A 72089-nucleotide genomic window follows, 5' to 3' on the forward strand; every position below is an offset into this window, starting at 1 on the left:
AATTAAATACCATTTGGAGGCATTTAATGTTCAAGTTAAAATGGCAGATTTTTTACAAAAGAGATAACACCCCCCCATTACGTCATGCTTCAGAAAGGTGAAAAATGGTCCGTTTTGAAATGTTTTATTTTTGAACGTCAGTTCACATTTGTAGGTAGATCATCAGTTTTAGAGCTAAAATTAGCAGGTTTAAAGTGATTTTCATGCTTCCAGGGGCCCGGGAAGTGAATTAAATACCATTTGGAGGCATTTAATGTTCAAGCAAAAACAGGTGATTTTTGACAAAAGAGATAACACTTCCCATTACGTCATGCTTCAGAAAGGTGGAAAATGGTCCGTTTTCAAATGTTTTATTTTTGAACGTCAGTTCACTTTTGTAGGTAGATCATCAGTTTTAGAGCTAAAATTAGCATGTTTAAAGTGGTTTTCATGCTTCCAGGGGCCCTAAACACAAGATTTGTGGAATTGTTAAAAGTGCATGAAAATGGCCAATTTACTCACTCTGAGGTCTCAAAAAGTGTTTCTTCACCCTGGGAAGTGAAATAAATACCATTTGGAGGCATTTAATGTTCAAGCTAAAATGGCAGATTTTTGGCAAAAGACATAACACCCCCCCATTACGTCATGCTTCAGAAAGGTGAAAAATGGTCCGTTTTCAAATGTTTTATTTTTGAACGTCAGTTCACTTTTGCAGGTAGATCATCAGTTTTAGAGCTAAAATTAGCATGTTTGAAGGGGTTTTCATGCTTCCAGGGGCCCGGGAAGTGAATTAAATACCATTTGGAGGCATTTAATGTTCAAGCAAAAACAGGTGATTTTTGACAAAAGAGATAACACCCCCCCATTACGTCATGCTTCAGAAAGGTGGAAAATGGTCTGTTTTCAAATGTTTTAATTTTGAACGTCAGTTCACTTTTGTAGGTAGATCACCAGTTTTAGAGCTAAAATTAGCATGTTTCAAGTGGTTTTCATGCTTCCAGGGGCTCGGGAAGTGAATTAAATACCATTTGGAGGCATTTAAGGTTCAAGCAAAAACAGGTGATTTTTGACAAAAGAGATAACACCCCCCCATTACGTCATGCTTCAGAAGGGTGAAAAATGGTCAGTTTTCAAATGTTTTATTTTTGAACTTCAGTTCACATTTGTAGGTATATCATCAGTTTTAGAGCTAAAATTAGCATGTTTAAAGTGATTTTCATGCTTCCAGGGGCCCGGGAAGTGAATTAAATACCATTGGAGGCATTTATTGTTCAAGCAAAAACAGGTGATTTTTGACAAAAGAGATAACACCCCCCATTACGTCATGCTTCAGAAAGGTGGAAAATGGTCCGTTTTCAAATGTTTTATTTTTGAACGTCAGTTCACTTTTGTAGGTAGATAATCAGTTTTAGAGCTCAAATTAGCATGTTTAAAGTGATTTTCATGCTTCCAGGGGCCCGGGAAGTGAATTAAATACCATTTCGAGGCATTTAATGTTCAAGCAAAAACAGGTGATTTTTGACAAAAGAGATAACACCCCCCATTACGTCATGCTTCAGAAAGGTGAAAAATGGTCCGTTTTCAAATGTTTTATTTTGAACGTCAGTTCACATTTGTAGGTAGATCATCAGTTTTAGAGCTAACATTAGCATGTTTAAAGTGATTTTCATGCTTCCAGGGGCCCGGGAAGTGAATTAAATACCATTTGGAGGCATTTAATGTTCAAGCAAAAACAGGTGATTTTTGACAAAAGAGATAACACCCCCCCATTACGTCATGCTTCAGAAAGGTGAAAAATTGTCCATTTTCAAATGTTTTATTTTTGAACGTCAGTTCACTTTTGTAGGTAGATCATCAGTTTTAGAGCTAAAATTAGCATGTTTAAAGTGGTTTTCATGCTTCCAGGGGCCCTAAACACAAGATTTGTGGAATTGTTAAAAGTGCATGAAAATGACCAATTTACTCACTCTGAGGTCTCAAAAAGTGTTTCTTCACCCTGGGAAGTGAATTAAATACCATTTGGAGGCATTTAATGTTCAAGCAAAAATGGCAGATTTTTGACAAAAGAGATAACACCCCCCATTACGTCATGATTCAGAAATGTGAAAAATGGTCCGTTTTCAAATGTTTTATTTTTGAACGTCAGTTCACATTTGTAGGTAGATCATCAGTTTTAGAGTTAAAATTAGCATGTTTAAAGTGATTTTCATGCTTCCAGGGGCCCGGAAAGTGAATTAAATACCATTTGGAGGCATTTAATGTTCAAGCAAAAACAGGTGATTTTTGACAAAAGAGATAACACGCCCCATTACGTCATGCTTCAGAAAGGTGAAAAATGGTCGGTTTCCAAATGTTTTATTTTTGAACGTCAGTTCACATTTGATGGTAGATCATCAGTTTTAGAGCTAACATTAGCATGTGTAAAGTGATTTTCATGCTTCCAGGGGCCCGGGAAGTGAATTAAATACCATTTGGAGGCATTTAATGTTCAAGCAAAAACAGGGGATTTTTGACAAAAGAGATAACACCCTCCCATTACGTCATGCTTCAGAAAGGTGGAAAATAGTCCGTTTTCAAATGTTTTATTTTTGAACGTCAGTTCACTTTTGTAGGTAGATCATCAGTTTTAGAGCTAAAATTAGCATGTTTAAAGTGGTTTTCATGCTTCCAGGGGCCCTAAACACAAGATTTGTGGAATTGTTAAAAGTGCATGAAAATGGCCAATTTACTCACTCTGAGGTCTCAAAAAGTGTTTCTTCACCCTGGGAAGTGAATTAAATACCATTTGGAGGCATTTAATGTTCAAGCAAAAATGGCAGATTTTTGACAAAAGAGATAACACCCCCCCCATTACGTCATGCTTCAGAAAAGTGAAAAATGGTCCGTTTTCAAATGTTTTATTTTTAAACGTCAGTTCACTTTTGCAGGTAGATCATCAGTTTTAGAGCTAAAATTAGCATGTTTAAAGGGGTTTTCATGCTCCCAGGGGCCCGGGAAGTGAATTAAATACCATTTGGAGGCATTTAATGTTCAAGCAAAAACAGGTGATTTTTGACAAAAGAGATAACACCCCCCCATTACGTCATGCTTCAGAAAGGTGGAAAATGGTCCGTTTTCAAATGTTTTAATTTTGAACGTCAGTTCACTTTTGTAGGTAGATCATCAGTTTTAGAGCTAAAATTTGCATGTTTAAAGTGGTTTTCCTGCTTCCAGGGGCCCTAAACACAAAATTTGTGGAATGGTTAAAAGTGCATGAAAATGGCCAATTTACTCACTCTGAGGTCTCAAAAGGTGTTTCTTCACCCTGGGAAGTGAATTAAATACCATTTGGAGGCATTTAATGTTCAAGCAAAAACAGGGGATTTTTGACAAAAGAGATAACACCCCCCCATTACGCCATGCTTCAGAAAGGTGGAAAATGGTCCGTTTTCAAATGTTTTATCTTTGAACGTCAGTTCACATTTGTAGGTAGATCATCAGTTTTAGAGCTAAAATTAGCATGTTTAAAGGGGTTTTCATGCTTCCAGGGGCCCGGGAAGTGAATTAAATACCATTTGGAGGCATTTAATGTTCAAGCAAAAACAGGTGATTTTTGACAAAAGAGATAACACCCCCCCCATTACGTCATGCTTCAGAAAGGTAGAAAATGGTCCGTTTTCAAATGTTTTATTTTTGAACTTCAGTTCACATTTGTAGGTATATCATCAGTTTTAGAGCTAAAATTAGCATGTTTAAAGTGATTTTCATGCTTCCAGGGGCCCGGGAAGTGAATTAAATACCATTTGGAGGCATTTATTGTTCAAGCAAAAACAGGTGATTTTTGACAAAAGAGATAACACCCCCCATTACGTCATGCTTCAGAAAGGTGGAAAATGGTCCGTTTTCAAATGTTTTATTTTTGAACGTCAGTTCACTTTTGTAGGTAGATTATCAGTTTTAGAGCTAAAATTAGCATGTTTAAAGTGATTTTCATGCTTCCAGGGGCCCGGGAAGTGAATTAAATACCATTTGGAGGCATTTAATGTTCAAGCAAAAACAGGTGATTTTTGACAAAAGAGATAACACCCCCCCATTAAGTCATGCTTCAGAAAGGTGAAAAATGGTCCGTTTTCAAATGTTTTATTTTTGAACGTCAGTTCACATTTGTAGGTAGATCATCAGTTTTAGAGCTAAAATTTGCATGTTTAAAGTGGTTTTCATGCTTCCAGGGGCCCTAAACACAAGATTTGTGGAATTGTTAAAAGTGCATGAAAATGGCCAATTTACTCACTCTGAGGTCTCAAAAAGTGTTTCTTCACCCTGGGAAGTGAAATAAATACCATTTGGAGGCATTTAATGTTCAAGCTAAAATGGCAGATTTTTGACAAAAGAGATAACACCCCCCCATTACGTCATGCTTCAGAAAGGTGGAAAATGGTCCGTTTTCAAATGTTTTATTTTTGAACGTCAGTTCACTTTTGCAGGTAGATCATCAGTTTTAGAGCTAAAATTAGCATGTTTAAAGGGGTTTTCATGCTTCCAGGGGCCCGGGAAGTGAATTAAATACCATTTGGAGGCATTTAATGTTCAAGCAAAAACAGGTGATTTTTGACAAAAGAGATAACACCCCCCCCCATTACGTCATGCTTCAGAAAGGTGGAAAATGGTCCGTTTTCAAATGTTTTAATTTTGAACGTCAGTTCACTTTTGTAGGTAGATCACCAGTTTTAGAGCTAAAATTAGCATGTTTAAAGTGGTTTTCATGCTTCCAGGGGCCCTAAACACAAAATTTGTGGAATGGTTAAAAGTGCATGAAAATGGCCAATTTACTCACTCTGAGGTCTCAAAAAGTGTTTCTTCACCCTGGGAAGTGAATTAAATACCATTTGGAGGCATTTAATGTTCAAGCAAAAACAGGGGATTTTTGACAAAAGAGATAACACCCCCCCATTACGCCATGCTTCAGAAAGGTGGAAAATGGTCCGTTTTCAAATGTTTTATCTTTGAACGTCAGTTCACATTTGTAGGTAGATCATCAGTTTTAGAGCTAACATTAGCATGTTTAAAGTGATTTTCATGCTTCCAGGGGCCCGGGAAGTGGATTAAATACCATTTGGAGGCATTTAATGTTCAAGCAAAAACAGGTGATTTTTGACAAAAGAGATAACACCCCCCCATTACGTCATGCTTCAGAAAGGTGAAAAATGGTCCGTTTTCAAATGTTTTATTTTTGAATGTCAGTTCACTTTTGCAGGTAGATCATCAGTTTTAGAGCTAAAATTAGCATGTTTAAAGGGATTTTCTTGCTTCCAGGGGCCCGGGAAGTGAATTAAATCTCATTTGGAGGCATTTAATGTTCAAGCAAAAACAGGTGATTTTTGACAAAAGAGATAACACCCCCCATTACGTCATGCTTCAGAAAGGTGAAAAATGGTCCAATTTCAAATGTTTTATTTTTGAACGTCAGTTCACATTTATAGGTAGATCATCAGTTTTAGAGCTAAAATTAGCATGTATAAAGTGAATTTCATGCTTCCAGGGGCCCGGGAAATGAATTAAATACCATTTGGAGGCATTTAATTTCAAGCAAAAACAGCTGATTTTTGACAAAAGAGATAACACCCCCCCATTATGTCATGCTTCAGAAAGGTGAAAAATGGTCCGTTTTCAAATGTTTTATTTTTGAACGTCAGTTCACTTTTGCAGGTAGATCATCAGTTTTAGAGCTAAAATTAGCATGTTTAAAGGGGTTTTCATGCTTCCAGGGGCCCGGGAAGTGAATTAAATACCATTTGGAGGCATTTATTGTTCAAGCAAAAACAGGTGATTTTTGACAAAAGAGATAACACCCCCCCATTACGTCATGCTTCAGAAAGGTGGAAAATCGTCCGTTTTCGAATGTTTTAATTTTGAACGTCAGTTCACTTTTGTAGATAGATCATCAGTTTTAGAGCTAAAACTAGCATGTTTAAAGTGGTTTTCATGCTTCCAGGGGCCCTAAACACAAGATTTGTGGAATGGTTAAAAGTGCATGAAAATGGCCAATTTACTCACTCTGAGGTCTCAAAAAGTGTTTCTTCACCCTGGGAAGTGAATTAAATACCATTTGGAGGCATTTAATGTTCAAGTTAAAATGGCAGATTTTTGACAAAAGAGATAACACCCCCCCATTACGTCATGCTTCAGAAAGGTGAAAAATGGTCCGTTTTGAAATGTTTTATTTTTGAACGTCAGTTCACATTTGTAGGTAGATCATCAGTTTTAGAGCTAAAATTAGCAGGTTTAAAGTGATTTTCATGCTTCCAGGGGCCCGGGAAGTGAATTAAATACCATTTGGAGGCATTTAATGTTCAAGCAAAAACAGGTGATTTTTTACAAAAGAGATAACACTTCCCATTACGTCATGCTTCAGAAAGGTGAAAAATGGTCCGTTTTCAAATGTTTTATTTTTGAACGTCAGTTCACATTTGTAGGTAGATCATCAGTTTTAGAGCTAAAATTAGCATGTTTAAAGTGATTTTCATGCTTCCAGGGACCCGGGATGTGAATTAAATACCATTTGGAGGCATTTAATGTTCAAGCAAAAACAGGTGATTTTTGACAAAAGAGATAACACCCCCCATTACGTCATGCTTCAGAAAGGTGAAAAATGGTCAGTTTTCAAATGTTTTATTTTTGAACGTCAGTTCACATTTGTAGGTAGATCATCAGTTATAGAGCTAAAATTATCATGTTTAAAGTGATTTTCATGCTTCCAGGGGCCCGGGAAGTGAATTAAATACCATTTGGAGGCATTTAATGTTCAAGCAAAAACAGGTGATTTTTGACAAAAGAGATAACACCCCCCATTACGTCATGCTTCAGAAAGGTGAAAAATGGTCCGTTTTCAAATGTTTTATTTTTGAACGTCAGTTCACATTTGTAGGTAGATCATCAGTTTTAGAGCTAAAATTTGCATGTTTAAAGTGGTTTTCATGCTTCCAGGGGCCCTAAACACAAGATTTGTGGAATTGTTAAAAGTGCATGAAAATGGCCAATTTACTCACTCTGAGGTCTCAAAAAGTGTTTCTTCACCCTGGGAAGTGAAATAAATACCATTTGGAGGCATTTAATGTTCAAGCTAAAATGGCAGATTTTTGACAAAAGAGATAACACCCCCCCATTACGTCATGCTTCAGAAAGGTGGAAAATGGTCCGTTTTCAAATGTTTTATTTTTGAACGTCAGTTCACTTTTGCAGGTAGATCATCAGTTTTAGAGCTAAAATTAGCATGTTTAAAGGGGTTTTCATGCTTCCAGGGGCCCGGGAAGTGAATTAAATACCATTTGGAGGCATTTAATGTTCAAGCAAAAACAGGTGATTTTTGACAAAAGAGATAACACCCCCCCCCCCATTACGTCATGCTTCAGAAAGGTGGAAAATGGTCCGTTTTCAAATGTTTTAATTTTGAACGTCAGTTCACTTTTGTAGGTAGATCACCAGTTTTAGAGCTAAAATTAGCATGTTTAAAGTGGTTTTCATGCTTCCAGGGGCCCTAAACACAAAATTTGTGGAATGGTTAAAAGTGCATGAAAATGGCCAATTTACTCACTCTGAGGTCTCAAAAAGTGTTTCTTCACCCTGGGAAGTGAATTAAATACCATTTAGAGGCATTTAATGTTCAAGCAAAAACAGGGGATTTTTGACAAAAGAGATAACACCCCCCCATTACGCCATGCTTCAGAAAGGTGGAAAATGGTCCGTTTTCAAATGTTTTATCTTTGAACGTCAGTTCACATTTGTAGGTAGATCATCAGTTTTAGAGCTAACATTAGCATGTTTAAAGTGATTTTCATGCTTCCAGGGGCCCGGGAAGTGGATTAAATACCATTTGGAGGCATTTAATGTTCAAGCAAAAACAGGTGATTTTTGACAAAAGAGATAACACCCCCCCATTACGTCATGCTTCAGAAAGGTGAAAAATGGTCCGTTTTCAAATGTTTTATTTTTGAATGTCAGTTCACTTTTGCAGGTAGATCATCAGTTTTAGAGCTAAAATTAGCATGTTTAAAGGGATTTTCTTGCTTCCAGGGGCCCGGGAAGTGAATTAAATCTCATTTGGAGGCATTTAATGTTCAAGCAAAAACAGGTGATTTTTGACAAAAGAGATAACACCCCCCATTACGTCATGCTTCAGAAAGGTGAAAAATGGTCCAATTTCAAATGTTTTATTTTTGAACGTCAGTTCACATTTGTAGGTAGATCATCAGTTTTAGAGCTAACATTAGCATGTTTAAAGTGATTTTCATGCTTCCAGGGGCCCGGGAAGTGGATTAAATACCATTTGGAGGCATTTAATGTTCAAGCAAAAACAGGTGATTTTTGACAAAAGAGATAACACCCCCCCATTACGTCATGCTTCAGAAAGGTGAAAAATGGTCCGTTTTCAAATGTTTTATTTTTGAACGTCAGTTCACTTTTGCAGGTAGATAATCAGTTTTAGAGCTAAAATTAGCATGTTTAAAGGGGTTTTCATGCTTCCAGGGGCCCGGGAAGTGAATTAAATACCATTTGGAGGCATTTATTGTTCAAGCAAAAACAGGTGATTTTTGACAAAAGAGATAACACCCCCCCATTACGTCATGCTTCAGAAAGGTGGAAAATCGTCCGTTTTCGAATGTTTTAATTTTGAACGTCAGTTCACTTTTGTAGATAGATCATCAGTTTTAGAGCTAAAACTAGCATGTTTAAAGTGGTTTTCATGCTTCCAGGGGCCCTAAACACAAGATTTGTGGAATGGTTAAAAGTGCATGAAAATGGCCAATTTACTCACTCTGAGGTCTCAAAAAGTGTTTCTTCACCCTGGGAAGTGAATTAAATACCATTTGGAGGCATTTAATGTTCAAGTTAAAATGGCAGATTTTTGACAAAAGAGATAACACCCCCCCATTACGTCATGCTTCAGAAAGGTGAAAAATGGTCCGTTTTGAAATGTTTTATTTTTGAACGTCAGTTCACATTTGTAGGTAGATCATCAGTTTTAGAGCTAAAATTAGCAGGTTTAAAGTGATTTTCATGCTTCCAGGGGCCCGGGAAGTGAATTAAATACCATTTGGAGGCATTTAATGTTCAAGCAAAAACAGGTGATTTTTGACAAAAGAGATAACACTTCCCATTACGTCATGCTTCAGAAAGGTGAAAAATGGTCCGTTTTCAAATGTTTTATTTTTGAACGTCAGTTCACATTTGTAGGTAGATCATCAGTTTTAGAGCTAAAATTAGCATGTTTAAAGTGATTTTCATGCTTCCAGGGACCCGGGATGTGAATTAAATACCATTTGGAGGCATTTAATGTTCAAGCAAAAACAGGTGATTTTTGACAAAAGAGATAACACCCCCCATTACGTCATGCTTCAGAAAGGTGAAAAATGGTCAGTTTTCAAATGTTTTATTTTTGAACGTCAGTTCACATTTGTAGGTAGATCATCAGTTATAGAGCTAAAATTATCATGTTTAAAGTGATTTTCATGCTTCCAGGGGCCCGGGAAGTGAATTAAATACCATTTGGAGGCATTTAATGTTCAAGCAAAAACAGGTGATTTTTGACAAAAGAGATAACACGCCCCCATTACGTCATGCTTCAGAAAGGTGAAAAATGGTCCGTTTTCAAATGTTTTATTTTTGAACGTCAGTTCACTTTTGTAGGTAGATCATCAGTTTTAGAGCTAAAATTAGCATGTTTAAAGTGATTTTCATGCTTCCAGGGGCCCGGGAAGTGAATTAAATACCATTTGGAGGCATTTAATGTTCATGCAAAAACAGGTGATTTTTGACAAAAGAGATAACACCCCCCCATTACGTCATGCTTCAGAAAGGTGAAAAATGGTCAGTTTTCAAGTGTTTTATTTTTGAACTTCAGTTCACATTTGTAGGTATATCATCAGTTTTAGAGCTAAAATTAGCATGTTTAAAGTGATTTTCATGCTTCCAGGGGCCCGGGAAGTGAATTAAATACCATTTGGAGGCATTTAATGTTCAAGCAAAAACAGGTGATTTTTGACAAAAGAGATAACACCCCCCCATTACGTCATGCTTCAGAAAGGTGGAAAATGGTCCGTTTTCAAATGTTTTATTTTTGAACGTCAGTTCACTTTTGTAGGTAGATTATCAGTTTTAGAGCTAAAATTAGCATGTTTAAAGTGATTTTCATGCTTCCAGGGGCCCGGGAAGTGAATTAAATACCATTTGGAGGCATTTAATGTTCAAGCAAAAACAGGTGATTTTTGACAAAAGAGATAACACCCCCCCATTAAGTCATGCTTCAGAAAGGTGAAAAATGGTCAGTTTTCAAATGTTTTATTTTTGAACGTCAGTTCACATTTGTAGGTAGATCATCAGTTTTAGAGCTAAAATTAGCATGTTTAAAGTGGTTTTCATGCTTCCAGGGGCCCTAAACACAAGATTTGTGGAATTGTTAAAAGTGCATGAAAATGGCCAATTTACTCACTCTGAGGTCTCAAAAAGTGTTTCTTCACCCTGGGAAGTGAAATAAATACCATTTGGAGGCATTTAATGTTCAAGCTAAAATGGCAGATTTTTGACAAAAGAGATAACACCCCCCCATTACGTCATGCTTCAGAAAGGTGGAAAATGGTCCATTTTCAAATGTTTTATTTTTGAACGTCAGTTCACTTTTGCTGGTAGATCATCAGTTTTAGAGCTAAAATTAGCATGTTTAAAGGGGTTTTCATGCTTCCAGGGGCCCGGGAAGTGAATTAAATACCATTTGGAGGCATTTAATGTTCAAGCAAAAACAGGTGTTTTTTGACAAAAGAGATAACACCCCCCCATTACGTCATGCTTCAGAAAGGTGGAAAATGGTCCGTTTTCAAATGTTTTAATTTTGAACGTCAGTTCACTTTTGTAGGTAGATCACCAGTTTTAGAGCTAAAATTAGCATGTTTAAAGTGGTTTTCATGCTTCCAGGGGCCTGGGAAGTGAATTAAATACCATTTGGAGGCATTTAATGTTCAAGCAAAAACAGGTGATTTTTGACAAAAGAGATAACACCCCCCATTACGTCATGCTTCAGAAGGGTCGAAAAATGGTCAGTTTTCAAATGTTTTATTTTTGAACTTCAGTTCACATTTGTAGGTAGATCATCAGTTATAGAGCTAAAATTATCATGTTTAAAGTGATTTTCATGCTTCCAGGGGCCCGGGAAGTGAATTAAATACCATTTGGAGGCATTTAATGTTCAAGCAAAAACAGGTGATTTTTGACAAAAGAGATAACACCCCCCCATTACGTCATGCTTCAGAAAGGTGAAAAATGGTCAGTTTTCAAGTGTTTTATTTTTGAACTTCAGTTCACATTTGTAGGTATATCATCAGTTTTAGAGCTAAAATTAGCATGTTTAAAGTGATTTTCATGCTTCCAGGGGCCCGGGAAGTGAATTAAATACCATTTGGAGGCATTTAATGTTCAAGCAAAAACAGGTGATTTTTGACAAAAGAGATAACACCCCCCCCCATTACGTCATGCTTCAGAAAGGTGGAAAATGGTCCGTTTTCAAATGTTTTATTTTTGAACGTCAGTTCACTTTTGTAGGTAGATTATCAGTTTTAGAGCTAAAATTAGCATGTTTAAAGTGATTTTCATGCTTCCAGGGGCCCGGGAAGTGAATTAAATACCATTTGGAGGCATTTAATGTTCAAGCAAAAACAGGTGATTTTTGACAAAAGAGATAACACCCCCCCATTAAGTCATGCTTCAGAAAGGTGAAAAATGGTCCGTTTTCAAATGTTTTATTTTTGAACGTCAGTTCACATTTGTAGGTAGATCATCAGTTTTAGAGCTAAAATTAGCATGTTTAAAGTGGTTTTCATGCTTCCAGGGGCCCTAAACACAAGATTTGTGGAATTGTTAAAAGTGCATGAAAATGGCCAATTTACTCACTCTGAGGTCTCAAAAAGTGTTTCTTCACCCTGGGAAGTGAAATAAATACCATTTGGAGGCATTTAATGTTCAAGCTAAAATGGCAGATTTTTGACAAAAGAGATAACACCCCCCCATTACGTCATGCTTCAGAAAGGTGGAAAATGGTCCGTTTTCAAATGTTTTATTTTTGAACGTCAGTTCACTTTTGCAGGTAGATCATCAGTTTTAGAGCTAAAATTAGCATGTTTAAAGGGGTTTTCATGCTTCCAGGGGCCCGGGAAGTGAATTAAATACCATTTGGAGGCATTTAATGTTCAAGCAAAAACAGGTGATTTTTGACAAAAGAGATAACACCCCCCCCCATTACGTCATGCTTCAGAAAGGTGGAAAATGGTCCGTTTTCAAATGTTTTAATTTTGAACGTCAGTTCACTTTTGTAGGTAGATCACCAGTTTTAGAGCTAAAATTAGCATGTTTAAAGTGGTTTTCATGCTTCCAGGGGCCCTAAACACAAAATTTGTGGAATGGTTAAAAGTGCATGAAAATGGCCAATTTACTCACTCTGAGGTCTCAAAAAGTGTTTCTTCACCCTGGGAAGTGAATTAAATACCATTTGGAGGCATTTAATGTTCAAGCAAAAACAGGGGATTTTTGACAAAAGAGATAACACCCCCCCATTACGCCATGCTTCAGAAAGGTGGAAAATGGTCCGTTTTCAAATGTTTTATCTTTGAACGTCAGTTCACATTTGTAGGTAGATCATCAGTTTTAGAGCTAACATTAGCATGTTTAAAGTGATTTTCATGCTTCCAGGGGCCCGGGAAGTGGATTAAATACCATTTGGAGGCATTTAATGTTCAAGCAAAAACAGGTGATTTTTGACAAAAGAGATAACACCCCCCCATTACGTCATGCTTCAGAAAGGTGAAAAATGGTCCGTTTTCAAATGTTTTATTTTTGAATGTCAGTTCACTTTTGCAGGTAGATCATCAGTTTTAGAGCTAAAATTAGCATGTTTAAAGGGATTTTCTTGCTTCCAGGGGCCCGGGAAGTGAATTAAATCTCATTTGGAGGCATTTAATGTTCAAGCAAAAACAGGTGATTTTTGACAAAAGAGATAACACCCCCCATTACGTCATGCTTCAGAAAGGTGAAAAATGGTCCAATTTCAAATGTTTTATTTTTGAACGTCAGTTCACATTTATAGGTAGATCATCAGTTTTAGAGCTAAAATTAGCATGTATAAAGTGAATTTCATGCTTCCAGGGGCCCGGGAAATGAATTAAATACCATTTGGAGGCATTTAATTTCAAGCAAAAACAGCTGATTTTTGACAAAAGAGATAACACCCCCCCATTACGTCATGCTTCAGAAAGGTGAAAAATGGTCCGTTTTCAAATGTTTTATTTTTGAACGTCAGTTCACTTTTGCAGGTAGATCATCAGTTTTAGAGCTAAAATTAGCATGTTTAAAGGGGTTTTCATGCTTCCAGGGGCCCGGGAAGTGAATTAAATACCATTTGGAGGCATTTATTGTTCAAGCAAAAACAGGTGATTTTTGACAAAAGAGATAACACCCCCCCATTACGTCATGCTTCAGAAAGGTGGAAAATCGTCCGTTTTCGAATGTTTTAATTTTGAACGTCAGTTCACTTTTGTAGATAGATCATCAGTTTTAGAGCTAAAATTAGCATGTTTAAAGTGGTTTTCATGCTTCCAGGGGCCCTAAACACAAGATTTGTGGAATGGTTAAAAGTGCATGAAAATGGCCAATTTACTCACTCTGAGGTCTCAAAAAGTGTTTCTTCACCCTGGGAAGTGAATTAAATACCATTTGGAGGCATTTAATGTTCAAGTTAAAATGGCAGATTTTTGACAAAAGAGATAACACCCCCCCATTACGTCATGCTTCAGAAAGGTGAAAAATGGTAAGTTTTGAAATGTTTTATTTTTGAACGTCAGTTCACATTTGTAGGTAGATCATCAGTTTTAGAGCTAAAATTAGCAGGTTTAAAGTGATTTTCATGCTTCCAGGGGCCCGGGAAGTGGATTAAATACCATTTGGAGGCATTTAATGTTCAAGCAAAAACAGGTGATTTTTGACAAAAGAGATAACACCCCCCCATTACGTCATGCTTCAGAAAGGTGAAAAATGGTCCGTTTTCAAATGTTTTATTTTTGAATGTCAGTTCACTTTTGCAGGTAGATCATCAGTTTTAGAGCTAAAATTAGCATGTTTAAAGTGGTTTTCATGCTTCCAGGGGCCCTAAACACAAAATTTGTGGAATGGTTAAAAGTGCATGAAAATGGCCAATTTACTCACTCTGAGGTCTCAAAAAGTGTTTCTTCACCCTGGGAAGTGAATTAAATACCATTTGGAGGCATTTAATGTTCAAGCAAAAACAGGGGATTTTTGACAAAAGAGATAACACCCCCCCATTACGCCATGCTTCAGAAAGGTGGAAAATGGTCCGTTTTCAAATGTTTTATCTTTGAACGTCAGTTCACATTTGTAGGTAGATCATCAGTTTTAGAGCTAACATTAGCATGTTTAAAGTGATTTTCATGCTTCCAGGGGCCCGGGAAGTGGATTAAATACCATTTGGAGGCATTTAATGTTCAAGCAAAAACAGGTGATTTTTGACAAAAGAGATAACACCCCCCCATTACGTCATGCTTCAGAAAGGTGAAAAATGGTCCGTTTTCAAATGTTTTATTTTTGAATGTCAGTTCACTTTTGCAGGTAGATCATCAGTTTTAGAGCTAAAATTAGCATGTTTAAAGGGATTTTCTTGCTTCCAGGGGCCCGGGAAGTGAATTAAATCTCATTTGGAGGCATTTAATGTTCAAGCAAAAACAGGTGATTTTTGACAAAAGAGATAACACCCCCCATTACGTCATGCTTCAGAAAGGTGAAAAATGGTCCAATTTCAAATGTTTTATTTTTGAACGTCAGTTCACATTTATAGGTAGATCATCAGTTTTAGAGCTAAAATTAGCATGTATAAAGTGAATTTCATGCTTCCAGGGGCCCGGGAAATGAATTAAATACCATTTGGAGGCATTTAATTTCAAGCAAAAACAGCTGATTTTTGACAAAAGAGATAACACCCCCCCATTACGTCATGCTTCAGAAAGGTGAAAAATGGTCCGTTTTCAAATGTTTTATTTTTGAACGTCAGTTCACTTTTGCAGGTAGATCATCAGTTTTAGAGCTAAAATTAGCATGTTTAAAGGGGTTTTCATGCTTCCAGGGGCCCGGGAAGTGAATTAAATACCATTTGGAGGCATTTATTGTTCAAGCAAAAACAGGTGATTTTTGACAAAAGAGATAACACCCCCCCATTACGTCATGCTTCAGAAAGGTGGAAAATCGTCCGTTTTCGAATGTTTTAATTTTGAACGTCAGTTCACTTTTGTAGATAGATCATCAGTTTTAGAGCTAAAATTAGCATGTTTAAAGTGGTTTTCATGCTTCCAGGGGCCCTAAACACAAGATTTGTGGAATGGTTAAAAGTGCATGAAAATGGCCAATTTACTCACTCTGAGGTCTCAAAAAGTGTTTCTTCACCCTGGGAAGTGAATTAAATACCATTTGGAGGCATTTAATGTTCAAGTTAAAATGGCAGATTTTTGACAAAAGAGATAACACCCCCCCATTACGTCATGCTTCAGAAAGGTGAAAAATGGTAAGTTTTGAAATGTTTTATTTTTGAACGTCAGTTCACATTTGTAGGTAGATCATCAGTTTTAGAGCTAAAATTAGCAGGTTTAAAGTGATTTTCATGCTTCCAGGGGCCCGGGAAGTGAATTAAATACCATTTGGAGGCATTTAATGTTCAAGCAAAAACAGGTGATTTTTGACAAAAGAGATAACACTTCCCATTACGTCATGCTTCAGAAAGGTGAAAAATGGTCCGTTTTCAAATGTTTTATTTTTGAACGTCAGTTCACATTTGTAGGTAGATCATCAGTTTTAGAGCTAAAATTAGCATGTTTAAAGTGATTTTCATGCTTCCAGGGACCCGGGATGTGAATTAAATACCATTTGGAGGCATTTAATGTTCAAGCAAAAACAGGTGATTTTTGACAAAAGAGATAACACCCCCCATTACGTCATGCTTCAGAAAGGTGAAAAATGGTCAGTTTTCAAATGTTTTATTTTTGAACGTCAGTTCACATTTGTAGGTAGATCATCAGTTATAGAGCTAAAATTATCATGTTTAAAGTGATTTTCATGCTTCCAGGGGCCCGGGAAGTGAATTAAATACCATTTGGAGGCATTTAATGTTCAAGCAAAAACAGGTGATTTTTGACAAAAGAGATAACATGCCCCCATTACGTCATGCTTCAGAAAGGTGAAAAATGGTCCGTTTTCAAATGTTTTATTTTTGAACGTCAGTTCACTTTTGTAGGTAGATCATCAGTTTTAGAGCTAAAATTAGCATGTTTAAAGTGATTTTCATGCTTCCAGGGGCCCGGGAAGTGAATTAAATACCATTTGGAGGCATTTAATGTTCATGCAAAAACAGGTGATTTTTGACAAAAGAGATAACACCCCCCCATTACGTCATGCTTCAGAAAGGTGAAAAATGGTCAGTTTTCAAGTGTTTTATTTTTGAACTTCAGTTCACATTTGTAGGTATATCATCAGTTTTAGAGCTAAAATTAGCATGTTTAAAGTGATTTTCATGCTTCCAGGGGCCCGGGAAGTGAATTAAATACCATTTGGAGGCATTTAATGTTCAAGCAAAAACAGGTGATTTTTGACAAAAGAGATAACACCCCCCCATTACGTCATGCTTCAGAAAGGTGGAAAATGGTCCGTTTTCAAATGTTTTATTTTTGAACGTCAGTTCACTTTTGTAGGTAGATTATCAGTTTTAGAGCTAAAATTAGCATGTTTAAAGTGATTTTCATGCTTCCAGGGGCCCGGGAAGTGAATTAAATACCATTTGGAGGCATTTAATGTTCAAGCAAAAACAGGTGATTTTTGACAAAAGAGATAACACCCCCCCATTAAGTCATGCTTCAGAAAGGTGAAAAATGGTCCGTTTTCAAATGTTTTATTTTTGAACGTCAGTTCACATTTGTAGGTAGATCATCAGTTTTAGAGCTAAAATTAGCATGTTTAAAGTGGTTTTCATGCTTCCAGGGGCCCTAAACACAAGATTTGTGGAATTGTTAAAAGTGCATGAAAATGGCCAATTTACTCACTCTGAGGTCTCAAAAAGTGTTTCTTCACCCTGGGAAGTGAAATAAATACCATTTGGAGGCATTTAATGTTCAAGCTAAAATGGCAGATTTTTGACAAAAGAGATAACACCCCCCCATTACGTCATGCTTCAGAAAGGTGGAAAATGGTCCATTTTTAAATGTTTTATTTTTGAACGTCAGTTCACTTTTGCTGGTAGATCATCAGTTTTAGAGCTAAAATTAGCATGTTTAAAGGGGTTTTCATGCTTCCAGGGGCCCGGGAAGTGAATTAAATACCATTTGGAGGCATTTAATGTTCAAGCAAAAACAGGTGACTTTTGACAAAAGAGATAACACCCCCCCATTACGTCATGCTTCAGAAAGGTGGAAAATGGTCCGTTTTCAAATGTTTTAATTTTGAACGTCAGTTCACTTTTGTAGGTAGATCACCAGTTTTAGAGCTAAAATTAGCATGTTTAAAGTGGTTTTCATGCTTCCAGGGGCCTGGGAAGTGAATTAAATACCATTTGGAGGCATTTAATGTTCAAGCAAAAACAGGTGATTTTTGACAAAAGAGATAACACCCCCCCATTACGTCATGCTTCAGAAGGGTCGAAAAATGGTCAGTTTTCAAATGTTTTATTTTTGAACTTCAGTTCACATTTGTAGGTATATCATCAGTTTTAGAGCTAAAATTAGCATGTTTAAAGTGATTTTCATGCTTCCAGGGGCCCGGGAAGTGAATTAAATACCATTTGGAGGCATTTATTGTTCAAGCAAAAATAGGTGATTTTTGACAAAAGAGATAACACCCCCCATTACGTCATGCTTCAGAAAGGTGGAAAATGGTCCGTTTTCAAATGTTTTATTTTTGAACGGCAGTTCACTTTTGTAGGTATATCATCAGTTTTAGAGCTAAAATTAGCATGTTTAAAGTGATTTTCATGCTTCCATGGGCCCGGGAAGTGAATTAAATACCATTTGGAGGCATTTAATGTTCAAGCAAAAACAGGTGATTTTTGACAAAAGAGATAACACCCCCCATTACGTCATGCTTCAGAAAGGTGAAAAATGGTCAGTTTTCAAATGTTTTATTTTTGAACGTCAGTTCACATTTGTAGGTAGATCATCAGTTATAGAGCTAAAATTATCATGTTTAAAGTGATTTTCATGCTTCCAGGGGCCCGGGAAGTGAATTAAATACCATTTGGAGGCATTTAATGTTCAAGCAAAAACAGGTGATTTTTGACAAAAGAGATAACACGCCCCCATTACGTCATGCTTCAGAAAGGTGAAAAATGGTCCGTTTTCAAATGTTTTATTTTTGAACGTCAGTTCACTTTTGTAGGTAGATCATCAGTTTTAGAGCTAAAATTAGCATGTTTAAAGTGATTTTCATGCTTCCAGGGGCCCGGGAAGTGAATTAAATACCATTTGGAGGCATTTAATGTTCATGCAAAAACAGGTGATTTTTGACAAAAGAGATAACACCCCCCCATTACGTCATGCTTCAGAAAGGTGAAAAATGGTCAGTTTTCAAGTGTTTTATTTTTGAACTTCAGTTCACATTTGTAGGTATATCATCAGTTTTAGAGCTAAAATTAGCATGTTTAAAGTGATTTTCATGCTTCCAGGGGCCCGGGAAGTGAATTAAATACCATTTGGAGGCATTTAATGTTCAAGCAAAAACAGGTGATTTTTGACAAAAGAGATAACACCCCCCCATTACGTCATGCTTCAGAAAGGTGGAAAATGGTCCGTTTTCAAATGTTTTATTTTTGAACGTCAGTTCACTTTTGTAGGTAGATTATCAGTTTTAGAGCTAAAATTAGCATGTTTAAAGTGATTTTCATGCTTCCAGGGGCCCGGGAAGTGAATTAAATACCATTTGGAGGCATTTAATGTTCAAGCAAAAACAGGTGATTTTTGACAAAAGAGATAACACCCCCCCATTAAGTCATGCTTCAGAAAGGTGAAAAATGGTCCGTTTTCAAATGTTTTATTTTTGAACGTCAGTTCACATTTGTAGGTAGATCATCAGTTTTAGAGCTAAAATTAGCATGTTTAAAGTGGTTTTCATGCTTCCAGGGGCCCTAAACACAAGATTTGTGGAATTGTTAAAAGTGCATGAAAATGGCCAATTTACTCACTCTGAGGTCTCAAAAAGTGTTTCTTCACCCTGGGAAGTGAAATAAATACCATTTGGAGGCATTTAATGTTCAAGCTAAAATGGCAGATTTTTGACAAAAGAGATAACACCCCCCCATTACGTCATGCTTCAGAAAGGTGGAAAATGGTCCATTTTTAAATGTTTTATTTTTGAACGTCAGTTCACTTTTGCTGGTAGATCATCAGTTTTAGAGCTAAAATTAGCATGTTTAAAGGGGTTTTCATGCTTCCAGGGGCCCGGGAAGTGAATTAAATACCATTTGGAGGCATTTAATGTTCAAGCAAAAACAGGTGATTTTTGACAAAAGAGATAACACCCCCCCATTACGTCATGCTTCAGAAAGGTGGAAAATGGTCCGTTTTCAAATGTTTTAATTTTGAACGTCAGTTCACTTTTGTAGGTAGATCACCAGTTTTAGAGCTAAAATTAGCATGTTTAAAGTGGTTTTCATGCTTCCAGGGGCCTGGGAAGTGAATTAAATACCATTTGGAGGCATTTAATGTTCAAGCAAAAACAGGTGATTTTTGACAAAAGAGATAACACCCCCCCATTACGTCATGCTTCAGAAGGGTCGAAAAATGGTCAGTTTTCAAATGTTTTATTTTTGAACTTCAGTTCACATTTGTAGGTATATCATCAGTTTTAGAGCTAAAATTAGCATGTTTAAAGTGATTTTCATGCTTCCAGGGGCCCGGGAAGTGAATTAAATACCATTTGGAGGCATTTATTGTTCAAGCAAAAATAGGTGATTTTTGACAAAAGAGATAACACCCCCCATTATGTCATGCTTCAGAAAGGTGAAAAATGGTCCGTTTTCAAATGTTTTATTTTTGAACGGCAGTTCACATTTGTAGGTAGATCATCCGTTTTAGAGCTAAAATTAGCATGTTTAATGTGATTTTCATGCTTCCAGGGGCCCTGGAAGTGAATTAAATACCATTGGGAGGCATTTAATGTTCAAGCAAAAACAGGTGATTTTTGACAAAAGAGATAACACCCCCACATTACGTCATGCTTCAGAAAGGTGAAAAATGGTCCATTTTCAAATGTTTGATTTTTGAATGTCAGTTCACTTTTGTAGGTAGATCATCAGTTTTAGAGCTAAAATTAGCATGTTTAAAGTGATTTTCATGCTTCCAGGGGCCCGGGAAGTGAATTAAATACCATTTGGAGGCATTTAATGTTCAAGCAAAAACAGGGGATTTTTGACAAAAGAGATAACACCCCCCCCATTACGTCATGCTTCAGAAAGGTGAAAAATGGTCCGTTTTCAAATGTTTTATTTTTGAACGTCAGTTCACATTTGTAGGTATATCATCAGTTTTAGAGCTAAAATTAGCATGTTTAAAGTGATTTTCATGCTTCCAGGGGCCCGGAAAGTGAATTAAATACCATTTGGAGGCATTTAATGTTCAAGCAAAACAGGTGATTTTTGACAAAAGAGATAACACGCCCCATTACGTCATGCTTCAGAAAGGTGAAAAATGGTACGTTTCCAAATGTTTTATTTTTGAACGTCAGTTCACATTTGTAGGTAGATCATCAGTTTTAGAGCTAACATTAGCATGTTTAAAGTGATTTTCATGCTTCCAGGGGCCCGGGAAGTGGATTAAATACCATTTGGAGGCATTTAATGTTCAAGCAAAACAGGGGATTTTTGACAAAAGAGATAACACCCTCCCATTACGTCATGCTTCAGAAAGGTGGAAAATGGTCCGTTTTCAAATGTTTTATTTTTGAACGTCAGTTCACTTTTGTAGGTAGATCATCAATTTTAGAGCTAAAATTAGCATGTTTAAAGTGGTTTTCATGCTTCCAGGGGCCCTAAACACAAGATTTGTGGAATTGTTAAAAGTGCATGAAAATGGCCAATTTACTCACTCTGAGGTCTCAAAAAGTGTTTCTTCACCCTGGGAAGTGAATTAAATACCATTTGGAGGCATTTAATGTTCAAGCAAAAATGGCAGATTTTTGACAAAAGAGATAACACCCCCCCATTACGTCATGATTCAGAAATGTGAAAAATGGTCCGTTTTCAAATGTTTTATTTTTGAACGTCAGTTCACATTTGTAGGTAGATCATCAGTTTTAGAGTTAAAATTAGCATGTTTAAAGTGATTTTCATGCTTCCAGGGGCCCGGAAAGTGAATTAAATACCATTTGGAGGCATTTAATGTTCAAGCAAAAACAGGTGATTTTTGACAAAAGAGATAACACGCCCCATTACGTCATGCTTCAGAAAGGTGAAAAATGGTCGGTTTCCAAATGTTTTATTTTTGAACGTCAGTTCACATTTGTAGGTAGATCATCAGTTTTAGAGCTAACATTAGCATGTTTAAAGTGATTTTCATGCTTCCAGGGGCCCGGGAAGTGAATGAAATACCATTTGGAGGCATTTAATGTTCAAGCAAAAACAGGGGATTTTTGACAAAAGAGATAACACCCCCCCATTACGTCATGCTTCAGAAAGGTGAAAAATGGTCAGTTTTCAAATGTTTTATTTTTGAACGTCAGTTCACATTTGTAGGTAGATCATCAGTTTTAGAGCTAAAATTTGCATGTTTAAAGTGATTTTCATGCTTCCAGCGGCCCGGGAAGTAAATTAAATACCATTTGGAGGCATTTAATGTTCAAGCAAAAACAGGGGATTTTTGACAAAAGAGATAACACCCTCCCATTACGTCATGCTTCAGAAAGGTGGAAAATGGTCCGTTTTCAAATGTTTTATTTTTGAACGTCAGTTCACTTTTGTAGGTAGATCATCAGTTTTAGAGCTAAAATTAGCATGTTTAAAGTGGTTTTCATGCTTCCAGGGGCCCTAAACACAAGATTTGTGGAATTGTTAAAAGTGCATGAAAATGGCCAATTTACTCACTCTGAGGTCTCAAAAAGTGTTTCTTCACCCTGGGAAGTGAATTAAATACCATTTGGAGGCATTTAAGGTTCAAGCAAAAACAGGGGATTTTTGACAAAAGAGATAACACCCCCCCATTACGCCATGCTTCAGAAAGGTGGAAAATGGTCCGTTTTCAAATGTTTTATCTTTGAACGTCAGTTCACATTTGTAGGTAGATCATCAGTTTTAGAGCTAACATTAGCATGTTTAAAGTGATTTTCATGCTTCCAGGGGCCCGGGAAGTGGATTAAATACCATTTGGAGGCATTTAATGTTCAAGCAAAAACCGCTGATTTGTGACAAAAGAGATAACACCCCCCATTACGTCATGCTTCAGAAAGGTGGAAAATGGTCCGTTTTCAAATGTTTTATTTTTGAACGTCAGTTCACATTTGTAGGTATATCATCAGTTTTAGAGCTAAAATTAGCATGTTTAAAGTGATTTTCATGCTTCCAGGGGCCCGGAAAGTGAATTAAATACCATTTGGAGGCATTTAATGTTCAAGCAAAACAGGTGATTTTTGACAAAAGAGATAACACGCCCCATTACGTCATGCTTCAGAAAGGTGAAAAATGGTACGTTTCCAAATGTTTTATTTTTGAACGTCAGTTCACATTTGTAGGTAGATCATCAGTTTTAGAGCTAACATTAGCATGTTTAAAGTGATTTTCATGTTTCCAGGGGCCCGGGAAGTGGATTAAATACCATTTGGAGGCATTTAATGTTCAAGCAAAACAGGGGATTTTTGACAAAAGAGATAACACCCTCCCATTACGTCATGCTTCAGAAAGGTGGAAAATGGTCCGTTTTCAAATGTTTTATTTTTGAACGTCAGTTCACTTTTGTAGGTAGATCATCAATTTTAGAGCTAAAATTAGCATGTTTAAAGTGGTTTTCATGCTTCCAGGGGCCCTAAACACAAGATTTGTGGAATTGTTAAAAGTGCATGAAAATGGCCAATTTACTCACTCTGAGGTCTCAAAAAGTGTTTCTTCACCCTGGGAAGTGAATTAAATACCATTTGGAGGCATTTAATGTTCAAGCAAAAATGGCAGATTTTTGACAAAAGAGATAACACCCCCCCATTACGTCATGATTCAGAAATGTGAAAAATGATCCGTTTTCAAATGTTTTATTTTTGAACGTCAGTTCACATTTGTAGGTAGATCATCAGTTTTAGAGTTAAAATTAGCATGTTTAAAGTGATTTTCATGCTTCCAGGGGCCCGGAAAGTGAATTAAATACCATTTGGAGGCATTTAATGTTCAAGCAAAAACAGGTGATTTTTGACAAAAGAGATAACACGCCCCATTACGTCATGCTTCAGAAAGGTGAAAAATGGTCGGTTTCCAAATGTTTTATTTTTGAACGTCAGTTCACATTTGTAGGTAGATCATCAGTTTTAGAGCTAACATTAGCATGTTTAAAGTGATTTTCATGCTTCCAGGGGCCCGGGAAGTGAATTAAATACCATTTGGAGGCATTTAATGTTCAAGCAAAAACAGGGGATTTTTGACAAAAGAGATAACACCCCCCCATTACGTCATGCTTCAGAAAGGTGAAAAATGGTCAGTTTTCAAATGTTTTATTTTTGAACGTCAGTTCACATTTGTAGGTAGATCATCAGTTTTAGAGCTAAAATTAGCATGTTTAAAGTGATTTTCATGCTTCCAGCGGCCCGGGAAGTGAATTAAATACCATTTGGAGGCATTTAATGTTCAAGCAAAAACAGGGGATTTTTGACAAAAGAGATAACACCCTCCCATTACGTCATGCTTCAGAAAGGTGGAAAATGGTCCGTTTTCAAATGTTTTATTTTTGAACGTCAGTTCACTTTTGTAGGTAGATCATCAGTTTTAGAGCTAAAATTAGCATGTTTAAAGTGGTTTTCATGCTTCCAGGGGCCCTAAACACAAGATTTGTGGAATTGTTAAAAGTGCATGAAAATGGCCAATTTACTCACTCTGAGGTCTCAAAAAGTGTTTCTTCACCCTGGGAAGTGAATTAAATACCATTTGGAGGCATTTAAGGTTCAAGCAAAAACAGGGGATTTTTGACAAAAGAGATAACACCCCCCCATTACGCCATGCTTCAGAAAGGTGGAAAATGGTCAGTTTTCAAATGTTTTATCTTTGAACGTCAGTTCACATTTGTATGTAGATCATCAGTTTTAGAGCTAACATTAGCATGTTTAAAGTGATTTTCATGCTTCCAGGGGCCCGGGAAGTGGATTAAATACCATTTGGAGGCATTTAATGTTCAAGCAAAAACAGGTGATTTTTGACAAAAGAGATAACACCCCCCCATTACGTCATGCTTCAGAAAGGTGAAAAATGGTCCGTTTTCAAATGTTTTATTTTTGAATGTCAGTTCACTTTTGCAGGTAGATCATCAGTTTTAGAGCTAAAATTAGCATGTTTAAAGGGATTTTCTTGCTTCCAGGGGCCCGGGAAGTGAATTAAATCTCATTTGGAGGCATTTAATGTTCAAGCAAAAACAGGTGATTTTTGACAAAAGAGATAACACCCACCATGACGTCATGCTTCAGAAAGGTGAAAAATGGTCCAATTTCAAATGTTTTATTTTTGAACGTCAGTTCACATTTATAGGTAGATCATCAGTTTTAGAGCTAAAATTAGCATGTATAAAGTGAATTTCATGCTTCCAGGGGCCCGGGAAATGAATTAAATACCATTTGGAGGCATTTAATTTTCAAGCAAAAACAGCTGATTTTTGACAAAAGAGATAACACCCCCCCATTACGTCATGCTTCAGAAAGGTGAAAAATGGTCCGTTTTCAAATGTTTTATTTTTGAACGTCAGTTCACTTTTGCAGGTAGATCATCAGTTTTAGAGCTAAAATTAGCATGTTTAAAGGGGTTTTCATGCTTCCAGGGGCCCGGGAAGTGAATTAAATACCATTTGGAGGCATTTAATGTTCAAGCAAAAACAGGTGATTTTTGACAAAAGAGATAACACCCCCCCATTACGTCATGCTTCAGAAAGGTGGAAAATCGTCCGTTTTCGAATGTTTTAATTTTGAACGTCAGTTCACTTTTGTAGATAGATCATCAGTTTTAGAGCTAAAACTAGCATGTTTAAAGTGGTTTTCATGCTTCCAGGGGCCCTAAACACAAGATTTGTGGAATGGTTAAAAGTGCATGAAAATGGCCAATTTACTCACTCTGAGGTCTCAAAAAGTGTTTCTCCACCCTGGGAAGTGAATTAAATACCATTTGGAGGCATTTAATGTTCAAGCTAAAATGGCAGATTTTTGACAAAAGAGATAACACCCCCCCATTACGTCATGCTTCAGAAAGGTGAAAAATGGTCCGTTTTCAAATGTTTTATTTTTGAAAGTCAGTTCACATTTGTAGGTAGATCATCAGTTTTAGAGCTAAAATTAGCAGGTTTAAAGTGATTTTCATGCTTACAGGGGCCCGGGAAGTGAATTAAATACCATTTGGAGGCATTTAATGTTCAAGCAAAAACAGGTGATTTTTGACAAAAGATATAACACTTCCCATTACGTCATGCTTCAGAAAGGTGAAAAATGGTCCGTTTTCAAATGTTTTATTTTTGAACGTCAGTTCACATTTGTAGGTAGATCATCAGTTTTAGAGCTAAAATTAGCATGTTTTAAGTCATTTTCATGCGTCCAGGGGCCCGGGAAATGAATTAAATACCATTTGTAGGCATTTAATGTTCAAGCAAAAACAGGTGATTTTTGACAAAAGAGATAACACCCCCCCCATTACGTCATGCTTCAGAAAGGTGAAAAATGGTCCGTTTTCAAATGTTTTATTTTTGAACGTCAGTTCACTTTTGCAGGTAGATCATCAGTTTTAGAGCTAAAATTAGCATGTTTAAAGGGGTTTTCATGCTTCCAGGGGCCCAGGAAGTGAATTAAATACCATTTGGAGGCATTTAATGTTCAAGCAAAAACAGGTGATTTTTGACAAAAGAGATAACACCCCCCCATTACGTCATGCTTCAGAAAGGTGGAAAATGGTCCGTTTTCAAATGTTTTAATTTTGAACGTCAGTTCACTTTTGTAGGTAGATCACCAGTTTTAGAGCTAAAATTAGCATGTTTAAATTGATTTTCATGCTTCCAGGGGCCCGGGAAGTGAATTAAATACCATTTGGAGGCATTTAATGTTCAAGCAAAAACAGGTGATTTTTGACAAAAGAGATAACACCCCCCCATTACGTCATGCTTCAGAAAGGTGAAAAATTGTCCATTTTCAAATGTTTTATTTTTGAACGTCAGTTCACATTTGTAGGTAGATCATCCGTTTTAGAGCTAAAATTAGCATGTTTAATGTGATTTTCATGCTTCCAGGGGCCCTGGAAGTGAATTAAATACCATTGGGAGGCATTTAATGTTCAAGCAAAAACAGGTGATTTTTGACAAAAGAGATAACACCCCCACATTACGTCATGCTTCAGAAAGGTGAAAAATGGTCCATTTTCAAATGTTTTATTTTTGAACGTCAGTTCACTTTTGTAGGTAGATCATCAGTTTTAGAGCTAAAATTAGCATGTTTAAAGTGATTTTCATGCTTCCAGGGGCCCGGGAAGTGAATTAAATACCATTTGGAGGCATTTAATGTTCAAGCAAAAACAGGGGATTTTTGACAAAAGAGATAACACCCCCCCATTACGTCATGCTTCAGAAAGGTGAAAAATGGTCCGTTTTCAAATGTTTTATTTTTGAACGTCAGTTCACATTTGTAGGTATATCATCAGTTTTAGAGCTAAAATTAGCATGTTTAAAGTGATTTTCATGCTTCCAGGGGCCCGGAAAGTGAATTAAATACCATTTGGAGGCATTTAATGTTCAAGCAAAAACAGGTGATTTTTGACAAAAGAGATAACACGCCCCATTACGTCATGCTTCAGAAAGGTGAAAGATGGTCCGTTTCCAAATGTTTTATTTTTGAACGTCAGTTCACATTTGTAGGTAGATCATCAGTTTTAGATCTAACATTAGCATGTTTAAAGTGATTTTCATGCTTCCAGGGGCCCGGGAAGTGGATTAAATACCATTTGGAGGCATTTAATGTTCAAGCAAAACAGGGGATTTTTGACAAAAGAGATAACACCCTCCCATTACGTCATGCTTCAGAAAGGTGGAAAATGGTCCGTTTTCAAATGTTTTATTTTTGAACGTCAGTTCACTTTTGTAGGTAGATCATCAGTTTTAGAGCTAAAACTAGCATGTTTAAAGTGGTTTTCATGCTTCCAGGGGCCCTAAACACAAGATTTGTGGAATTGTTAAAAGTGCATGAAAATGGCCAATTTACTCACTCTGAGGTCTCAAAAAGTGTTTCTTCACCCTGGGAAGTGAATTAAATACCATTTGGAGGCATTTAATGATCAAGAAAAAATGGCAGATTTTTGACAAAAGAGATAACACCCCCCCATTACGTTTTGATTCAGAAATGTGAAAAATGGTCCGTTTTCAAATGTTTTATTTTTGAACGTCAGTTCACATTTATAGGTAGATCATCAGTTTTAGAGTTAAAATTAGCATGTTTAAAGTGATTTTCATGCTTCCAGGGGCCCGGAAAGTGAATTAAATACCATTTGGAGGCATTTAATGTTCAAGCAAAAACAGGTGATTTTTGACAAAAGAGATAACACGCCCCATTACGTCATGCTTCAGAAAGGTGAAAAATGGTCAGTTTCCAAATGTTTTATTTTTGAACGTCAGTTCACTTTTGTAGGTAGATCATCAGTTTTAGAGCTAAAATTAGCATGTTTAAAGTGATTTTCATGCTTCCAGGGGCCCGGGAAGTGAATTAAATACCATTTGGAGGCATTTAATGTTCAAGCAAAAACAGGTGATTTTTGACAAAAGAGATAACACCCCCCCATTACGTCATGCTTCAGAAAGGTGAAAAATGGTCCGTTTTCAAATGTTTTATTTTTGAACGTCAGTTCACATTTGTAGGTAGATCATCAGTTTTAGAGCTAAAATTAGCATGTTTAAAGTGATTTTCATGCTTCCAGCGGCCCGGGAAGTGAATTAAATACCATTTGGAGGCATTTAATGTTCAAGCAAAAACAGGGGATTTTTGACAAAAGAGATAACACCCTCCCATTACATCATGCTTCAGAAAGGTGGAAAATGGTCCGTTTTCAAATGTTTTATTTTTGAACGTCAGTTCACTTTTGTAGGTAGATCATCAGTTTTAGAGCTAAAATTAGCATGTTTAAAGTGGTTTTCATGCTTCCAGGGGCCCTAAACACAAGATTTGTGGAATTGTTAAAAGTGCATGAAAATGGCCAATTTACTCACTCTGAGGTCTCAAAAAGTGTTTCTTCACCCTGGGAAGTGAATTAAATACCATTTGGAGGCATTTAATGTTCAAGCAAAAACAGGTGATTTTTGACAAAAGAGATAACACCCCCCCATTACGTCATGCTTCAGAAAGGTGGAAAATTGTCCGTTTTCGAATGTTTTAATTTTGAACGTCAGTTCACTTTTGTAGATAGATCATCAGTTTTAGAGCTAAAATTTGCATGTTTAAAGTGATTTTCATGCTTCCAGGGGCCCGGGAAGTGAATTAAATAACATTTGGAGGCATTTAATGTTCAAGCAAAAACATGTGATTTTTGACAAAAGAGATAACACCCCCCCATTACCTCTTGCTTCAGAAAGGTGAAAAATGGTCCGTTTTCAAATGTTTTATTTTTGAACGTCAGTTCACATTTGTAGGTAGATCATCAGTTTTAGAGCTAAAATTAGCAGGTTTAAAGTGATTTTCATGCTTCCAGGGGCCCGGGAAGTGAATTAAATACCATTTGGAGGCATTTAATGTTCAAGCAAAAACAGGGGATTTTTGACAAAAGAGATAACACTTCCCATTACGTCATGCTTCAGAAAGGTGAAAAATGGTCCGTTTTCAAATGTTTTATTTTTGAACGTCAGTTCACATTTGTAGGTAGATCATCAGTTTTAGAGCTAAAATTAGCATGTTTAAAGTCATTTTCATGCTTCCAGGGGCCCGGGAAATTAATTAAATACCATTTGGAGGCATTTAATGTTCAAGCAAAAACAGGTGATTTTTGACAAAAGAGATAACACCCCCCCATTACGTCATGCTTCAGAAAGGTGAAAAATAGTCCGTTTTCAAATGTTTTATTTTTGAATGTCAGTTCACTTTTGTAGGTAGATCATCAGTTTTAGAGCTAAAATTAGCATGTTTAAAGTGATTTTCATGCTTCCAAGGTCCCGGGTAGTGAATTAAATACCATTTGGAGGCATTTAATGTTCAAGCAAAAACAGGGGATTTTTGACAAAAGAGATAACACCCCCCCAATACGCCATGCTTCAGAAAGGTGGAAAATGGTCCGTTTTCAAATGTTTTATCTTTGAACGTCAGTTCACATTTGTAGGTAGATCATCAGTTTTGGAGCTAACATTAGCATGTTTAAAGTGATTTTCAAGCTTCCAGGGGCCCGGGAAGTGGATTAAATACCATTTGGAGGCATTTAATGTTCAAGCAAAAACAGGTGATTTTTGACAAAAGAGATAACACCCCCCCCATTACGTCATGCTTCAGAAAGGTGAAAAATGGTCCGTTTTCAAATGTTTTATTTTTGAATGTCAGTTCACTTTTGCAGGTAGATCATCAGTTTTAGAGCTAAAATTAGCATGTTTAAAGGGATTTTCTTGCTTCCAGGGGTCCGTGAAGTGAATTAAATACCATTTGGAGGCATTTAATGTTCAAGCAAAAACAGGTGATTTTTGACTGAAGAGATAACACCCCCCATTACGTCATGCTTCAGAAAGGTGAAAAATGGTCCAATTTCAAATGTTTTATTTTTGAACGTCAGTTCACATTTATAGGTAGATCATCAGTTTTAGAGCTAAAATTAGCATGTATAAAGTGAATTTCATGCTTCCAGGGGCCCGGGAAATGAATTAAATACCATTTGGAGGCATTTAATTTTCGAGCAAAAACAGCTGATTTTTGACAAAAGAGATAACACCCCCCCCATTACGTCATGCTTCAGAAAGGTGAAAAATGGTCCGTTTTCAAATGTTTTATTTTTGAACGTCAGTTCACTTTTGCAGGTAGATCATCAGTTTTAGAGCTAAAATTAGCATGTTTAAAGGGGTTTTCATGCTTCCAGGGGCCCGGGAAGTGAATTAAATACCATTTGGAGGCATTTAATGTTCAAGCAAAAACAGGTGATTTTTGACAAAAGAGATAACACCCCCTCATTACGTCATGCTTCAGAAAGGTGGAAAATCGTCCGTTTTCGAATGTTTTAATTTTGAACGTCAGTTCACTTTTGTAGATAGATCATCAGTTTTAGAGCTAAAATTAGCATGTTTAAAGTGCTTTTCATGCTTCCAGGGGCCCTAAACACAAGTTTTGTGGAATGGTTAAAAGTGCATGAAAATGGCCAATTTACTCACTCTGAGGTCTCAAAAAGTGTTTCTTCACCCTGGGAAGTGAATTAAAAACCATTTGAAGGCATTTAATGTTCAAGCAAAAACAGGGGATTTTTGACAAAAGAGATAACACCCCCCATTACGCCATGCTTCAGAAAGGTGAAAAAAATTGTCCGATTTCAAATGTTTTATTTTTGAACGTCAGTTCACATTTATAGGTAGATCATCAGTTTTAGAGCTAAAATTAGCATGTATAAAGTGAATTTCATGCTTCCAGGGGCCCGGGAAATGAATTAAATACCATTTGGAGGCATTTAATTTTCAAGCAAAAACAGCTGATTTTTGACAAAAGAGATAACACCCCCCCATTACGTCATGCTTCAGAAAGGTGAAAAATGGTCCGTTTTCAAATGTTTTATTTTTGAACGTCAGTTCACTTTTGCAGGTAGATCATCAGTTTTAGAGCTAAAATTAGCATGTTTAAAGGGGTTTTCATGCTTCCAGGGGCCCTAAACACAAGATTTGTGGAATGGTTAAAAGTGCATGAAAATTGCCAATTTACTCACTCTGAGGTCTCAAAAAGTGTTTCTTCACCCTGGGAAGTGAATTAAATACCATTTGGAGGCATTTAATGTTCAAGCTAAAATGGCAGATTTTTGACAAAAGAGATAACACCCCCCCATTACGTCATGCTTCAGAAAGGTGAAAAATGGTCCGTTTTCAAATGTTTTATTTTTGAACGTCAGTTCACATTTGTAGGTAGATCATCAGTTTTAGAGTTAAAATTAGCATGTTTAAAGTGATTTTCATGCTTCCAGGGGCCCAGAAAGTGAATTAAATACCATTTGGAGGCATTTAATGTTCAAGCAAAAACAGATGATTTTTGACAAAAGAGATAACACGCCCCATTACGTCATGCTTCAGAAAGGTGAAAAATGGTCCGTTTCCAAATGTTTTATTTTTGAACTTCAGTTCACTTTTGTAGGTAGATCATCAGTTTTAGAGCTAAAATTAGCATGTTTAAAGTGATTTTCATGCTTCCAGGGGCCCGGGAAGTGAATTAAATACCATTTGGAGGCATTTAATGTTCAAGCAAAAACAGGGGATTTTTGACAAAAGAGATAACACCCTCCCATTACGTCATGCTTCAGAAAGGTGGGAAATGGTCCGTTTTCAAATGTTTTATTTTTGAACGTCAGTTCACTTTTGTAGGTAGATCATCAGTTTTAGAGGTAAAATTAGCATGTTTAAAGTGGTTTTCATGCTTCCAGGGGCCCTAAACACAAGATTTGTGGAATTGTTAAAAGTGCATGAAAATGGCCAATTTACTCACTCTGAGGTCTCAAAAAGTGTTTCTTCACCCTGGGAAGTGAATTAAATACCATTTGGAGGCATTTAATGTTCAAGCAAAAATGGCAGATTTTTGACAAAAGAGATAACACCCTCCCATTACGTCATGCTTCAGAAAGGTGAAAAATGGTCCGTTTTCAAATGTTTTATTTTTGAACGTCAGTTCACTTTTGCAGGTAGATCATCAGTTTTAGAGCTAAAATTAGCATGTTTAAAGGGGTTTTCATGCTCCCAGGGGCCCGGGAAGTGAATTAAATACCATTTGGAGGCATTTAATGTTCAAGCAAAAACAGGTGATTTTTGACATAAGAGATAACACCCCCCATTACGTCATGCTTCAGAAAGGTGGAAAATGGTCCGTTTTCAAATGTTTTAATTTTGAACGTCAGTTCACTTTTGTAGGTAGATCATCAGTTTTAGAGCTAAAATTTGCATGTTTAAAGTGGTTTTCCTGCTTCCAGGGGCCCTAAACACAAAATTTGTGGAATGGTTAAAAGTGCATGAAAATGGCCAATTTACTCACTCTGAGGTCTCAAAAAGTGTTTCTTCACCCTGGGAAGTGAATTAAATACCATTTGGAGGCATTTAATGTTCAAGCAAAAACAGGGGATTTTTGACAAAAGAGATAACACCCCCCATTACGCCATGCTTCAGAAAGGTGGAAAATGGTCCGTTTTCAAATGTTTTATCTTTGAACGTCAGTTCACATTTGTAGGTAGATCATCAGTTTTAGAGCTAACATTAGCATGTTTAAAGTGATTTTCATGCTTCCAGGGGCCCGGGAAGTGGATTAAATACCATTTGGAGGCATTTAATGTTCAAGCAAAAACAGGTGATTTTTGACAAAAGAGATAACACCCCCCCATTACGTCATGCTTCAGAAAGGTGAAAAATGGTCCGTTTTCAAATGTTTTATTTTTGAATGTCAGTTCACTTTTGCAGGTAGATCATCAGTTTTAGAGCTAAAATTAGCATGTTTAAAGGGATTTTCTTGCTTCCAGGGGCCCGGGAAGTGAATTAAATACCATTTGGAGGCATTTAATGTTCAAGCAAAAACAGGTGATTTTTGACAAAAGAGATAACACCCCCCATTACGTCATGCTTCAGAAAGGTGAAAAATGGTCCAATTTCAAATGTTTTATTTTTGAACGTCATTTCACATTTATAGGTAGATCATCAGTTTTAGAGCTAAAATTAGCATGTATAAAGTGAATTTCATGCTTCCAGGGGCCCGGGAAATGAATTAAATACCATTTGGAGGCATTTAATTTTCAAGCAAAAACAGCAGATTTTTGACAAAAGAGATAACACCCCCCCATTACGTCATGCTTCAGAAAGGTGGAAAATCGTCCGTTTTCTAATGTTTTAATTTTGAACGTCAGTTCACTTTTGTAGATAGATCATCAGTTTTAGAGCTAAAATTAGCATGTTTAAAGTGGTTTTCATGCTTCCAGGGGCCCTAAACACAAGATTTGTGGAATGGTTAAAAGTGCATGAAAATGGCCAATTTACTCACTCTGAGGTCTCAAAAAGTTTTTCTTCACCCTGGGAAGTGAATTAAATACCATTTGGAGGCATTTAATGTTCAAGCTAAAATGGCAGATTTTTGACAAAAGAGATAACACCCCCCCATTACGTCATGCTTCAGAAAGGTGAAAAATGGTCCGTTTTCAAATGTTTTATTTTTGAACGTCAGTTCACTTTTGTAGGTAGATCCTCAGTTTTAGAGCTAAAATTTGCATGTTTAAAGTGATTTTCATGCTTCCAGGGGCCCGGGAAGTGAATTAAATAACATTTGGAGGCATTTAATGTTCAAGCAAAAACAGGTGATTTTTGACAAAAGAGATAACACCCCCCCATTACGTCATGCTTCAGAAAGGTGAAAAATAGTCCGTTTTCAAATGTTTTATTGTTGAACGTCAGTTCACTTTTGCAGGTAGATCATCAGTTTTAGAGCTAAAATTAGCATGTTTAAAGGGATTTTCTTGCTTCCAGGGGCCCGGGAAGTGAATTAAATACCATTTGGAGGCATTTAATGTTCAAGCAAAAACAGGTGATTTTTGACTGAAGAGATAACACCCCCCATTACGTCATGCTTCAGAAAGGTGAAAAATGGTCCAATTTCAAATGTTTTATTTTTGAACGTCAGTTCACATTTATAGGTAGATCATCAGTTTTAGAGCTAAAATTAGCATGTATAAAGTGAATTTCATGCTTCCAGGGGCCCGGGAAATGAATTAAATACCATTTGGAGGCATTTAATTTTCAAGCAAAAACAGCAGATTTTTGACAAAAGAGATAACACCCCCCCATTACGTCATGCTTCAGAAAGGTGAAAAATGGTCCGTTTTCAAATGTTTTATTTTTGAACGTCAGTTCACTTTTGCAGGTAGATCATCAGTTTTAGAGCTAAAATTAGCATGTTTAAAGGGGTTTTCATGCTTCCAGGGGCCCGGGAAGTGAATTAAATACCATTTGGAGGCATTTAATGTTCAAGCAAAAACAGGTGATTTTTGACAAAAGAGATAACACCCCCCCATTACGTCATGCTTCAGAAAGGTGGAAAATCGTCCGTTTTCGAATGTTTTAATTTTGAACGTCAGTTCACTTTTGTAGATAGATCATCAGTTTTAGAGCTAAAATTAGCATGTTTAAAGTGGTTTTCATGCTTCCAGGGGCCCTAAACACAAGATTTGTGGAATGGTTAAAAGTGCATGAAAATGGCCAATTTACTCACTCTGAGGTCTCAAAAAGTTTTTCTTCACCCTGGGAAGTGAATTAAATACCATTTGGAGGCATTTAATGTTCAAGCTAAAATGGCAGATTTTTGACAAAAGAGATAACACCCCCCCATTACGTCATGCTTCAGAAAGGTGAAAAATGGTCCGTTTTCAAATGTTTTATTTTTGAACGTCAGTTCACTTTTGTAGGTAGATCCTCAGTTTTAGAGCTAAAATTTGCATGTTTAAAGTGATTTTCATGCTTCCAGGGGCCCGGGAAGTGAATTAAATAACATTTGGAGGCATTTAATGTTCAAGCAAAAACAGGTGATTTTTGACAAAAGAGATAACACCCCCCCATTACCTCTTGCTTCAAAAAGGTGAAAAATAGTCCGTTTTCAAATGTTTTATTTTTGAACGTCAGTTCACATTTGTAGGTAGATCATCAGTTTTAGAGCTAAAATTAGCATGTTTAAAGTCATTTTCATGCTTCCAGGGGCCCGGGAAATTAATTAAATACCATTTGGAGGCATTTAATGTTCAAGCAAAAACAGGTGATTTTTGACAAAAGAGATAACACCCCCCCATTACGTCATGCTTCAGAAAGGTGAAAAATAGTCCGTTTTCAAATGTTTTATTTTTGAACGTCAGTTCACTTTTGCAGGTAGATCATCAGTTTTAGAGCTAAAATTAGCATGTTTAAAGGGATTTTCTTGCTTCCAGGGGCCCGGGAAGTGAATTAAATACCATTTGGAGGCATTTAATGTTCAAGCAAAAACAGGTGATTTTTGACAAAAGAGATAACACCCCCCCATTACGTCATGCTTCAGAAAGGTGAAAAATAGTCCGTTTTCAAATGTTTTATTTTTGAACGTCAGTTCACTTTTGCAGGTAGATCATCAGTTTTAGAGCTAAAATTAGCATGTTTAAAGGGATTTTCTTGCTTCCAGGGGCCCGGGAAGTGAATTAAATACCATTTGGAGGCATTTAATGTTCAAGCAAAAACAGGTGATTTTTGACAAAATAGATAACACCCCCCCATTACGTCATGCTTCAGAAAGGTGGAAAATCGTCCGTTTTCGAATGTTTTAATTTTGAACGTCAGTTCACTTTTGTAGATAGATCATCAGTTTTAGAGCTAAAATTAGCATGTTTAAAGTGGTTTTCATGCTTCCAGGGGCCCTGAACACAAGATTTGTGGAATGGTTAAAAGTGCATGAAAATGGCCAATTTACTCACTCTGAGGTCTCAAAAAGTGTTTCTTCACCCTGGGAAGTGAATTAAATACCATTTGGAGGCATTTAATGTTCAAGCAAAAACAGGGGATTTTTGACAAAAGAGATAACACCCCCCATTACGCCATGCTTCAGAAAGGTGAAAAAATGGTCCGATTTCAAATGTTTTATTTTTGAACGTCAGTTCACATTTATAGGTAGATCATCAGTTTTAGAGCTAAAATTAGCATGTATAAAGTGAATTTCATGCTTCCAGGGGCCCGGGAAATGAATTAAATACCATTTGGAGGCATTTAATTTTCAAGCAAAAACAGCTGATTTTTGACAAAAGAGATAACACCCCCCCATTACGTCATGCTTCAGAAAGGTGAAAAATGGTCCGTTTTCAAATGTTTTATTTTTGAACGTCAGTTCACTTTTGCAGGTAGATCATCAGTTTTAGAGCTAAAATTAGCATGTTTAAAGGGGTTTTCATGCTTCCAGGGGCCCTAAACACAAGATTTGTGGAATGGTTAAAAGTGCATGAAAATTGCCAATTTACTCACTCTGAGGTCTCAAAAAGTGTTTCTTCACCCTGGGAAGTGAATTAAATACCATTTGGAGGCATTTAATGTTCAAGCTAAAATGGCAGTTTTTTGACAAAAGAGATAACACCCCCCCATTACGTCATGCTTCAGAAAGGTGAAAAATGGTCCGTTTTCAAATGTTTTATTTTTGAACGTCAGTTCACATTTGTAGGTAGATCATCAGTTTTAGAGTTAAAATTAGCATGTTTAAAGTGATTTTCATGCTTCCAGGGGCCCGGAAAGTGAATTAAATACCATTTGGAGGCATTTAATGTTCAAGCAAAAACAGGTGATTTTTGACAAAAGAGATAACACGCCCCATTACGTCATGCTTCAGAAAGGTGAAAAATGGTCCGTTTCCAAATGTTTTATTTTTGAACGTCAGTTCACATTTGTAGGTAGATCATCAGTTTTAGAGCTAACATTAGCATGTTTAAAGTGATTTTCATGCTTCCAGGGGCCCGGGAAGTGAATTAAATACCATTTGGAGGCATTTAATGTTCAAGCAAAAACAGGGGATTTTTGACAAAAGAGAGAACACCCCCCCATTACGTCATGCTTCAGAAAGGTGAAAAATGGTCCGTTTTCAAATGTTTTATTTTTGAACGTCAGTTCACATTTGTAGGTAGATCATCAGTTTTAGAGCTAAAATTAGCATGTTTAAAGTGATTTTCATGCTTCCAGGGGCCCGGGAAGTGAATTAAATACCATTTGGAGGCATTTAATGTTCAAGCAAAAACAGGGGATTTTTGACAAAAGAGATAACACCCTCCCATTACGTCATGCTTCAGAAAGGTGGAAAATGGTCCGTTTTCAAATGTTTTATTTTTGAACGTCAGTTCACTTTTGTAGATAGATCATCAGTTTTAGAGCTAAAATTAGCATGTTTAAAGTGGTTTTCATGCTTCCAGGGGCCCTAAACACAAGATTTGTGGAATGGTTAAAAGTGCATGAAAATGGCCAATTTACTCACTCTGAGGTCTCAAAAAGTGTTTCTTCACCCTGGGAAGTGAATTAAATACCATTTGGAGGCATTTAATGTTCAAGCTAAAATGGCAGATTTTTGACAAAAAAAAGATAACACCCCCCCATTACGTCATGCTTCAGAAAGGTGAAAAATGGTCCGTTTTCAAATGTTTTATTTTTGAACGTCAGTTCACTTTTGTAGGTAGATCATCAGTTTTAGAGCTAAAATTTGCATGTTTAAAGTGATTTTCATGCTTCCAGGGGCCCGGGAAGTGAATTAAATACCATTTGGAGGCATTTAATGTTCAAGCAAAAACAGGTGATTTTTGACAAAAGAGATAACACCCCCCCATTACGTAATGCTTCAGAAAGGTGAAAAATGGTCCGTTTTCAAATGTTTTATCTTTGAACGTCAGTTCACATTTGTAGGTAGATCATCAGTTTTAGAGCTAACATTAGCATGTTTAAATTGATTTTCATGCTTCCAGGGGCCCGGGAAGTGGATTAAATACCATTTGGAGGCATTTAATGTTCAAGCAAAAACAGGTGATTTTTGACAAAAGAGATAACACCCCCCCCCATTACGTAATGCTTCAGAAAGGTGAAAAATGGTCAGTTTTCAAATGTTTTATCTTTGAACGTCAGTTCACATTTGTAGGTAGATCATCAGTTTTAGAGCTAACATTAGCATGTTTAAAGTGATTTTCATGCTTCCAGGGGCCCGGGAAGTGGATTAAATACCATTTGGAGGCATTTAATGTTCAAGCAAAAACAGGTGATTTTTGACAAAAGAGATAACACCCCCCCATTACCTCTTGCTTTAGAAAGGTGAAAAATGGTCCGTTTTCAAATGTTTTATTTTTGAACGTCAGTTCACATTTGTAGGTAGATCATCAGTTTTAGAGTTAAAATTAGCATGTTTAAAGTGATTTTCATGCTTCCAGGGGCCCGGAAAGTGAATTAAATACCATTTGGAGGCATTTAATGTTCAAGCAAAAACAGGTGATTTTTGACAAAAGAGATAACACGCCCCATTACGTCATGCTTCAGAAAGGTGAAAAATGGTCCGTTTCCAAATGTTTTATTTTTGAACGTCAGTTCACATTTGTAGGTAGATCATCAGTTTTAGAGCTAACATTAGCATGTTTAAAGTGATTTTCATGCTTCCAGGGGCCCGGGAAGTGAATTAAATACCATTTGGAGGCATTTAATGTTCAAGCAAAAACAGGGGATTTTTGACAAAAGAGAGAACACCCCCCCATTACGTCATGCTTCAGAAAGGTGAAAAATGGTCCGTTTTCAAATGTTTTATTTTTGAACGTCAGTTCACATTTGTAGGTAGATCATCAGTTTTAGAGCTAAAATTAGCATGTTTAAAGTGATTTTCATGCTTCCAGGGGCCCGGGAAGTGAATTAAATACCATTTGGAGGCATTTAATGTTCAAGCAAAAACAGGGGATTTTTGACAAAAGAGATAACACCCTCCCATTACGTCATGCTTCAGAAAGGTGGAAAATGGTCCGTTTTCAAATGTTTTATTTTTGAACGTCAGTTCACTTTTGTAGATAGATCATCAGTTTTAGAGCTAAAATTAGCATGTTTAAAGTGGTTTTCATGCTTCCAGGGGCCCTAAACACAAGATTTGTGGAATGGTTAAAAGTGCATGAAAATGGCCAATTTACTCACTCTGAGGTCTCAAAAAGTGTTTCTTCACCCTGGGAAGTGAATTAAATACCATTTGGAGGCATTTAATGTTCAAGCTAAAATGGCAGATTTTTGACAAAAAAAAGATAACACCCCCCCATTACGTCATGCTTCAGAAAGGTGAAAAATGGTCCGTTTTCAAATGTTTTATTTTTGAACGTCAGTTCACTTTTGTAGGTAGATCATCAGTTTTAGAGCTAAAATTTGCATGTTTAAAGTGATTTTCATGCTTCCAGGGGCCCGGGAAGTGAATTAAATACCATTTGGAGGCATTTAATGTTCAAGCAAAAACAGGTGATTTTTGACAAAAGAGATAACACCCCCCCATTACGTAATGCTTCAGAAAGGTGAAAAATGGTCCGTTTTCAAATGTTTTATCTTTGAACGTCAGTTCACATTTGTAGGTAGATCATCAGTTTTAGAGCTAACATTAGCATGTTTAAATTGATTTTCATGCTTCCAGGGGCCCGGGAAGTGGATTAAATACCATTTGGAGGCATTTAATGTTCAAGCAAAAACAGGTGATTTTTGACAAAAGAGATAACACCCCCCCCCATTACGTAATGCTTCAGAAAGGTGAAAAATGGTCAGTTTTCAAATGTTTTATCTTTGAACGTCAGTTCACATTTGTAGGTAGATCATCAGTTTTAGAGCTAACATTAGCATGTTTAAAGTGATTTTCATGCTTCCAGGGGCCCGGGAAGTGGATTAAATACCATTTGGAGGCATTTAATGTTCAAGCAAAAACAGGTGATTTTTGACAAAAGAGATAACACCCCCCCATTACCTCTTGCTTTAGAAAGGTGAAAAATGGTCCGTTTTCAAATGTTTTATTTTTGAACGTCAGTTCACATTTGTAGGTAGATCATCAGTTTTAGAGCTAAAATGAGCATGTTTAAAGTGATTTTCATGCTTCCAGGGGCCCGGGAAGTGAATTAAATACCATTTGGAGGCATTTAATGTTCAAGCAAAAACAGGTGATTTTTGACAAAAGAGATAACACCCCCCCCATTACGTAATGCTTCAGAAAGGTGAAAAATGGTCCGTTTTCAAATGTTTTATCTTTGAACGTCAGTTCACATTTGTAGGTAGATCATCAGTTTTAGAGCTAACATTAGCATGTTTAAAGTGATTTTCATGCTTCCAGGGGCCCGGGAAGTGGATTAAATACCATTTGGAGGCATTTAATGTTCAAGCAAAAACAGGTGATTTTTGACAAAAGAGATAACACCCCCCCATTACGTCATGCTTCAGAAAGGTGAAAAATGGTCCGTTTTCAAATGTTTTATTTTTGAATGTCAGTTCACTTTTGCAGGTAGATCATCAGTTTTAGAGCTAAAATTAGCATGTTTAAAGGGATTTTCATGCTTCCAGGAGCCCGGAAGTGAATTAAATACCATTTGGAGGCATTTAATGTTCAAGCAAAAACAGGTGATTTTTGACAAAAGAGATAACACCCCCCATTACGTCATGCTTCAGAAAGGTGAAAAATGGTCCGATTTCAAATGTTTTATTTTTGAACGTCAGTTCACATTTATAGGTAGATCATCAGTTTTAGAGCTAAAATTAGCATGTATAAAGTGAATTTCATGCTTCCAGGGGCCCGGGAAATGAATTAAATACCAGTTGGAGGCATTTAATTTTCAAGCAAAAACAGCTGATTTTTGACAAAAGAGATAACACCCCCCTATTACGTCATGCTTCAGAAAGGTGAAAAATGGTCCGTTTTCAAATGTTTTATTTTTGAACGTCAGTTCACTTTTGCAGGTAGATCATCAGTTTTAGAGCTAAAATTAGCATGTTTAAAGGGATTTTCATGCTTCCAGGGGCCCGGGAAGTGAATTAAATACCATTTAGAGGCATTTAATGTTCAAGCAAAAACAGGTGATTTTTGACAAAAGAGATAACACCCCCCCATTACGTCATGCTTCAGAAAGGTGAAAAATCGTCCGTTTTTGAATGTTTTAATTTTGAACGTCAGTTCACTTTTGTAGATAGATCATCAGTTTTAGAGCTAAAATTAGCATGTTTAAAGTGGTTTTCATGCTTCCAGGGGCCCTAAACACAACATTTGTGGAATGGTTAAAAGTGCATGAAAAAGGCCAATTTACTCACTCTGAGGTCTCAAAAAGTGTTTCTTCACCCTGGGAAGTGAATTAAATACCATTTGGAGGCATTTAATGTTCAAGCAAAAACAGGGGATTTTTGACAAAAGAGATAACACCCCCCATTACGTCATGCTTCAGAAAGGTGAAAAAGGTCCGATTTCAAATGTTTTATTTTTGAACGTCAGTTCACATTTATAGGTAGATCATTCAGTTTTAGAGCTAAAATTGGCATGTATAAAGTGAATTTCATGCTTCCAGTGGCCCGGGAAATGAATTAAATACCATTTGGAGGCATTTATTTTCAAGCAAAAACAGCTGATTTTTGACAAAAGAGATAACACCCCCCCATTACGTCATGCTTCAGAAAGGTGAAAAATGGTCCATTTTCAAATGTTTTATTTTTGAACGTCAGTTCACTTTTGCAGGTAGATCATCAGTTTTAGAGCTAAAATTAGCATGTTTAAAGTGATTTTCATGCTTCCAGGGGCCCGGGAAGTGAATTAAATACCATTTGGAGGCATTTAATGTTCAAGCAAAAACAGGGGATTTTTGACAAAAGAGAAAACACCCCCCCATTACGTCATGCTTCAGAAAGGTGAAAATGGTCCGTTTTCAAATGTTTTATTTTTGAACGTCAGTTCACATTTGCAGGTAGATCATCAGTTTTAGAGCTCAAATTAGCATTTTTAAAGTGATTTTCATGCTTCCAGCGGCCCGGGAAGTGAATTAAATACCATTTAGAGGCATTTAATGTTCAAGCAAAAACAGGTGATTTTTGACAAAAGAGATAACACCCCCCCATTACGTCATGCTTCAGAAAGGTGGAAAATCGTCCGTTTTTGAATGTTTTAATTTTGAACGTCAGTTCACTTTTGTAGATAGATCATCAGTTTTAGAGCTAAAATTAGCATGTTTAAAGTGGTTTTCATGCTTCTAGGGGCCCTAAACACAAGATTTGTGGAATGGTTAAAAGTGCATGAAAAAGGCCAATTTACTCACTCTGAGGTCTCAAAAAGTGTTTCTTCACCCTGGGAAGTGAATTAAATACCATTTGGAGGCATTTAATGTTCAAGCAAAAACAGGGGATTTTTGACAAAAGAGATAACACCCCCCATTACGTCATGCTTCAGAAAGGTGAAAAATGGTCTGATTTCAAATGTTTTATTTTTGAACGTCAGTTCACATTTATAGGTAGATCATTCAGTTTTAGAGCTAAAATTAGCATGTATAAAGTGAATTTCATGCTTCCAGTGGCCCGGGAAATGAATTAAATACCATTTGGAGGCATTTAATTTTCAAGCAAAAACAGCTGATTTTTGACAAAAGAGATAACACCCCCCCATTACGTCATGCTTCAGAAAGGTGAAAAATGGTCCATTTTCAAATGTTTTATTTTTGAACGTCAGTTCACTTTTGCAGGTAGATCATCAGTTTTAGAACTAAAATTAGCATGTTTAAAGTGATTTTCATGCTTCCAGGGGCCCGGGAAGTGAATTAAATACCATTTGGAGGCATTTAATGTTCAAGCAAAAACAGGGGATTTTTGACAAAAGAGATAACACCCCCCCATTACGTCATGCTTCAGAAAGGTGAAAAATGGTCCGTTTTCAAATGTTTTATTTTTGAACGTCAGTTCACATTTGTAGGTAGATCATCAGTTTTAGAGCTAAAATTAGCATGTTTAAAGTGATTTTCATGCTTCCAGCGGCCCGGGAAGTGAATTAAATACCATTTGGAGGCATTTAATGTTCAAGCAAAAACAGGGGATTTTTGACAAAAGAGATAACACCCTCCCATTACGTCATGCTTCAGAAAGGTGGAAAATGGTCCGTTTTCAAATGTTTTATTTTTGAACGTCAGTTCACTTTTGTAGGTAGATCATCAGTTTTAGAGCTAAAATTAGCATGTTTAAAGTGGTTTTCATGCTTCCAGGGGCCCTAAACACAAGATTTGTGGAATTGTTAAAAGTGCATGAAAATGGCCAATTTACTCACTCTGAGGTCTCAAAAAGTGTTTCTTCACCCTGGGAAGTGAATTAAATACCATTTGGAGGCATTTAATGTTCAAGCAAAAATGGCAGATTTTTGACAAAAGAGATAACACCCCCCCCATTACGTCATGCTTCAGAAAGGTGGAAAATGGTCCGTTTTCAAATGTTTTATCTTTGAACGTCAGTTCACATTTGTAGGTAGATCATCAGTTTTAGAGCTAACATTAGCATGTTTAAAGTGATTTTCATGCTTCCAGGGGCCCGGGAAGTGGATTAAATACCATTTGGAGGCATTTAATGTTCAAGCAAAAACAGGTGATTTTTGACAAAAGAGATAACACCCCCCCATTACGTCATGCTTCAGAAAGGTGAAAAATGGTCCGTTTTCAAATGTTTTATTTTTGAACGTCAGTTCACATTTGTAGGTAGATCATCAGTTTTAGAGTTAAAATTAGCATGTTTAAAGTGATTTTCATGCTTCCAGGGGCCCGGAAAGTGAATTAAATACCATTTGGAGGCATTTAATGTTCAAGCAAAAACAGGTGATTTTTGACAAAAGAGATAACACGCCCCATTACGTCATGCTTCAGAAAGGTGAAAAATGGTCCGTTTCCAAATGTTTTATTTTTGAACGTCAGTTCACATTTGTAGGTAGATCATCAGTTTTAGAGCTAACATTAGCATGTTTAAAGTGATTTTCATGCTTCCAGGGGCCGGGAAGTGAATTAAATACCATTTGGAGGCATTTAATGTTCAAGCAAAAACAGGGGATTTTTGACAAAAGAGAGAACACCCCCCCATTACGTCATGCTTCAGAAAGGTGAAAAATGGTCCGTTTTCAAATGTTTTATTTTTGAACGTCAGTTCACATTTGTAGGTAGATCATCAGTTTTAGAGCTAAAATTAGCATGTTTAAAGTGATTTTCATGCTTCCAGGGGCCCGGGAAGTGAATTAAATACCATTTGGAGGCATTTAATGTTCAAGCAAAAACAGGGGATTTTTGACAAAAGAGATAACACCCTCCCATTACGTCATGCTTCAGAAAGGTGGAAAATGGTCCGTTTTCAAATGTTTTATTTTTGAACGTCAGTTCACTTTTGTAGATAGATCATCAGTTTTAGAGCTAAAATTAGCATGTTTAAAGTGGTTTTCATGCTTCCAGGGGCCCTAAACACAAGATTTGTGGAATGGTTAAAAGTGCATGAAAATGGCCAATTTACTCACTCTGAGGTCTCAAAAAGTGTTTCTTCACCCTGGGAAGTGAATTAAATACCATTTGGAGGCATTTAATGTTCAAGCTAAAATGGCAGATTTTTGACCAAAAAAAGATAACACCCCCCCATTACGACATGCTTCAGAAAGGTGAAAAATGGTCCGTTTTCAAATGTTTTATTTTTGAACGTCAGTTCACTTTTGTAGGTAGATCATCAGTTTTAGAGCTAACATTAGCATGTTTAAAGTGATTTTCATGCTTCCAGGGGCCCGGGAAGTGGATTAAATACCATTTGGAGGCATTTAATGTTCAAGCAAAAACAGGTGATTTTTGACAAAAGAGATAACACCCCCCCCATTACGTAATGCTTCAGAAAGGTGAAAAATGGTCCGTTTTCAAATGTTTTATCTTTGAACGTCAGTTCACATTTGTAGGTAGATCATCAGTTTTAGAGCTAACATTAGCATGTTTAAAGTGATTTTCATGCTTCCAGGGGCCCGGGAAGTGGATTAAATACCATTTGGAGGCATTTAATGTTCAAGCAAAAACAGGTGATTTTTGACAAAAGAGATAACACCCCCCCATTACGTCATGCTTCAGAAAGGTGAAAAATGGTCCGTTTTCAAATGTTTTATTTTTGAACGTCAGTTCACTTTTGTAGGTAGATCATCAGTTTTAGAGCTAAAATTTGCATGTTTAAAGTGATTTTCATGCTTCCAGGGGCCCGGGAAGTGAATTAAATACCATTTGGAGGCATTTAATGTTCAAGCAAAAACAGGTGATTTTTGACAAAAGAGATAACACCCCCCCCATTACGTAATGCTTCAGAAAGGTGAAAAATGGTCAGTTTTCAAATGTTTTATCTTTGAACGTCAGTTCACATTTGTAGGTAGATCATCAGTTTTAGAGCTAACATTAGCATGTTTAAAGTGATTTTCATGCTTCCAGGGGCCCGGGAAGTGGATTAAATACCATTTGGAGGCATTTAATGTTCAAGCAAAAACAGGTGATTTTTGACAAAAGAGATAACACCCCCCCATTACCTCTTGCTTTAGAAAGGTGAAAAATGGTCCGTTTTCAAATGTTTTATTTTTGAACGTCAGTTCACATTTGTAGGTAGATCATCAGTTTTAGAGCTAAAATGAGCATGTTTAAAGTGATTTTCATGCTTCCAGGGGCCCGGGAAGTGAATTAAATACCATTTGGAGGCATTTAATGTTCAAGCAAAAACAGGTGATTTTTGACAAAATAGATAACACCCCCCCCATTACGTAATGCTTCAGAAAGGTGAAAAATGGTCCGTTTTCAAATGTTTTATCTTTGAACGTCAGTTCACATTTGTAGGTAGATCATCAGTTTTAGAGCTAACATTAGCATGTTTAAAGTGATTTTCATGCTTCCAGGGGCCCGGGAAGTGGATTAAATACCATTTGGAGGCATTTAATGTTCAAGCAAAAACAGGTGATTTTTGACAAAAGAGATAACACCCCCCCATTACGTCATGCTTCAGAAAGGTGAAAAATGGTCCGTTTTCAAATGTTTTATTTTTGAATGTCAGTTCACTTTTGCAGGTAGATCATCAGTTTTAGAGCTAAAATTAGCATGTTTAAAGGGATTTTCATGCTTCCAGGAGCCCGGAAGTGAATTAAATACCATTTGGAGGCATTTAATGTTCAAGCAAAAACAGGTGATTTTTGACAAAAGAGATAACACCCCCCATTACGTCATGCTTCAGAAAGGTGAAAAATGGTCCGATTTCAAATGTTTTATTTTTGAACGTCAGTTCACATTTATAGGTAGATCATCAGTTTTAGAGCTAAAATTAGCATGTATAAAGTGAATTTCATGCTTCCAGGGGCCCGGGAAATGAATTAAATACCATTTGGAGGCATTTAATTTTCAAGCAAAAACAGCTGATTTTTGACAAAAGAGATAACACCCCCCCATTACGTCATGCTTCAGAAAGGTGAAAAATGGTCCGTTTTCAAATGTTTTATTTTTGAACGTCAGTTCACTTTTGCAGGTAGATCATCAGTTTTAGAGCTAAAATTAGCATGTTTAAAGGGATTTTCATGCTTCCAGGGGCCCGGGAAGTGAATTAAATACCATTTAGAGGCATTTAATGTTCAAGCAAAAACAGGTGATTTTTGACAAAAGAGATAACACCCCCCCATTACGTCATGCTTCAGAAAGGTGAAAAATCGTCCGTTTTTGAATGTTTTAATTTTGAACGTCAGTTCACTTTTGTAGATAGATCATCAGTTTTAGAGCTAAAATTAGCATGTTTAAAGTGGTTTTCATGCTTCCAGGGGCCCTAAACACAACATTTGTGGAATGGTTAAAAGTGTATGAAAAAGGCCAATTTACTCACTCTGAGGTCTCAAAAAGTGTTTCTTCACCCTGGGAAGTGAATTAAATACCATTTGGAGGCATTTAATGTTCAAGCAAAAACAGGGGATTTTTTACAAAAGAGATAACACCCCCCATTACGTCATGCTTCAGAAAGGTGAAAAAGGTCCGATTTCAAATGTTTTATTTTTGAACGTCAGTTCACATTTATAGGTAGATCATTCAGTTTTAGAGCTAAAATTGGCATGTATAAAATGAATTTCATGCTTCCAGTGGCCCGGGAAATGAATTAAATACCATTTGGAGGCATTTAATTTTCAAGCAAAAACAGCTGATTTTTGACAAAAGAGATAACACCCCCCCATTACGTCATGCTTCAGAAAGGTGAAAAATGGTCCATTTTCAAATGTTTTATTTTTGAACGTCAGTTCACTTTTGCAGGTAGATCATCAGTTTTAGAGCTAAAATTAGCATGTTTAAAGTGATTTTCATGCTTCCAGGGGCCCGGGAAGTGAATTAAATACCATTTGGAGGCATTTAATGTTCAAGCAAAAACAGGGGATTTTTGACAAAAGAGAAAACACCCCCCCATTACGTCATGCTTCAGAAAGGTGAAAATGGTCCGTTTTCAAATGTTTTATTTTTGAACGTCAGTTCACATTTGCAGGTAGATCATCAGTTTTAGAGCTCAAATTAGCATTTTTAAAGTGATTTTCATGCTTCCAGCGGCCCGGGAAGTGAATTAAATACCATTTAGAGGCATTTAATGTTCAAGCAAAAACAGGTGATTTTTGACAAAAGAGATAACACCCCCCCATTACGTCATGCTTCAGAAAGGTGGAAAATCGTCCGTTTTTGAATGTTTTAATTTTGAACGTCAGTTCACTTTTGTAGATAGATCATCAGTTTTAGAGCTAAAATTAGCATGTTTAAAGTGGTTTTCATGCTTCTAGGGGCCCTAAACACAAGATTTGTGGAATGGTAAAAGTGCATGAAAAAGGCCAATTTACTCACTCTGAGGTCTCAAAAAGTGTTTCTTCACCCTGGGAAGTGAATTAAATACCATTTGGAGGCATTTAATGTTCAAGCAAAAACAGGGGATTTTTGACAAAAGAGATAACACCCCCCATTACGTCATGCTTCAGAAAGGTGAAAAATGGTCTGATTTCAAATGTTTTATTTTTGAACGTCAGTTCACATTTATAGGTAGATCATTCAGTTTTAGAGCTAAAATTAGCATGTATAAAGTGAATTTCATGCTTCCAGTGGCCCGGGAAATGAATTAAATACCATTTGGAGGCATTTAATTTTCAAGCAAAAACAGCTGATTTTTGACAAAAGAGATAACACCCCCCCATTACGTCATGCTTCAGAAAGGTGAAAAATGGTCCATTTTCAAATGTTTTATTTTTGAACGTCAGTTCACTTTTGCAGGTAGATCATCAGTTTTAGAACTAAAATTAGCATGTTTAAAGTGATTTTCATGCTTCCAGGGGCCCGGGAAGTGAATTAAATACCATTTGGAGGCATTTAATGTTCAAGCAAAAACAGGGGATTTTTGACAAAAGAGATAACACCCCCCCATTACGTCATGCTTCAGAAAGGTGAAAAATGGTCCGTTTTCAAATGTTTTATTTTTGAACGTCAGTTCACATTTGTAGGTAGATCATCAGTTTTAGAGCTAAAATTAGCATGTTTAAAGTGATTTTCATGCTTCCAGCGGCCCGGGAAGTGAATTAAATACCATTTGGAGGCATTTAATGTTCAAGCAAAAACAGGGGATTTTTGACAAAAGAGATAACACCCTCCCATTACGTCATGCTTCAGAAAGGTGGAAAATGGTCAGTTTTCAAATGTTTTATTTTTGAACGTCAGTTCACTTTTGTAGGTAGATCATCAGTTTTAGAGCTAAAATTAGCATGTTTAAAGTGGTTTTCATGCTTCCAGGGGCCCTAAACACAAGATTTGTGGAATTGTTAAAAGTGCATGAAAATGGCCAATTTACTCACTCTGAGGTCTCAAAAAGTGTTTCTTCACCCTGGGAAGTGAAATAAATACCATTTGGAGGCATTTAATGTTCAAGCTAAAATGGCAGATTTTTGACAAAAGAGATAACACCCCCCATTAGGTCATGCTTCAGAAAGGTGAAAAATGGTCCGTTTTCAAATGTTTTATTTTTGAACGTCAGTTCACTTTTGCAGGTAGATCATCAGTTTTAGAGCTAAAATTAGCATGTTTAAAGGGGTTTTCATGCTTCCAGGGGCCCGGGAAGTGAATTAAATACCATTTGGAGGCATTTAATGTTCAAGCAAAAACAGGTGATTTTTGACAAAAGAGATAACACCCCCCCATTACGTCATGCTTCAGAAAGGTGGAAAATGGTCCGTTTTCAAATGTTTTAATTTTGAACGTCAGTTCACTTTTGTAGGTAGATCACCAGTTTTAGAGCTAAAATGAGCATGTTTAAAGTGGTTTTCATGCTTCCAGGGGCCCGGGAAGTGAATTAAATACCATTTGGAGGCATTTATTGTTCAAGCAAAAACAGGTGATTTTTGACAAAAGAGATAACACCCCCCATTACGTCATGCTTCAGAAAGGTGGAAAATGGTCCGTTTTCAAATGTTTTATTTTTGAACGTCAGTTCACTTTTGTAGGTAGATAATCAGTTTTAGAGCTAAAATTAGCATGTTTAAAGTGATTTTCATGCTTCCAGGGGCCCGGGAAGTGAATTAAATACCATTTCGAGGCATTTAATGTTCAAGCAAAAACAGGTGATTTTTGACAAAAGAGATAACACCCCCCCCATTACGTCATGCTTCAGAAAGGTGAAAAATGGTCCGTTTTCAAATGTTTTATTTTTGAACGTCAGTTCACATTTGTAGGTAGATCATCGGTTTTAGAGCTAATATTAGCATGTTTAAAGTGATTTTCATGCTTCCAGGGGCCCGGGAAGTGAATTAAATACCATTGGGAGGCATTTAATGTTCAAGCAAAAACAGGTGATATTTGACAAAAGAGATAACACCCCCCCATTACGTCATGCTTCAGAAAGGTGAAAAATGGTCCATTTTCAAATGTTTTATTTTTGAACGTCAGTTCACTTTTGTAGGTAGATCATCAGTTTTAGAGCTAAAATTAGCATGTTTAAAGTGATTTTCATGCTTCCAGGGGCCCGGGAAGTGAATTAAATACCATTTGGAGGCATTTAATGTTCAAGCAAAACAGGGGATTTTTGACAAAAGAGATAACACCCTCCCATTACGTCATGCTTCAGAAAGGTGGAAAATGGTCCGTTTTCAAATGTTTTATTTTTGAACGTCAGTTCACTTTTGTAGGTAGATCATCAGTTTTAGAGCTAAAATTAGCATGTTTAAAGTGGTTTTCATGCTTCCAGGAGCCCTAAACACAAGATTTGTGGAATTGTTAAAAGTGCATGAAAATGGCCAATTTACTCACTCTGAGGTCTCAAAAAGTGTTTCTTCACCCTGGGAAGTGAATTAAATACCATTTGGAGGCATTTAATGTTCAAGCAAAAATGGCAGATTTTTGACAAAAGAGATAACACCCCCCCATTACGTCATGATTCAGAAATGTGAAAAATGGTCCGTTTTCAAATGTTTTATTTTTGAACGTCAGTTCACATTTGTAGGTAGATCATCAGTTTTAGAGTTAAAATTAGCATGTTTAAAGTGATTTTCATGCTTCCAGGGGCCCAGAAAGTGAATTAAATACCATTTGGAGGCATTTAATGTTCAAGCAAAAACAGGTGATTTTTGACAAAAGAGACAACACGCCCCATTACGTCATGCTTCAGAAAGGTGAAAAATGGTCCGTTTTCAAATGTTTTATTTTTGAACGTCAGTTCACATTTGTAGGTAGATCATCAGTTTTAGAGCTAACATTAGCATGTTTAAAGTGATTTTCATGCTTCCAGGGGCCCAGGAAGTGAATTAAATACCATTTGGAGGCATTTAATGTTCAAGCAAAAACAGGGGATTTTTGACAAAAGAGATAACACCCCCCATTACGTCATGCTTCAGAAAGGTGAAAAATGGTCCGTTTTCAAATGTTTTAATTTTGAACGTCAGTTCACTTTTGTAGGTAGATCATCAGTTTTAGAGCTAACATTAGCATGTTTAAAGTGATTTGCATGCTTCCAGGGGCCCGGGAAGTGGATTAAATACCATTTGGAGGCATTTAATGTTCAAGCAAAAACAGGTGATTTTTTACAAAAGAGATAACACCCCCCCCATTACGTCATGCTTCAGAAAGGTGAAAAATGGTCCGTTTTCAAATGTTTTATTTTTGAATGTCAGTTCACTTTTGCAGGTAGATCATCAGTTTTAGAGCTAAAATTAGCATGTTTAAAGGGATTTTCTTGCTTCCAGGGGCCCGGGAAGTGAATTAAATACCATTTGGAGGCATTTAATGTTCAAGCAAAAACAGGTGATTTTTTACAAAAGAGATAACACCCCCCATTACGTCATGCTTCAGAAAGGTGAAAAATGGTCCAATTTCAAATGTTTTATTTTTGAACGTCAGTTCACATTTATAGGTAGATCATCAGTTTTAGAGCTAAAATTAGCATGTATAAAGTGAATTTCATGCTTCCAGGGGCCCGGGAAATGAATTAAATACCATTTGGAGGCATTTAATTTTCAAGCAAAAACAGCAGATTTTTGACAAAAGAGATAACACCCCCCCCCATTACGTCATGCTTCAGAAAGGTGAAAAATGGTCCGTTTTCAAATGTTTTATTTTTGAACGTCAGTTCACTTTTGCAGGTAGATCATCAGTTTTAGAGCTAAAATTAGCATGTTTAAAGGGGTTTTCATGCTTCCAGGGGCCCGGGAAGTGAATTAAATACCATTTGGAGGCATTTAATGTTCAAGCAAAAACAGGTGATTTTTGACAAAAGAGATAACACCCCCCCATTACGTCATGCTTCAGAAAGGTGGAAAATCGTCCGTTTTCGAATGTTTTAATTTTGAACGTCAGTTCACTTTTGTAGATAGATCATCAGTTTTAGAGCTAAAATTAGCATGTTTAAAGTGGTTTTCATGCTTCCAGGGGCCCTAAACACAAGATTTGTGGAATGGTTAAAAGTGCATGAAAATGGCCAATTTACTCACTCTAAGGTCTCAAAAAGTTTTTCTTCACCCTGGGAAGTGAATTAAATACCATTTGGAGGCATTTAATGTTCAAGCTAAAATGGCAGATTTTTGACAAAAGAGATAACACCCCCCCATTACGTCATGCTTCAGAAAGGTGAAAAATAGTCCGTTTTCAAATGTTTTATTTTTGAACGTCAGTTCACTTTTGTAGGTAGATCCTCAGTTTTAGAGCTAAAATTTGCATGTTTAAAGTGATTTTCATGCTTCCAGGGGCCCGGGAAGTGAATTAAATAACATTTGGAGGCATTTAATGTTCAAGCAAAAACAGGTGATTTTTGACAAAAGAGATAACACCCCCCATTACCTCTTGCTTCAGAAAGGTGAAAAATGGTCCGTTTTCAAATGTTTTATTTTTGAACGTCAGTTCACATTTGTAGGTAGATCATCAGTTTTAGAGCTAAAATTAGCAGGTTTCAAGTGATTTTCATGCTTCCAGGGGCCCGGGAAGTGAATTAAATACCATTTGGAGGCATTTAATGTTCAAGCAAAAACAGGGGATTTTTGACAAAAGAGATAACACTTCCCATTACGTCATGCTTCAGAAAGGTGAAAAATGGTCCGTTTTCAAATGTTTTATTTTTGAACGTCAGTTCACATTTGTAGGTAGATCATCAGTTTTAGAGCTAAAATTAGCATGTTTAAAGTCATTTTCATGCTTCCAGGGGCCCGGGAAATTAATTAAATACCATTTGGAGGCATTTAATGTTCAAGCAAAAACAGGTGATTTTTGACAAAAGAGATAACACCCCCCCATTACGTCATGCTTCAGAAAGGTGAAAAATAGTCCGTTTTCAAATGTTTTATTTTTGAACGTCAGTTCACTTTTGTAGGTAGATCATCAGTTTTAGAGCTAAAATTAGCATGTTTAAAGTGATTTTCATGCTTCCAAGGTCCCGGGAAGTGAATTAAATACCATTTGGAGGCATTTAATGTTCAAGCAAAAACAGGTGATTTTTGACAAAAGAGATAACACCCCCCCCATTACGTCATGCTTCAGAAAGGTGAAAAATGGTCAGTTTTCAAATGTTTTATTTTTGAATGTCAGTTCACTTTTGCAGGTAGATCATCAGTTGTAGAGCTAAAATTAGCATGTTTAAAGGGATTTTCTTGCTTCCAGGGGCCCGGGAAGTGAATTAAATACCATTTGGAGGCATTTAATGTTCAAGCAAAAACAGGTGATTTTTGACAAAAGAGATAACACCCCCCATTACGTCATGCTTCAGAAAGGTGAAAAATGGTCCAATTTCAAATGTTTTATTTTTGAACGTCAGTTCACATTTATAGGTAGATCATCAGTTTTAGAGCTAAAATTAGCATGTATAAAGTGAATTTCATGCTTCCAGGGGCCCGGGAAATGAATTAAATACCATTTGGAGGCATTTAATTTTCAAGCAAAAACAGCTGATTTTTGACAAAAGAGATAACACCCCCCCCATTACGTCATGCTTCAGAAAGGTGAAAAATGGTCCGTTTTCAAATGTTTTATTTTTGAACGTCAGTTCACTTTTGTAGATAGATCATCAGTTTTAGAGCTAAAATTAGCATGTTTAAAGTGCTTTTCATGCTTCCAGGGGCCCTAAACACAAGTTTTGTGGAATGGTTAAAAGTGCATGAAAATGGCCAATTTACTCACTCTGAGGTCTCGAAAAGTGTTTCTTCACCCTGGGAAGTGAATTAAATACCATTTGGAGGCATTTAATGTTCAAGCAAAAACAGGGAATTTTTGACAAAAGAGATAACACCCCCCATTACGCCATGCTTCAGAAAGGTGAAAAAATTGTCCAATTTCAAATGTTTTATTTTTGAACGTCAGTTCACATTTGTAGGTAGATCATCAGTTTTAGAGCTAAAATGAGCATGTTTAAAGGGGTTTTCATGCTTCCAGGGGCCCGGGAAGTGAATTAAATACCATTTGGAGGCATTTAATGTTCAAGCAAAAACAGGTGATTTTTGACAAAAGAGATAACACCCCCCCATTACGTCATGCTTCAGAAAGGTGGAAAATCGTCCGTTTTCGAATGTTTTAATTTTGAACGTCAGTTCACTTTTGTAGATAGATCATCAGTTTTAGAGCTAAAATTAGCATGTTTAAAGTGCTTTTCATGCTTCCAGGGGCCCTAAACACAAGTTTTGTGGAATGGTTAAAAGTGCATGAAAATGGCCAATTTACTCACTCTGAGGTCTCGAAAAGTGTTTCTTCACCCTGGGAAGTGAATTAAATACCATTTGGAGGCATTTAATGTTCAAGCAAAAACAGGGAATTTTTGACAAAAGAGATAACACCCCCCATTACGCCATGCTTCAGAAAGGTGAAAAAATTGTCCGATTTCAAATGTTTTATTTTTGAACGTCAGTTCACATTTATAGGTAGATCATCAGTTTTAGAGCTAAAATTAGCATGTATAAAGTGAATTTCATGCTTCCAGGGGCCCGGGAAATGAATTAAATACCATTTGGAGGCATTTAATTTTCAAGCAAAAACAACTGATTTTTGACAAAAGAGATAACACCCCCCCCCATTACGTCATGCTTCAGAAAGGTGAAAAATGGTCCGTTTTCAAATGTTTTATTTTTGAACGTCAGTTCACTTTTGCAGGTAGATCATCAGTTTTAGAGCTAAAATTAGCATGTTTAAAGTGATTTTCATGCTTCCAGGGGCCCGGGAAGTGAATTAAATACCATTTCGAGGCATTTAATGTTCAAGCAAAAACAGGTGATTTTTGACAAAAGAGATAACACCCCCCATTACGTCATGCTTCAGAAAGGTGAAAAATGGTCCGTTTTCAAATGTTTTATTTTTGAACGTCAGTTCACATTTGTAGGTAGATCGTCGGTTTTAGAGCTAACATTAGCATGTTTAAAGTGATTTTCATGCTTCCAGGGGCCCGGGAAGTGAATTAAATACCATTGGGAGGCATTTAATGTTCAAGCAAAAACAGGTGATATTTGACAAAAGAGATAACACCCCCCCCCATTTCGTCATGCTTCAGAAAGGTGAAAAATGGTCCATTTTCAAATGTTTTATTTTTGAACGTCAGTTCACTTTTGTAGGTAGATCATCAGTTTTAGAGCTAAAATTAGCATGTTTAAAGTGATTTTCATGCTTCCAGGGGCCCGGGAAGTGAATTAAATACCATTTGGAGGCATTTAATGTTCAAGCAAAACAGGGGATTTTTGACAAAAGAGATAACACCCTCCCATTACGTCATGCTTCAGAAAGGTGGAAAATGGTCCGTTTTCAAATGTTTTATTTTTGAACGTCAGTTCACTTTTGTAGGTAGAACATCAGTTTTAGAGCTAAAATTAGCATGTTTAAAGTGGTTTTCATGCTTCCAGGAGCCCTAAACACAAGATTTGTGGAATTGTTAAAAGTGCATGAAAATGGCCAATTTACTCACTCTGAGGTCTCAAAAAGTGTTTCTTCACCCTGGGAAGTGAATTAAATACCATTTGGAGGCATTTAACGTTCAAGCAAAAATGGCAGATTTTTGACAAAAGAGATAACACCCCCCCCATTACGTCATGATTCAGAAATGTGAAAAATGGTCCGTTTTCAAATGTTTTATTTTTGAACGTCAGTTCACATTTGTAGGTAGATCATCAGTTTTAGAGTTAAAATTAGCATGTTTAAAGTGATTTTCATGCTTCCAGTGGCCCAGAAAGTGAATTAAATACCATTTGGAGGCATTTAATGTTCAAGCAAAAACAGGTGATTTTTGACAAAAGAGACAACACGCCCCATTACATCATGCTTCAGAAAGGTGAAAAATGGTCCGTTTTCAAATGTTTTATTTTTGAACGTCAGTTCACATTTGTAGGTAGATCATCAGTTTTAGAGCTAACATTAGCATGTTTAAAGTGATTTTCATGCTTCCAGTGGCCCAGGAAGTGAATTAAATACCATTTGGAGGCATTTAATGTTCAAGCAAAAACAGGGGATTTTTGACAAAAGAGATAACACCCCCCATTACGTCATGCTTCAGAAAGGTGAAAAATGGACCGTTTTCAAATGTTTTATTTTTGAACGTCAGTTCACATTTGTAGGTAGATCATCAGTTTTAGAGCTAAAATTAGCATCTTTAAAGTGATTTTCATGCTTCCAGGGGCCCGGGAAGTGAATTAAATACCATTTGGAGGCATTTAATGTTCAAGCAAAAACAGGGGATTTTTGACAAAAGAGATAACACCCTCCCATTACGTCATGCTTCAGAAAGGTGGGAAATGGTCCGTTTTCAAATGTTTTATTTTTGAACGTCAGTTCACTTTTGTAGGTAGATCATCAGTTTTAGAGCTAAAATTAGCATGTTTAAAGTGGTTTTCATGCTTCCAGGGGCCCTAAACACAAGATTTGTGGAATTGTTAAAAGTGCATGAAAATGGCCAATTTACTCACTCTGAGGTCTCAAAAAGTGTTTCTTCACCCTGGGAAGTGAATTAAATACCATTTGGAGGCATTTAATGTTCAAGCAAAAATGGCAGATTTTTGACAAAAGAGATAACACCCCCCCATTACGTCATGCTTCAAAAAGGTGAAAAATGGTCCGTTTTCAAATGTTTTATTTTTGAACGTCAGTTCACTTTTGCAGGTAGATCATCAGTTTTAGAGCTAAAATTAGCATGTTTAAAGGGGTTTTCATGCTCCCAGGGGCCCGGGAAGTGAATTAAATACCATTTGGAGGCATTTAATGTTCAAGCAAAAACAGGTGATTTTTGACATAAGAGATAACACCCCCCCCATTACGTCATGCTTCAGAAAGGTGGAAAATGGTCCGTTTTCAAATGTTTTAATTTTGAACGTCAGTTCACTTTTGTAGGTAGATCATCAGTTTTAGAGCTAACATTAGCATGTTTAAAGTGATTTTCATGCTTCCAGGGGCCCGGGAAGTGGATTAAATACCATTTGGAGGCATTTAATGTTCAAGCAAAAACAGGTGATTTTTTACAAAAGAGATAACACCCCCCCCATTACGTCATGCTTCAGAAAGGTGAAAAATGGTCCATTTTCAAATGTTTTATTTTTGAATGTCAGTTCACTTTTGCAGGTAGATCATCAGTTTTAGAGCTAAAATTAGCATGTTTAAAGGGATTTTCTTGCTTCCAGGGGCCCGGGAAGTGAATTAAATACCATTTGGAGGCATTTAATGTTCAAGCAAAAACAGGTGATTTTTTACAAAAGAGATAACACCCCCCATTACGTCATGCTTCAGAAAGGTGAAAAATGGTCCAATTTCAAATGTTTTATTTTTGAACGTCAGTTCACATTTATAGGTAGATCATCAGTTTTAGAGCTAAAATTAGCATGTATAAAGTGAATTTCATGCTTCCAGGGGCCCGGGAAATGAATTAAATACCATTTCGAGGCATTTAATGTTCAAGCAAAAACAGGTGATTTTTGACAAAAGAGATAACACCCCCCATTACGTCATGCTTCAGAAAGGTGAAAAATGGTCCGTTTTCAAATGTTTTATTTTTGAACGTCAGTTCACATTTGTAGGTAGATCGTCGGTTTTAGAGCTAACATTAGCATGTTTAAAGTGATTTTCATGCTTCCAGGGGCCCGGGAAGTGAATTAAATACCATTGGGAGGCATTTAATGTTCAAGCAAAAACAGGTGATATTTGACAAAAGAGATAACACCCCCCCCATTACGTCATGCTTCAGAAAGGTGAAAAATGGTCCATTTTCAAATGTTTTATTTTTGAACGTCAGTTCACTTTTGTAGGTAGATCATCAGTTTTAGAGCTAAAATTAGCATGTTTAAAGTGATTTTCATGCTTCCAGGGGCCCGGGAAGTGAATTAAATACCATTTGGAGGCATTTAATGTTCAAGCAAAACAGGGGATTTTTGACAAAAGAGATAACACCCTCCCATTACGTCATGCTTCAGAAAGGTGGAAAATGGTCCGTTTTCAAATGTTTTATTTTTGAACGTCAGTTCACTTTTGTAGGTAGAACATCAGTTTTAGAGCTAAAATTAGCATGTTTAAAGTGGTTTTCATGCTTCCAGGAGCCCTAAACACAAGATTTGTGGAATTGTTAAAAGTGCATGAAAATGGCCAATTTACTCACTCTGAGGTCTCAAAAAGTGTTTCTTCACCCTGGGAAGTGAATTAAATACCATTTGGAGGCATTTAATGTTCAAGCAAAAATGGCAGATTTTTGACAAAAGAGATAACACCCCCCCATTACGTCATGATTCAGAAATGTGAAAAATGGTCCGTTTTCAAATGTTTTATTTTTGAACGTCAGTTCACATTTGTAGGTAGATCATCAGTTTTAGAGTTAAAATTAGCATGTTTAAAGTGATTTTCATGCTTCCAGGGGCCCAGAAAGTGAATTAAATACCATTTGGAGGCATTTAATGTTCAAGCAAAAACAGGTGATTTTTGACAAAAGAGACAACACGCCCCATTACATCATGCTTCAGAAAGGTGAAAAATGGTCCGTTTTCAAATGTTTTATTTTTGAACGTCAGTTCACATTTGTAGGTAGATCATCAGTTTTAGAGCTAACATTAGCATGTTTAAAGTGATTTTCATGCTTCCAGGGGCCCAGGAAGTGAATTAAATACCATTTGGAGGCATTTAATGTTCAAGCAAAAACAGGGGATTTTTGACAAAAGAGATAACACCCCCCATTACGTCATGCTTCAGAAAGGTGAAAAATGGTCCGTTTTCAAATGTTTTATTTTTGAACGTCAGTTCACATTTGTAGGTAGATCATCAGTTTTAGAGCTAAAATTAGCATCTTTAAAGTGATTTTCATGCTTCCAGGGGCCCGGGAAGTGAATTAAATACCATTTGGAGGCATTTAATGTTCAAGCAAAAACAGGGGATTTTTGACAAAAGAGATAACACCCTCCCATTACGTCATGCTTCAGAAAGGTGGGAAATGGTCCGTTTTCAAATGTTTTATTTTTGAACGTCAGTTCACTTTTGTAGGTAGATCATCAGTTTTAGAGCTAAAATTAGCATGTTTAAAGTGGTTTTCATGCTTCCAGGGGCCCTAAACACAAGATTTGTGGAATTGTTAAAAGTGCATGAAAATGGCCAATTTACTCACTCTGAGGTCTCAAAAAGTGTTTCTTCACCCTGGGAAGTGAATTAAATACCATTTGGAGGCATTTAATGTTCAAGCAAAAATGGCAGATTTTTGACAAAAGAGATAACACCCCCCCATTACGTCATGCTTCAGAAAGGTGAAAAATGGTCCGTTTTCAAATGTTTTATTTTTGAACGTCAGTTCACTTTTGCAGGTAGATCATCAGTTTTAGAGCTAAAATTAGCATGTTTAAAGGGGTTTTCATGCTCCCAGGGGCCGGGGAAGTGAATTAAATACCATTTGGAGGCATTTAATGTTCAAGCAAAAACAGGTGATTTTTGACATAAGAGATAACACCCCCCCCATTACGTCATGCTTCAGAAAGGTGGAAAATGGTCCGTTTTCAAATGTTTTAATTTTGAACGTCAGTTCACTTTTGTAGGTAGATCATCAGTTTTAGAGCTAACATTAGCATGTTTAAAGTGATTTTCATGCTTCCAGGGGCCCGGGAAGTGAATTAAATACCATTTGGAGGCATTTAATGTTCAAGCAAAAACAGGTGATTTTTTACAAAAGAGATAACACCCCCCCCCATTACGTCATGCTTCAGAAAGGTGAAAAATGGTCCATTTTCAAATGTTTTATTTTTGAATGTCAGTTCACTTTTGCAGGTAGATCATCAGTTTTAGAGCTAAAATTAGCATGTTTAAAGGGATTTTCTTGCTTCCAGGGGCCCGGGAAGTGAATTAAATACCATTTGGAGGCATTTAATGTTCAAGCAAAAACAGGTGATTTTTTACAAAAGAGATAACACCCCCCATTACGTCATGCTTCAGAAAGGTGAAAAATGGTCCAATTTCAAATGTTTTATTTTTGAACGTCAGTTCACATTTATAGGTAGATCATCAGTTTTAGAGCTAAAATTAGCATGTATAAAGTGAATTTCATGCTTCCAGGGGCCCGGGAAATGAATTAAATACCATTTGGAGGCATTTAATTTTCAAGCAAAAACAGCAGATTTTTGACAAAAGAGATAACACCCCCCCCATTACGTCATGCTTCAGAAAGGTGAAAAATGGTCCGTTTTCAAATGTTTTATTTTTGAACGTCAGTTCACTTTTGCAGGTAAATCATCAGTTTTAGAGCTAAAATTAGCATGTTTAAAGGGGTTTTCATGCTTCCAGGGGCCCGGGAAGTGAATTAAATACCATTTGGAGGCATTTAATGTTTAAGCAAAAACAGGTGATTTTTGACAAAAGAGATAACACCCCCCCATTACGTCATGCTTCAGAAAGGTGGAAAATCGTCCGTTTTCGAATGTTTTAATTTTGAACGTCAGTTCACTTTTGTAGATAGATCATCAGTTTTAGAGCTAAAATTAGCATGTTTAAAGTGGTTTTCATGCTTCCAGGGGCCCTAAACACAAGATTTGTGGAATGGTTAAAAGTGCATGAAAATGGCCAATTTACTCACTCTAAGGTCTCAAAAAGTTTTTCTTCACCCTGGGAAGTGAATTAAATACCATTTGGAGGCATTTAATGTTCAAGCTAAAATGGCAGATTTTTGACAAAAGAGATAACACCCCCCCATTACGTCATGCTTCAGAAAGGTGAAAAATAGTCCGTTTTCAAATGTTTTATTTTTGAACGTCAGTTCACTTTTGTAGGTAGATCCTCAGTTTTAGAGCTAAAATTTGCATGTTTAAAGTGATTTTCATGCTTCCAGGGGCCCGGGAAGTGAATTAAATAACATTTGGAGGCATTTAATGTTCAAGCAAAAACAGGTGATTTTTGACAAAAGAGATAACACCCCCCCATTACCTCTTGCTTCAGAAAGGTGAAAAATGGTCCGTTTTCAAATGTTTTATTTTTGAACGTCAGTTCACATTTGTAGGTAGATCATCAGTTTTAGAGCTAAAAATAGCAGGTTTAAAGTGATTTTCATGCTTCCAGGGGCCCGGGAAGTGAATTAAATACCATTTGGAGGCATTTAATGTTCAAGCAAAAACAGGGGATTTTTGACAAAAGAGATAACACTTCCCATTACGTCATGCTTCAGAAAGGTGAAAAATGGTCCGTTTTCAAATGTTTTATTTTTGAACGTCAGTTCACATTTGTAGGTAGATCATCAGTTTTAGAGCTAAAATTAGCATGTTTAAAGTCATTTTCATGCTTCCAGGGGCCCGGGAAATTAATTAAATACCATTTGGAGGCATTTAATGTTCAAGCAAAAACAGGTGATTTTTGACAAAAGAGATAACACCCCCCCATTACGTCATGCTTCAGAAAGGTGAAAAATAGTCCGTTTTCAAATGTTTTATTTTTGAACGTCAGTTCACTTTTGTAGGTAGATCATCAGTTTTAGAGCTAAAATTAGCATGTTTAAAGTGATTTTCAAGCTTCCAGGGGCCCGGGAAGTGGATTAAATACCATTTGGAGGCATTTAATGTTCAAGCAAAAACAGGTGATTTTTTAACAAAAGAGATAACACCCCCCCCATTACGTCATGCTTCAGAAAGGGGAAAAATGGTCCGTTTTCAAATGTTTTATTTTTGAATGTCAGTTCACTTTTGCAGGTAGATCATCAGTTTTAGAGCTAAAATTAGCATGTTTAAAGGGATTTTCTTGCTTCCAGGGGCCCGTGAAGTGAATTAAATACCATTTGGAGGCATTTAATGTTCAAGCAAAAACAGGTGATTTTTGACAAAAGAGATAACACCCCCCCCATTACGTCATGCTTCAGAAAGGTGAAAAATGGTCAGTTTTCAAATGTTTTATTTTTGAATGTCAGTTCACTTTTGCAGGTAGATCATCAGTTTTAGAGCTAAAATTAGCATGTTTAAATGGATTTTCTTGCTTCCAGGGGCCCGGGAAGTGAATTAAATACCATTTGGAGGCATTTAATGTTCAAGCAAAAACAGGTGATTTTTGACAAAAGAGATAACACCCCCCATTACGTCATGCTTCAGAAAGGTGAAAAATGGTCCAATTTCAAATGTTTTATTTTTGAACGTCAGTTCACATTTATAGGTAGATCATCAGTTTTAGAGCTAAAATTAGCATGTATAAAGTGAATTTCATGCTTCCAGGGGCCCGGGAAATGAATTAAATACCATTTGGAGGCATTTAATTTTCAAGCAAAAACAGCTGATTTTTGACAAAAGAGATAACACCCCCCCCCATTACGTCATGCTTCAGAAAGGTGAAAAATGGTCCGTTTTCAAATGTTTTATTTTTGAACGTCAGTTCACTTTTGCAGGTAGATCATCAGTTTTAGAGCTAAAATTAGCATGTTTAAAGGGGTTTTCATGCTTCCAGGGGCCCGGGAAGTGAATTAAATACCATTTGGAGGCATTTAATGTTCAAGCAAAAACAGGTGATTTTTGACAAAAGAGATAACACTTCCCATTACGTCATGCTTCAGAAAGGTGAAAAATGGTCCGTTTTCAAATGTTTTATTTTTGAACGTCAGTTCACATTTGTAGGTAGATCATCAGTTTCAGAGCTAAAATTAGCATGTTTAAAGTCATTTTCATGCTTCCAGGGGCCCGGGAAATTAATTAAATACCATTTGGAGGCATTTAATGTTCAAGCAAAAACAGGGGATTTTTGACAAAAGAGATAACACCCCCCCATTACGCCATGCTTCAGAAAGGTGGAAAATGGTCCGTTTTCAAATGTTTTATCTTTGAACGTCAGTTCACATTTGTAGGTAGATCATCAGTTTTAGAGCTAACATTAGCATGTTTAAAGTGATTTTCAAGCTTCCAGGGGCCCGGGAAGTGGATTAAATACCATTTGGAGGCATTTAATGTTCAAGCAAAAACAGGTGATTTTTGACAAAAGAGATAACACCCCCCCCATTACGTCATGCTTCAGAAAGGTGAAAAATGGTCCGTTTTCAAATGTTTTATTTTTGAATGTCAGTTCACTTTTGCAGGTAGATCATCAGTTTTAGAGCTAAAATTAGCATGTTTAAAGGGATTTTCTTGCTTCCAGGGGCCCGGGAAGTGAATTAAATACCATTTGGAGGCATTTAATGTTCAAGCAAAAACAGGTGATTTTTGACTGAAGAGATAACACCCCCCATTACGTCATGCTTCAGAAAGGTGAAAAATGGTCCAATTTCAAATGTTTTATTTTTGAACGTCAGTTCACATTTATAGGTAGATCATCAGTTTTAGAGCTAAAATTAGCATGTATAAAGTGAATTTCATGCTTCCAGGGGCCCGGGAAATGAATTAAATACCATTTGGAGGCATTTAATTTTCAAGCAAAAACAGCTGATTTTTGACAAAAGAGATAACACCCCCCCATTACGTCATGCTTCAGAAAAGTGAAAAATGGTCCGTTTTCAAATGTTTTATTTTTGAACGTCAGTTCACTTTTGCAGGGAGATCATCAGTTTTAGAGCTAAAATTAGCATGTTTAAAGGGGTTTTCATGCTTCCAGGGGCCCGGGAACTGAATTAAATACCATTTGGAGGCATTTAATGTTCAAGCAAAAACAGGTTATTTTTGACAAAAGAGATAACACCCCCCCATTACGTCATGCTTCAGAAAGGTGGAAAATCGTCCGTTTTCGAATGTTTTAATTTTGAACGTCAGTTCACTTTTGTAGATAGATCATCAGTTTTAGAGCTAAAATTAGCATGTTTAAAGTGGTTTTCATGCTTCCAGGGGCCCTAAACACAAGATTTGTGGAATGGTTAAAAGTGCATGAAAATGGCCAATTTACTCACTCTGAGGTCTCAAAAAGTGTTTCTTCACCCTGGGAAGTGAATTAAATACCATTTGGAGGCATTTAATGTTCAAGCAAAAACAGGGGATTTTTGACAAAAGAGATAACACCCCCCATTACGCCATGCTTCAGAAAGGTGAAAAAATGGTCCGATTTCAAATGTTTTATTTTTGAACGTCAGTTCACTTTTGCAGGTAGATCATCAGTTTTAGAGCTAAAATTAGCATGTTTAAAGGGGTTTTCATGCTTCCAGGGGCCCTAAACACAAGATTTGTGGAATGGTTAAAAGTGCATGAAAATTGCCAATTTACTCACTCTAAGGTCTCAAAAAGTGTTTCTTCACCCTGGGAAGTGAATTAAATACCATTTGGAGGCATTTAATGTTCAAGCTAAAATGGCAGATTTTTGACAAAAGAGATAACACCCCCCCATTACGTCATGCTTCAGAAAGGTGAAAAATGGTCCGTTTTCAAATGTTTTATTTTTGAACGTCAGTTCACATTTGTAGGTAGATCATCAGTTTTAGAGTTAAAATTAGCATGTTTAAAGTGATTTTCATGCTTCCAGGGGCCCGGAAAGTGAATTAAATACCATTTGGAGGCATTTAATGTTCAAGCAAAAACAGGTGATTTTTGACAAAAGAGATAACACGCCCCATTACGTCATGCTTCAGAAAGGTGAAAAATGGTCAGTTTCCAAATGTTTTATTTTTGAACGTCAGTTCACATTTGTAGGTAGATCATCAGTTTTAGAGCTAACATTAGCATGTTTAAAGTGATTTTCATGCTTCCAGGGGCCCGGGAAGTGAATTAAATACCATTTGGAGGCATTTAATGTTCAAGCAAAAATGGCAGATTTTTGACAAAAGAGATAACACCCCCCCATTACGTCATGGTTCAGAAAGGTGAAAAATGGTCCGTTTTCAAATGTTTTATCTTTGAACGTCAGTTCACTTTTGCAGGTAGATCATCAGTTTTAGAGCTAAAATTAGCATGTTTAAAGGGGTTTTCATGCTTCCAGGGGCCCGGGAAGTGAATTAAATACCATTTGGAGGCATTTACTTTTCAAGCAAAAACAGGTGATTTTTGACAAAAGAGATAACACCCCCCATTACGTCATGCTTCAGAAAGGTGGAAAATCGTCCGTTTTCGAATGTTTTAATTTTGAACGTCAGTTCACTTTTGTAGATAGATCATCAGTTTTAGAGCTAAAATTAGCATGTTTAAAGTGGTTTTCATGCTTCCAGGGGCCCTAAACACAAGATTTGTGGAATGGTTAAAAGTGCATGAAAATGGCCAATTTACTCACTCTGAGGTCTCAAAAAGTGTTTCTTCACCCTGGGAAGTGAATTAAATACCATTTGGAGGCATTTAATGTTCAAGCTAAAATGGCAGATTTTTGACAAAAGAGATAACACCCCCCCATTACGTCATGCTTCAGAAAGGTGAAAAATGGTCCGTTTTCAAATGTTTTATTTTTGAACGTCAGTTCACTTTTGTAGGTAGATCATCAGTTTTAGAGCTAAAATTTGCATGTTTAAAGTGATTTTCATGCTTCCAGGGGCCCGGGAAGTGAATTAAATACCATTTGGAGGCATTTAATGTTCAAGCAAAAACAGGTGATTTTTGACAAAAGAGATAACACCCCCCCATTACCTCTTGCTTCAGAAAGGTGAAAAATGGTCCGTTTTCAAATGTTTTATTTTTGAACATCAGTTCACATTTGTAGGTAGATCATCAGTTTTAGAGCTAAAATGAGCATGTTTAAAGTCATTTTCATGCTTCCAGGGGCCCGGGAAATTAATTAAATACCATTTGGAGGCATTTAATGTTCAAGCAAAAACAGGTGATTTTTGACAAAAGAGATAACACCCCCCCATTACGTCATGCTTCAGAAAGGTGAAAAATAGTCCGTTTTCAAATGTTTTATTTTTGAACGTCAGTTCACTTTTGTAGGTAGATCATCAGTTTTAGAGCTAAAATTAGCATGTTTAAAGTGATTTTCATGCTTCCAGGGGCCCGGGAAGTGAATTAAATACCATTTGGAGGCATTTAATGTTCAAGCAAAAACAGGTGATTTTTGACAAAAGAGATAACACCCCCCCCATTACGTCATGCTTCAGAAAGGTGAAAAATGGTCCGTTTTCAAATGTTTTATCTTTGAACGTCAGTTCACATTTGTAGGTAGATCATCAGTTTTAGAGCTAACATTAGCATGTTTAAAGTGATTTTCATGCTTCCAGGGGCCCGGGAAGTGGATTAAATACCATTTGGAGGCATTTAATGTTCAAGCAAAAACAGGTGATTTTTGACAAAAGAGATAACACCCCCCCATTACGTCATGCTTCAGAAAGGTGAGAAATGGTCCGTTTTCAAATGTTTTATTTTTGAATGTCAGTTCACTTTTGCAGGTAGATCATCAGTTTTAGAGCTAAAATTAGCATGTTTAAAGGGATTTTCATGCTTCCAGGAGCCCGGAAGTGAATTAAATACCATTTGGAGGCATTTAATGTTCAAGCAAAAACAGGTGATTTTTGACAAAAGAGATAACACCCCCCCATTACGTCATGCTTCAGAAAGGTGAAAAATAGTCCGTTTTCAAATGTTTTATTTTTGAACGTCAGTTCACTTTTGTAGGTAGATCCTCAGTTTTAGAGCTAAAATTTGCATGTTTAAAGTGATTTTCATGCTTCCAGGGGCCCGGGAAGTGAATTAAATAACATTTGGAGGCATTTAATGTTCAAGCAAAAACAGGTGATTTTTGACAAAAGAGATAACACCCCCCCATTACCTCTTGCTTCAGAAAGGTGAAAAATGGTCCGTTTTCAAATGTTTTATTTTTGAACGTCAGTTCACATTTGTAGGTAGATCATCAGTTTTAGAGCTAAAAATAGCAGGTTTAAAGTGATTTTCATGCTTCCAGGGGCCCGGGAAGTGAATTAAATACCATTTGGAGGCATTTAATATTCAAGCAAAAACAGGGGATTTTTGACAAAAGAGATAACACTTCCCATTACGTCATGCTTCAGAAAGGTGAAAAATGGTCCGTTTTCAAATGTTTTATTTTTGAACGTCAGTTCACATTTGTAGGTAGATCATCAGTTTTAGAGCTAAAATTAGCATGTTTAAAGTCATTTTCATGCTTCCAGGGGCCCGGGAAATTAATTAAATACCATTTGGAGGCATTTAATGTTCAAGCAAAAACAGGTGATTTTTGACAAAAGAGATAACACCCCCCCATTACGTCATGCTTCAGAAAGGTGAAAAATAGTCCGTTTTCAAATGTTTTATTTTTGAACGTCAGTTCACTTTTGTAGGTAGATCATCAGTTTTAGAGCTAAAATTAGCATGTTTAAAGTGATTTTCAAGCTTCCAGGGGCCCGGGAAGTGGATTAAATACCATTTGGAGGCATTTAATGTTCAAGCAAAAACAGGTGATTTTTTAACAAAAGAGATAACACCCCCCCCATTACGTCATGCTTCAGAAAGGGGAAAAATGGTCCGTTTTCAAATGTTTTATTTTTGAATGTCAGTTCACTTTTGCAGGTAGATCATCAGTTTTAGAGCTAAAATTAGCATGTTTAAAGGGATTTTCTTGCTTCCAGGGGCCCGTGAAGTGAATTAAATACCATTTGGAGGCATTTAATGTTCAAGCAAAAACAGGTGATTTTTGACAAAAGAGATAACACCCCCCCCATTACGTCATGCTTCAGAAAGGTGAAAAATGGTCAGTTTTCAAATGTTTTATTTTTGAATGTCAGTTCACTTTTGCAGGTAGATCATCAGTTTTAGAGCTAAAATTAGCATGTTTAAATGGATTTTCTTGCTTCCAGGGGCCCGGGAAGTGAATTAAATACCATTTGGAGGCATTTAATGTTCAAGCAAAAACAGGTGATTTTTGACAAAAGAGATAACACCCCCCATTACGTCATGCTTCAGAAAGGTGAAAAATGGTCCAATTTCAAATGTTTTATTTTTGAACGTCAGTTCACATTTATAGGTAGATCATCAGTTTTAGAGCTAAAATTAGCATGTATAAAGTGAATTTCATGCTTCCAGGGGCCCGGGAAATGAATTAAATACCATTTGGAGGCATTTAATTTTCAAGCAAAAACAGCTGATTTTTGACAAAAGAGATAACACCCCCCCCCATTACGTCATGCTTCAGAAAGGTGAAAAATGGTCCGTTTTCAAATGTTTTATTTTTGAACGTCAGTTCACTTTTGCAGGTAGATCATCAGTTTTAGAGCTAAAATTAGCATGTTTAAAGGGGTTTTCATGCTTCCAGGGGCCCGGGAAGTGAATTAAATACCATTTGGAGGCATTTAATGTTCAAGCAAAAACAGGTGATTTTTGACAAAAGAGATAACACTTCCCATTACGTCATGCTTCAGAAAGGTGAAAAATGGTCCGTTTTCAAATGTTTTATTTTTGAACGTCAGTTCACATTTGTAGGTAGATCATCAGTTTCAGAGCTAAAATTAGCATGTTTAAAGTCATTTTCATGCTTCCAGGGGCCCGGGAAATTAATTAAATACCATTTGGAGGCATTTAATGTTCAAGCAAAAACAGGGGATTTTTGACAAAAGAGATAACACCCCCCCATTACGCCATGCTTCAGAAAGGTGGAAAATGGTCCGTTTTCAAATGTTTTATCTTTGAACGTCAGTTCACATTTGTAGGTAGATCATCAGTTTTAGAGCTAACATTAGCATGTTTAAAGTGATTTTCAAGCTTCCAGGGGCCCGGGAAGTGGATTAAATACCATTTGGAGGCATTTAATGTTCAAGCAAAAACAGGTGATTTTTGACAAAAGAGATAACACCCCCCCCATTACGTCATGCTTCAGAAAGGTGAAAAATGGTCCGTTTTCAAATGTTTTATTTTTGAATGTCAGTTCACTTTTGCAGGTAGATCATCAGTTTTAGAGCTAAAATTAGCATGTTTAAAGGGATTTTCTTGCTTCCAGGGGCCCGGGAAGTGAATTAAATACCATTTGGAGGCATTTAATGTTCAAGCAAAAACAGGTGATTTTTGACTGAAGAGATAACACCCCCCATTACGTCATGCTTCAGAAAGGTGAAAAATGGTCCAATTTCAAATGTTTTATTTTTGAACATCAGTTCACATTTATAGGTAGATCATCAGTTTTAGAGCTAAAATTAGCATGTATAAAGTGAATTTCATGCTTCCAGGGGCCCGGGAAATGAATTAAATACCATTTGGAGGCATTTAATTTTCAAGCAAAAACAGCTGATTTTTGACAAAAGAGATAACACCCCCCCATTACGTCATGCTTCAGAAAAGTGAAAAATGGTCCGTTTTCAAATGTTTTATTTTTGAACGTCAGTTCACTTTTGCAGGGAGATCATCAGTTTTAGAGCTAAAATTAGCATGTTTAAAGGGGTTTTCATGCTTCCAGGGGCCCGGGAACTGAATTAAATACCATTTGGAGGCATTTAATGTTCAAGCAAAAACAGGTTATTTTTGACAAAAGAGATAACACCCCCCCATTACGTCATGCTTCAGAAAGGTGGAAAATCGTCCGTTTTCGAATGTTTTAATTTTGAACGTCAGTTCACTTTTGTAGATAGATCATCAGTTTTAGAGCTAAAATTAGCATGTTTAAAGTGGTTTTCATGCTTCCAGGGGCCCTAAACACAAGATTTGTGGAATGGTTAAAAGTGCATGAAAATGGCCAATTTACTCACTCTGAGGTCTCAAAAAGTGTTTCTTCACCCTGGGAAGTGAATTAAATACCATTTGGAGGCATTTAATGTTCAAGCAAAAACAGGGGATTTTTGACAAAAGAGATAACACCCCCCATTACGCCATGCTTCAGAAAGGTGAAAAAATGGTCCGATTTCAAATGTTTTATTTTTGAACGTCAGTTCACTTTTGCAGGTAGATCATCAGTTTTAGAGCTAAAATTAGCATGTTTAAAGGGGTTTTCATGCTTCCAGGGGCCCTAAACACAAGATTTGTGGAATGGTTAAAAGTGCATGAAAATTGCCAATTTACTCACTCTGAGGTCTCAAAAAGTGTTTCTTCACCCTGGGAAGTGAATTAAATACCATTTGGAGGCATTTAATGTTCAAGCTAAAATGGCAGATTTTTGACAAAAGAGATAACACCCCCCCATTACGTCATGCTTCAGAAAGGTGAAAAATGGTCCGTTTTCAAATGTTTTATTTTTGAACGTCAGTTCACATTTGCAGGTAGATCATCAGTTTTAGAGCTAAAATTAGCATGTTTAAAGGGATTTTCTTGCTTCCAGGGGCCCGGGAAGTGAATTAAATACCATTTGGAGGCATTTAATGTTCAAGCAAAAACAGGTGATTTTTGACTGAAGAGATAACACCCCCCATTACGTCATGCTTCAGAAAGGTGAAAAATGGTCCAATTTCAAATGTTTTATTTTTGAACGTCAGTTCACATTTATAGGTAGATCATCAGTTTTAGAGCTAAAATTAGCATGTATAAAGTGAATTTCATGCTTCCAGGGGCCCGGGAAATGAATTAAATACCATTTGGAGGCATTTAATTTTCAAGCAAAAACAGCTGATTTTTGACAAAAGAGATAACACCCCCCCATTACGTCATGCTTCAGAAAAGTGAAAAATGGTCCGTTTTCAAATGTTTTATTTTTGAACGTCAGTTCACTTTTGCAGGGAGATCATCAGTTTTAGAGCTAAAATTAGCATGTTTAAAGGGGTTTTCATGCTTCCAGGGGCCCGGGAACTGAATTAAATACCATTTGGAGGCATTTAATGTTCAAGCAAAAACAGGTTATTTTTGACAAAAGAGATAACACCCCCCCATTACGTCATGCTTCAGAAAGGTGGAAAATCGTCCGTTTTCGAATGTTTTAATTTTGAACGTCAGTTCACTTTTGTAGATAGATCATCAGTTTTAGAGCTAAAATTAGCATGTTTAAAGTGGTTTTCATGCTTCCAGGGGCCCTAAACACAAGATTTGTGGAATGGTTAAAAGTGCATGAAAATGGCCAATTTACTCACTCTGAGGTCTCAAAAAGTGTTTCTTCACCCTGGGAAGTGAATTAAATACCATTTGGAGGCATTTAATGTTCAAGCAAAAACAGGGGATTTTTGACAAAAGAGATAACACCCCCCATTACGCCATGCTTCAGAAAGGTGAAAAAATGGTCCGATTTCAAATGTTTTATTTTTGAACGTCAGTTCACTTTTGCAGGTAGATCATCAGTTTTAGAGCTAAAATTAGCATGTTTAAAGGGGTTTTCATGCTTCCAGGGGCCCTAAACACAAGATTTGTGGAATGGTTAAAAGTGCATGAAAATTGCCAATTTACTCACTCTAAGGTCTCAAAAAGTGTTTCTTCACCCTGGGAAGTGAATTAAATACCATTTGGAGGCATTTAATGTTCAAGCTAAAATGGCAGATTTTTGACAAAAGAGATAACACCCCCCCATTACGTCATGCTTCAGAAAGGTGAAAAATGGTCCGTTTTCAAATGTTTTATTTTTGAACGTCAGTTCACATTTGTAGGTAGATCATCAGTTTTAGAGTTAAAATTAGCATGTTTAAAGTGATTTTCATGCTTCCAGGGGCCCGGAAAGTGAATTAAATACCATTTGGAGGCATTTAATGTTCAAGCAAAAACAGGTGATTTTTGACAAAAGAGATAACACGCCCCATTACGTCATGCTTCAGAAAGGTGAAAAATGGTCAGTTTCCAAATGTTTTATTTTTGAACGTCAGTTCACATTTGTAGGTAGATCATCAGTTTTAGAGCTAACATTAGCATGTTTAAAGTGATTTTCATGCTTCCAGGGGCCCGGGAAGTGAATTAAATACCATTTGGAGGCATTTAATGTTCAAGCAAAAATGGCAGATTTTTGACAAAAGAGATAACACCCCCCCATTACGTCATGGTTCAGAAAGGTGAAAAATGGTCCGTTTTCAAATGTTTTATCTTTGAACGTCAGTTCACTTTTGCAGGTAGATCATCAGTTTTAGAGCTAAAATTAGCATGTTTAAAGGGGTTTTCATGCTTCCAGGGGCCCGGGAAGTGAATTAAATACCATTTGGAGGCATTTACTTTTCAAGCAAAAACAGGTGATTTTTGACAAAAGAGATAACACCCCCCATTACGTCATGCTTCAGAAAGGTGGAAAATCGTCCGTTTTCGAATGTTTTAATTTTGAACGTCAGTTCACTTTTGTAGATAGATCATCAGTTTTAGAGCTAAAATTAGCATGTTTAAAGTGGTTTTCATGCTTCCAGGGGCCCTAAACACAAGATTTGTGGAATGGTTAAAAGTGCATGAAAATGGCCAATTTACTCACTCTGAGGTCTCAAAAAGTGTTTCTTCACCCTGGGAAGTGAATTAAATACCATTTGGAG

The sequence above is a fragment of the Lissotriton helveticus genome, chromosome 1_1 (assembly GCF_964261635.1).
Source record: "Lissotriton helveticus chromosome 1_1, aLisHel1.1, whole genome shotgun sequence".
NCBI classification, from domain to species: domain Eukaryota; kingdom Metazoa; phylum Chordata; class Amphibia; order Caudata; family Salamandridae; genus Lissotriton; species Lissotriton helveticus.